Source organism: the organism of the source record quoted next, unplaced genomic scaffold (genome assembly GCF_019419815.1).
Source record: "Pyrus x bretschneideri cultivar Hongxiangsu unplaced genomic scaffold, Pyrus_bretschneideri_v1 Contig38, whole genome shotgun sequence".
NCBI classification, from domain to species: domain Eukaryota; kingdom Viridiplantae; phylum Streptophyta; class Magnoliopsida; order Rosales; family Rosaceae; genus Pyrus; species Pyrus x bretschneideri.
The window spans coordinates 2,058,429-2,130,517 of NW_025999701.1; the positions used below are offsets into that span (position 1 = coordinate 2,058,429).

A 72,089-nucleotide genomic window follows, 5' to 3' on the forward strand; every position below is an offset into this window, starting at 1 on the left:
TGCTGGAGGCCTAACCTCAAGTACATGATGTCACCGTATTTCTGGGCTAGTTGACGAAGATCCATGGTAGGGAACTTCCCTAACAAATGGAGGCTGCCAAAAATAGGAAACCCTCTCGGACCAGGAGGTAACATCTTGTTCTTGGTTTTTGATATGCATGCTTGCACGATGCGAACAAGGGCAAGCACCCCAATTGTTGCCCAAATCCAAAGTGCCATATTGATATTGCGCTCTTTGGGAGTTCTCAAATGGTTGAGCTAAGCTAGCTGGCAAAGTTTTTTTAAGAGAGGTTTCCAGCTATTTCACTTTGAGTATTATGAATGCTAGCTGATGCTTCGTTTTATAGATCTATAAAACTTGAAAGGTCAAAGCTAGTTTCAAACATAATAATTGTAGATTAGAAAGTCAATTTTTTTGCAATGGATAATGTTAAGGAGATCAATTTTTTAAATCAAATTTTGTAAATCAAAATTTTAAACCAAATTTTGTAAACCAAATTTTTAAGCTAAATCTTCACGACTCTTTGGAAAGATTTTTTAATGTGTTCAGAACATGAGATAATACACAATGTATCTCTATACAAATGATAAGATTCTTGTGTTAAAAAATTAAATTTCTTACTAAAAATAGGAAACCTCTCGGACCAGGAGGTAACATCTTGTTCTCGTTCTTGCCTTTTGATATGCATGCTTGCACGATGCGAACAAGGGCAAGCACCCCAATTGTTAACCAAATCCAAAGTGCCATATTGATATTGCGCTCTTTGGGAGTTCTCTATTTGTTTCTTTGAGTATTATGAGCTGTAATAGTGGAAAGATCAACCAGCTAGTTTCAAACATATTAATTGTGGATGAGACAATCCTGTAAATTTTCATTTGGAAAGGTCAGCCAGCTTGTTTCAAACATATTAATTGTCACATCCCGGCCCGGGGGGCACCACTTCCCGGGCCCGATCCACCACCGTAGCACGATATTGTCCGCTTTGGGCCCCGACCACGCCCTCACGGTTTTGTTTTTGGGAACTCACACGAGAACTTCCCGATGGGTCACCCATCCTGGGAATGCTCTCGCGCGCTACTCGCTTAACTTCGGAGTTCCCATGGAACCCGAAGCCAGTGAGCTCTCAAAAGGCCTCGTGCTAGGTAGGATGGGAATATACATTTAAGGATCAGTCCCCTGGGCGATGTGGGATGTCACATTAATTGTGGATGAGACAATCTTGTATATTTTTTTAATGAATAATGTTAGGGAAATTAAATTTTTACATTAATTTTGTAAACCAAACGATGTGGTTATTGATGATTAGATTATTAATTAAGTGTCAATTAATGTGTTTATTTCTTATTAGTGACACGTAATTTGGTTTGCAAATTTGGCAAGGTTATAAAGATACTAGAAGCTAGTTGGGCGACAAGCTGGGCCTAGCTGCTAGGTGGGACTTAGGCAGGGGCCAAGACGGCTTTAAGTAAATTTATTATATGTTAAATAAATGCTTATTTATACTTAAAAAACACACATAATTATATTGTGATGCATTAATTACAAAATAAAATGACATATAAATTATAAAGTATTAGAATATATTGAAAACATGGAGAACAAATATATAATGATTGTTCATCCAAGTATTCTACAAGTCTCTTACATTTTGTTGAAAAAATAAAAAGAAAAATAAATGTTATTGATTTTATGTCTAAGTTAGAGTCATGACCTAAGCGGGTGTTTGGGCAGGTTTAGGCGGGCTAGGTGGGCGCTTAGGTGGGCTAGGCGTACACTTAAGCAGGTTTAGACGCACTTTCTTAATTTTTCAAATGCCTAGGAACTAATCAGGACAGTGGCTAGCAGCCTAGCGCCTAGACAAGGCCTAAAGGCTCTAGGCATGGATTTTTCAACTGTCCACATGCGTTGGTCCCTAGGATCCCTAGGGAGGGGATTCGGCAAGGAACCAAATCCTATTTATTTGTGAATGTGAGTGAAAAAGTTGAAAACGAACTAAATTATTATAATTAATTTATTATAAAATTTATTTTATTTTATATTCATTAGTGTAGATAATATCATATGTATTTTGAAAAAAAACTTCATTAGGTGTTTTGTGTTAAAATTTTGTTTGTGTTGCAGTCATATTTAGAATAGGAATGTGATTGTGTAAATCCTAGGGAATCATGGAATGTATCTTATATTCCTATTAGGAGTAGATTACCTATTCAATGTTGTAATCCTAAAGGGAAATGTTTTTACCTATCCTACTACTATAAATAAAGGCACAATGGGGTGAATCAAATACACCTCACAATTAAATCAATTTCTCTTCTCTCTCAATATTGTCGAACCCCTCTCTCTCTCAACCCTAGATCATTCAAACAAATAGGCTTATAATACATTATCAGCACACTCTTGCTAAAAGCTGAGGAATTGACGCATCATAGGAGGAGGCCATCATCCAACACATTCAAAGGCTTATTTGTTTTTCGCTAATCAGGTACGCTTAAAATAAAAGAAGATATTTGAAACGTCCACGAAGCATGAAAACATTCCCTATGATGCATGAACCCCTCTATGTTTATATTTTCCTTTCGATATATATATATATATATATATATTGTATATGTTCATATATTTGTCAATATATATATATATATATTTGTTTCATGCATCGCACAATTAAATTGTTATGTGGAATTTGTGAGTCAAAATATATAAAATAAATTAGAAGCATATTTAGGGTTTCCTAAACCCTAAGGGATTATGAAAACTATATAGGAATGGGATATGGTGCAGCATACCACCGCACCATCACTATGGACACAACACCAGGCCACGCCCTAGATTTCAACTTGTCAGGGCCTGAAGCCCTATGCCCAAAATGCTGCCAGCCCAGATTGGCTGGGTCCAGTCTTGCATGCTGCAGCCTTTATGGTTGCTGGGCTCACTGCCTGCCCCCGCCTGCATCCAATCTAGCTAGTTAACTGGGATTTTCCCACGGCCCGTGTCCCATACAGCCACTTCCCGTGCCAAACTCGCAAGCCTTTGAGCTTGCTTCCGTGCCCCCTCCCTCTGTCTAACTTCGAAACCCAGCTGCGGCTGGGGTTTCCCTTTCTCACCCGTGGCCTGCAGCCATCACTTGAGGTCCTTTGGGCCTTGCCTTATGCTTAAGGCACCCAAACCCATGCCATATTACCCACGGCACTAAGCCCAAATTATTTTGGGGCTATATTTTTTGACCAATAATATTATTTTATTATTTTTAATAAATTTTAATTTTTTTGATATTAAAAAATCTTAATTTATTAATATTTAGGGTAAATTACACTTTTATAGCTCAGGTTTGGGGTCTATTTCAAATCCTTACATCTTCAAAAAATTTCACTTTCATACCTTAAGTGCTATTTTATTTCAAAATAATACATGCGTTACATTTTCCATCCATTGATTTGTTAAATGCTGACGTGGCTGCCACATATAAGCCACGTGGTTGTCAAATATCTGTCACATGGCAAAAAATATAAATTTTTAATTTAAAAAATATTGAGTGATTTTGCTTAATTTTGCAACCAAGGAAATCCCAGTTTTTTTTTCAAAACACGAGTTAGTAGTATCAATTTGAAAGCCCACCTTTACTTTAAAAAAAAAAAAAAAGTTTATCAAGTACTCAATTGCTTTTTTAGGGTAAAGTACAAAAAACTACCTCAATTATTAGTGTCACAACACTTTCATACCTCATCTTTTTAAAATGACAATGACATATCTCAACTTACGAATTTATGTCAATGTTAGACCTCCGTCAGTTTTTCAGTTAATTTTTCTATTAAGTGCTGACGTGGCTTAAGATGGGCTCCACTCCTTAGTCCAACTAGATTAAAAAATAATTAAATATTATAAAATTAAAAATAAACTTATTTTTTTATATAAAATTGTGGGATCCACCCTCTATCTCTCTCTCCTCTTTCTCACGCCTTTCTCTCCGTCAGTTTTTCAGTTAATTTTTTTATTAAGTGCTGCCGTGGCTTACGATGGGCTCCACTCCTTAGTCCAACTAGATTAAAAAATAATTAAATATTATAAAATTAAAAATAAATTTATTTTTTTATATAAAATTATGGGATCCACCCTCCATCTCTCTCTCCTCTTTCTCACGCCTTTCTCCTCTCTCACATTTCTCTCTTCTCTCTCCCTAGACAACAGCATCCCCATAACCTAGAAACCTTTCCCACCCTTCCCACCCGTCCCTCCCTCCCCCCCCCCCCCCCGGCCCAACCTTCATCCACATCATCTCTCTCATCTCTCATCTCTCATCTCTCTCTCTTCGGTGGCCCACAAATTGACGAAAGGTCGACACTTTTTCTCCCCAATGCCACGAACTCCCTATCCTCCCTCACGAAGCTAATGTGCCTCATGCCGTCGTGAATTCCGAAGCCTGGATTCTCCGCCACCAAAAACCCATTGTCGGATTCCCCAACCCCTTCCCTGCAACGCCACGACATAAGTGTCGGAGCCTTGACCCGAAGAGAGCAAACTGGATTCGGGCAAAATCTGCACCTGTACATTATTATTGGCTTTAAAATCTCTGCCGTTGATCTGAGCATTAGAATATGAAGAGTTAGGATTGACGAAAAAGCTTAGAACTCTTAGACGTCGTCGGTCTCGGGGTATACGATGGCGTCATCTTCGTCATCCTCGTTGTCGGCTTCCGGAATGAGGATGATCCGAGATGTTGGAGAGAGAAGACTCTGGGTGATGGCGTGTACTCCATTATTATCTTCTTCCCGACTTCGGCAGACTTGGATTTGGGTTTCTGCTTTGGGGTGGTTTGGCTTCGGACGACATCGTTCTGGGCGGTGTTGTTGCTGAGGTTCTGGTGAATGGTGGAAAAGTTGCAGGTAGCCTAGGGAGAGAGGAGAGAGGAGAGAGAGATGGAGAGAGAAAGAGAGAGAGAAAAAGAAAGAAAGAAAGAGAAGAGAGAGAGGGTGGTGGAAGAAGGATGGACGGGTGGGGAAGATTAGGGTTTTCTGTTTGAAAATGGGGAATTAGGGTTAAGGTTTGGGTTCAAAAGGGACGAGAAGAGGTAGGGGAAGGGAAGAGGTGGGGGATGGGGGTGGGTTGGGGAAGGTTGGGGGGACGGGGAAAATTTTGGGGTTTGTCGAACAGAAGAAGAAGGTTAGTGCGCGTGGAGAAAAGGGGAGGCCTTCACCCCTTGACACACCCCGACCGAAATCAGGGCATGCTGACCACCACGTGAGAGTGATGTAACCATGTGCACAGTGCAGAAGCTAAGAATAATAATAAAAGTGTGAATAAATAAAAATCAAACTACACACAAAGTAATTAACATACGCGTGCAAGCGTAAGTGTGAAAAACAATATTCAGAGCACAGAAAACCTAGTGCACTCCAGAGGAACAAATACTAACTAAGCACACCCAGAAGGGTCCTACACTGGTGATAATCTGTCAGATATGTCGTGGATTCCTCGTGTGCCACCAAAAGAACAATCCAAACTAAAACCTAGAGAGGCGCAAAACAGAAAATGTGAGTGGGCAAAAACAAAGCTTTTCAAAATCATTTCATTATCAAAAGTTCTAACCCCTCGCCGTAAAAACTGTATAATTTCCCAAAAAATAGAATATACACATATATAGAAAACATGCTCAGAAATATGCCATGTCGAATGCCTCTACATAAAATGTAAGTAACTCAGGTAATGCCAATCAATGCAATGTAATATGTCAGCCGGAGTCACCTAACGTGACCTGTACGGCTGAATCTAGAGCTCAAATCCCCAACTCACTAACTATACCTGCACACGAGTCGGAACCACCTAAAGTGGTCTATACGACAGGACTGGGTGTAAATAAATATGCTCAAGTGCTACGATCACGTAAAGACTGGGCAAATAATCGCAGGTCACCTACGAGTCGGAACCACCTATAGTGGTCTGTACGACAGGACTATGCACCTAACTTGGATCCAAGATAAACGTGTGGTTCGGGAGGTGAACATCACGTGAAGGACTGTGCCCTACTCTGGGCGGGAGCACTAACACCGGGGGTGCAGGTTATGAGCTCTCTACGTAACTCACATAACTACTCATTACAATCATAAACCATAACTTACCTGGCACTTACTTGTGCGTCCGCAGTACCAAATATACATATATGCAACTACTAATGTATAAATAAATAAGCAAACGCAACGTATGGCATTTAAAACATATAAACATTCCATTTCATTTTCTGGGAAACACCACAATATATAGGTATATACGGAAAACCAAAAGCCCACTCACTGGTATGTGGAAGGGTCGTAACCCCCTTGCTTCGAGTAACTGCGCTCGTCCTCGGGATAGGTCTCACCTATATGTGAAACAACTATAAAAACGTTAATTTAAAGCACATAATCAAAACTAGGTAATAACTTCTCATACAATGCTCAAATGGGGTGTATGAATACACCAACATGATCTACTCAACCTCGCGAACATCCCCATATTTTTAAAATAATTTTCTGACGTCACACGCGCCCCCACGCGCCGGCCAAGGCACAACCAGACGCGCCCCCCACATACCAGGCACACTAACGGTGTCAGTTAACGTCGTCAGGAATATTCTGTTAAAACTAACAGATTCCGTTAAAATTAACCTAACACCGTTAAGAATATTTCGTCCAAACTGACGAAATATTCCGTTTTCTTCTTCGGCACACCTCCGGTGCTGTCGTCGTCGCTGGAAAACCAGAAAAACTTCAAACCTTCGTTTCTCACTCGTTTTTCAACCAAATTTCATGAAATTTGCATCAAAATGAAGCTTACAACAAGTCGAACAAAACCTTACCACTTTCAAGCCCTGAAATTCACGAAATCTCGCCGGAGAAACTTCACAAAATCCGGCGAAACCTGCAACTCACTATCCCGACGTCCAAAACCTTCCAACGAACCACCCCAAGCTTCCTAAGGACCTCACTAAGCTTCCTACAAACTTCAAATTCCCTGAAAAACGACATTTCACATGTGCATGAACAGTGACCAAAATCAGGTTCCCTGGTTCGACGTGAAATCGAAGGATTTCCTACCTGAAATGGGTATGGTTGGACTCGTATGGTCCTCATGAACACAAAGGTATAGTTTTCCACCTCGATCTACAACGTTTTCACTGGTTTTGGTACTTGTCCGTACGAAGAAGAAGAGAGAGAGAGACAGGACATGGAAAGTATACGGGAAGGAGATAGGGATGAGAGTGTGTGTGGGGTCCAGATGCAGCCAACAAGCCCACAAAACAAACACCCCAAAATGAAACATAACCACTAGGAGCAAAATCGTCATTTCACACCTACGGTACGAATAATCCGGAACGGGCTGTCACACCCTTAGGCCATTTTAATTTTTTTTTATTCTTAATTTTTTAATTTTATAATATTTAATTTTTAAAAATATATTTAATTATTTTTTAATCTAGTTGAATTAGTGAGTGGGCCCCGTTTATAGCCACGTCAGCCCTTAATAGAGAAATTAACAAAAAAACTAACGAATGTCTGACTTTGTCACAAATTCATAAGTTAAGGTACATTGTTATTTTAAAAAATGAGGTATAAAAGCGTCATTCGACCCATAGTTGAGGTAGTTTTTTGTACTTTACCCCTTTTTTTATATCTATTTATTTTCACAATATAACAAAACATAATTTTTTTTTTTTAAATACAACAATATCCAACTAACTCTAAACTTCACAATATGCTACCGAATAATTTAATTTTAATTCGGCATATTTTCAATGATAAGAACAAACAAATGAATCAGGATCCTCGCCGGATCCATTCCCTAGGGATCCTAGGGATCATGCAATCGTATCCGTTTATCGTATATCATGCGGCCAGTTTTCGTTAGGTACTATTTATATTTGAATTTAAAATTTAAAATTTTCAATGATTTATGACCGCACAATATACGATAAATAGACACGATTACGTAATTTCTAGGATCCCTAGTAAATGGATCCGGCGAGGATCCTAGTTCCAAATAAATAGACCCCAAACAAAGACCCGGTCCTGTTTGGGTGAACAAGGACTCGGTCCTTTCACGTCATCGAAGCTGCTTCCGCGGCGCTAAAGGGCAGAGTTGTCCTTTCACCGGCACGACTTTTCTCAGCTTAATTTTCTTTTAATTATTAGGAAAAACTCCCATCTCCTTATAAAAATATATATTCCAAGAAACTATCAAAATATGTGATCACAAAATAGGACAACCAACTACCCGTGGTTTTCTTAGCTGCAACTCCTTCCTGTTGAATTTCCAATCTATTCCGCCGGCCGTTCAATCTTGAATCTTGTCCAATGGGCCATTCAATCTTTGAAATCATAATCTGGAAGGGAAATACTTTCATCCACTTGTATATTTTCTTAATTATTATTTTTAAGATCATTTTTACAAAATAATTAATTAAATTCAAGATCCTTAGTTATTCACATGCATTCAAGAAATAGATTATCTTGATATTAACCAACATTTCATTATAAATTGTCCATTTATTAATTATATATGGATGACACATTGATATTTGATTTAATTGATTTCTTTTTTTGAACAAACGATATTATCTACATTAAATAGAGGGGTTAGCCTTAATTAGCCCCACAATAAGCTAGCAATAATGTGGTTCAAATTTGCCGTTGGCGAGAATTGAAGCTAATACTTCTCTTATAAATGAAAAAGAATACCACTAGATTGTAGTACTAAGTAGCATTTAATTGATTTTTTATAAGAATAATTTTGAAACAATGGTTAATAAATCAACGATTTTAAATACAATAACGGCAAAATTGGACAGGTCCAAGAAAATAAAATAATAGCAAAAATGGACAGGTCCAAGCTGCAAGTAGTTGGACTTTTCCACTCCTCCACACTTATAAAATCAAGCGTCAGTTAGCATTCATAATACACAGAAACAAATTGAGACCTGGTCGAAGTCTGAAACAGCTGAAACCTCCCTGAAAATTCCCATAGAGCAATATGGCACTTTGGATTTGGGCAACAATTGGGGTGCTTGCACTTGTTCACATCCTGCAAACATGGATATCAAAAGGCAAGAACAAGAACAAGATGCTACCTCCTGGTCCGAGAGGGTTTCCTATCATTGGCAGCCTCCCCTTGTTAGGGAAGGTCCCTAACAGGGATCTTTATCAACTAGCCCAGAAATACGGCGACATCATGTACATGCGGTTAGGCCTCCACCATAACGTTGTTATCTCGTCCCCACGAGCGGCCGAGCTGTTCCTCAAACACACGACCTTACTTTTGCAAGTAGACCACCTCATGAAGGTGCAAAGCACATCATCTTTGGGCAAAAGAACATGAGCTTTGCTGAGTATGGCTCGTATTGGCGCGATATGCGAAAGATGTGCATGCTCGAATTACTTAGCAACCACAAGATCAACTCTTTCAAGGCCATGAGGAGAGAAGAGGTTTCTCTTTTGATTCAATCTGTTCAAGAGGACGCCAATAATCGACGGGTTCCTATCAATCTCAGTGCCAAGATCTCATCGCTCGGCGTTGACCTGACCTGTCGGATGGTGTTTGGGAAGAAGTACAAGGACGATGAGTTTGACGAGAGGGGTTTCACGGCGGTGATGAAAGAGGCTATCCAATTAGTAGCAGCACCTAACTTGAATGATCACATTCCTTTTCTTGGGCCGCTTGACCTGCAAGGGCTCACCAAAAAAATGAAGACTATCAACAAGGCGTTTGATGCTTTTTTTGACAAGATAATCGACGACCATCTTCAATCCAAGGATGAAGAAAGAACAAAGGACTTTATTGATGTCATGCTGGGCCACATGGGGTCTGAAGAATCAGACTAACGAATCGAACGCGTGCATGTCAAAGCCCTTATGTTGGTAAGTATACATATCATTTTGCATATTTGTCTTTTCATTCTTGCTTGACATCAAGGAACTTGTTTCTTGTTATACGATTTAACATGATGTGGTCTAAGATTGTGATTCTGAACTATTAGGTTGACTTTCTTTTGAATATATTAAATTGACTGTTAATGGTACAAATTTGTAATTCATCATGTGCATTAAATTGTCATCTATGTACATGGATCGCACTACTATATATATACTTCATCTAACAATGAAAAATTTATTGGCAGGACATGTTCGCGGCCTCAGTGGACACACCTTCAACAGCAATCCTGTGGGCATTCTCAGAATTCCTTAGGCATCCACAAGTTATGAAGAAAGTCCAAAAGGAGCTAGAAAATGTTGTAGGTCTCAATAGAATGGTGGAGGAATCAGACTTGGAGAAATTGGAGTACTTGGACATGGTAGTGAAGGAAACCTTGAGGCTACATCCTGTGGTACCATTGTTGCTTCCTCATTTATCCATCGAAGATTGCACTGTCGATGGCTACCACATACCGAAAAATTCGCGCCTCATCATAAACGCATGGGCAATTGGGAGAGACCCAAGTGCTTGGGAAGATCCAGAGAAGTTTGTACCAGAAAGGTTTGAGGGCAGCAATATTGATGTTAAAGGAAAGCACTTTCAGCTTGTACCGTTTGGCTCTGGCAGAAGACGTTGCGCTGGAATGCAGTTAGGGCTTACTGTGATACAGTTTGTGTTGGCACAGATTGTGCATTGTTTTGATTGGGAACTTCCAGACAACATGTTGCCAGATGAGTTGGATATGACTGAGGTGTTTGGTCTTGTAGTTTCTAGGACCAAGGATTTGCTCCTTACTCCTTCATATCGCCTTCAGACTTGATCATGTTTTATGTGTTTGTAGTGTCTATATATTTTCCTACTTGTCATACGTATATGTCGTGGACTAGCTATCTTTTCTGTGTTTCCCTCCTTTTTTTTTAAAAGAGGGGCAACTAGTGGCAAATCACAGTTATCTATCCCTTCCGGAGGCATCTTTTCTGTGTTTCTACTGTCTTACATTTGTGTTCTTCACTTGATGAGGAGAACAGGAATGTAATAAATTAAATAAAGTGGTGTCAAACTTTCAATAATGAAAAGTCGTTATGAAACAACCTTACCAGCATGCTTACAACAACTCTTATGAAAGGAAGTTGATTTTCACACACCATTTAAATCTTTCACAGTTCCTTATTTTTCGAATATCAAATTAAACAAATCAAATAAAACAACAAACATAATTAAATAAAAGTGCATAGAGTAGAAAAAGGGCCCCTTACGGAAATACAAAAATGTGTCATTAATATTCTAATACATTTCAATCACTTTCTATGTATAGAAAAAAAAACCATGCAATTGTTGAATTAAAGGGTAGCTAGATCTAGGTTAAAAAATCCAAGCTTTTTTTTAAATTGAACGTATATCATAAGAAGCTTGCAAACGATACATCTTTTACATACGCATAATATCCACACACAACAAACATAATTAAATAAAAGTGCGTAGAGTACAAAAAGGGCCCCTTACGGAAATACAAAAATGTGCCATAAATATTCTATTTCATTTCAATCACTTTCTATGTATAGAAAAAAAAAACCACTCAATTGTTGAATTAAAGGGCAGTTAGACCTAGGTTCAAAAATCCAAGCTATTTTTTAAATTGAATGTATATCATAAGAAGCTTGCAAACGATACATTTGTTACAAACGCATAATATTCACGCACAACAAACATAATTAAATAAAAGTGCATAGAGTAGAAAAAAGGCCCCTTACAGAAATACAAAAATGTGCCATTAATATTCTATTTCATTTCAATCACTTTCTATGTATAGAAAAAAAAACCACGCAATTGTTGAATTAAAGGGCAATTAGATCTAGGTTAAAAAATCCAAGCTATTTTTTAAACTGAACGCATATCATAAGAAGCTTGCAAACGATACATCTGTTACATACGCATAATATTCACGCACAACAAACATAATTAAATAAAACTGCGTAGAGTACAAAAAGGGCCCCTTACGGAAATACAAAAATGTGCCATAAATATTCTATTTCATTTCAATCACTTTCTATGTATAGAAAAAAAAAACCACTCAATTGTTGAATTAAAGGGCAGTTAGACCTAGGTTCAAAAATCCAAGCTATTTTTTAAATTGAACGTATTTCATAAGAAGCTTGCAAACGATACATCTGTTACATACGCATAATATCCACGCACAACAAACATAATTAAATAAAAGTACGTAGAGTAGAAAAAGGTCCCCTTACGGAAATACAAAAATGTGCCATTAATATTCTATTTCATTTCAATCACTTTCTATGTATAGAAAAAAAAAAACCATGCAATTGTTGAATTAAAGGGCAGTTAGATCTAGGTTCAAAAATCCAAGCTATTTTTTAAACTGAACGTATATCATAAGAAGCTTGCAAACGATACATCTGTTACATACGCATAATATCCACGCACAACAAACATAATTCAATAAAAGTGCGTAGAGTAGAAAAAGGGCCCCTTACGGAAATACAAAAAATGTGCCATTAATATTCTATTTCATTTCAATCACTTTCTATGTATAGAAAAAAAAAAACCACGCAATTGTTGAATTAAAGGGCAGTTAGATCTAGCTTGAAAAATCCAAGCTATTTTTTGAACTGAACGTATATCATAAGAAGCTTGCAAACGATACATCTGTTACATACGCATAATATCCACACACAACAAACATAATTAAATAAAAGTGCATAGAGTAGAAAAAGGGCCCCTTATGGAAATACAAAAATGTATCATTAATATTCTAATTCATTTCAATCACTTTCTATGTATAGAAAAAAAAACCATGCAATTGTTGAATTAAAGGGCAGTTAGATCTAGGTTAAAAAATCCAAGTTTTTTTTTAAATTGAAGGTATATCATAAGAAGCTTGCAAACGATACATCTGTTACATACGCATAATATCCACGCACAACAAACATAATTCAATAAAAGTGCGTAGAGTAGAAAAAGGGCCCCTTACGGAAATACAAAAATGTGCCATAAATATTCTATTTCATTTCAATCACTTTCTATGTATAGAAAAAAAAAACCACTCAATTGTTGAATTAAAGGGCAGTTAGACCTAGGTTCAAAAATCCAAGCTATTTGTTAAATTGAACGTATTTCATAAGAAGCTTGCAAACGATACATCTGTTACATACGCATAATATCCACGCACAAGAAACATAATTAAATAAAAGTGCGTAGAGTACAAAAAGGGCCCCTTACGGAAATACAAAAATGTGCCATAAATATTCTATTTCATTTCAATCACTTTCTATGTATAGAAAAAAAACCACTCAATTGTTTAATTAAAGGGCAGTCAGACCTAGGTTCAAAAATCCAAGCTATTTTTTAAATTGAACGTATTTCATAAGAAGCTTGCAAACGATACATCTGTTACATACGCATAATATCCACGCACAACAAACATAATTAAATAAAAGTGCGTAGAGTAGAAAAAGGCCCCCTTTCGGAAATACAAAAATGTGCCATTAATATTCTATTTCATTTCAATCACTTTCTATGTATAGAAAAAAAAACCACGCAACTGTTGAATTAAAGGGCAGTTAGATCTAGGTTCAAAAATCCAAGCTATTTTTTAAACTATATATATATATATATATATATATATATATATATATATATGATCGAGGTATATTAAATAAGTAAAGAGATTGCTAAGTAGAAAGATTGAATGCAACGTGGTTGAAGGGGATTTAATTCTTATGATTTAAAATATTACAATTATTTGAAACTTTCAATTTTATCACAAACTTAATAAAAAGATAACAGTCAGTGGACGGATGAGAATCCTCTTGGGATTCTTTTTACGAGGATTCTAGAGATCCTCACATCATGATCGTTCATTGTACATCATGCAGTCAGTTTTCGTTATGTATTATTTGTGTTTTATTTTAAATAAAAATTTTAAAATGATTTATGGTCATACGATGTACAATAAACGGTTAAAATATAAAGATCCCTAGAATTTCTATAATTTGAATTTGGATGGAATCCATATCTATCAATGGGCCAACTCCTTATTGCGGCAAACACCATTTTGTAAGCGCGACTGTTCAGATGAATGTATTTTGCTTTGAAACGTCACCTTAATATAATGATAAAAATTTCGCAATCAGCCATCTTTTCCCGAATTTGAATTAATATGGCATTGGTCTCGTAGACAATAATGGGTGATGCAAAATTTAACATATTACGTGTTTTTGTTTTTAATTTTGGAAATTTCCAAGTACGACACTTTACAAGGTCCTTGTATAAATTTTAAGAAAATTTGACTATAAAATAAGAAGTTTTTTTTTTTTTTTGTGGACTCAAGCAAACACTCCAACTGACACTAGAAAATGCAGGCGATATGTGTGGTAGCGGTCAACTGAAGGAATCTATTTTTTATTTTTATTTTTTGAAGTTAGTGAACTACCTTATAGTCTGCTTAATTTATTTAGCCCCTTGACTTTGTTTTCCATTTTTTTTAATTTTCTCAACAAATATCAAGGCGTTAGGTGATATAATTTCAAAAAGGCTCCTTTTTGTGATAGTTCAGATGTCCATTGTTGTGATTCATGCTGCTAATGTTCCCAAGTAACTCAAACACTTTGACTATTTAAAACGCCAACGCGCCTCCAGATGATGCATTATTAACTCTTGGTAGTTTGATTTAGACCGTCAAAGAACAGTTTTGTATGTCTATCTCCATCAATGCCATTACGGGAACACTTTGTGAATAACTCTTTGTACCGCTCTCATGCCTAGCGGAACTCTTCATGTGGTTTTTGAGCAAAAGACAAAATTTTCCTCCTCATGGAAAGAGTCTTGGAGGCTGGATAGAACTCCCTTAGGAATTTTTCATTCAATAGCTCCCAGGAAGTAATGTTGCTAGATAGAAGTGTGAAAAGCCATGCCTTCGCCTTTTTTCTTTAGAGTGTAAGGAAAAAAGAAGTTTGATAGATTTGGCTGAAAATCTCTTAACCAAGATGTTCTTGCATTCCATAAAAAGTTTAGTGATACGCATGTTAGGATCATCGTGAGATAACACATGAAAAGTAGGCAAATTCCAACGTGTGATGCCTTATCTCAAATGAATCACCTTCCTCATTTTCTTGATAAACAATGCAACTCAGCAAGTCATTAGCACGGGCTGCTAAAGATTCTCGCAAGGGTCGGCCATCTGCTAGTATCACTAATGCTATTGTATCCTTATTGTTGAAAACCCCAGTAAACAGATTCTCCAGAAACGTTCCATGTAGTGAGGGTTCCCACATCAAATTACGTTCCCTTTGCCTCTGTCTTATCTTACGTTCACAAGGGCGGAGGCACTAATAAGTCAGTATAGGCCAAGCCCCACCCTCACTCTCTTTTAGCCATTCGTAACATTCAATTTTATATTTATTTAAAAAAAAAAAAACTTTAGTAGTATACCTCTTTTAGTTTATATAAAACTCTTAAATTCTGTTCACTAATAATTAAAATAAGATGTCTCTTTTTCATTGAATTTCCCAACAACACTCATCTTAAAAATAAATTTAATATTTTTATTTTATAAATGACTCTTAAAATTTAAATTTAAAGTCTATTTTAGTTTTACAAAAAATATTGTCAACCGAATAATAATAAACTTTGAGCTTTTCCTCGTCCCTTTCTTGATATTTCATATATTTCGTCCTCCAAATTCCCAACCCACAACATTATTAAAGTTTGTAAATCTCTTAGTTCTCTTTGAATTTTTACTAAAATTTTGAACATATATTTCTTTCTTCAAATTCCCAATCCATTCTTCTCATTTTTTTTGTTCGAAAGTTCCCAATTTATTCTATATTAACTTGGGTCAATGCTACAGAGACCATCTCCTTGAGCCATATTTTGAGACCACGTGATAATATATATGTTAATGGTTGGACTACCTCTTAAAATCATTAAAGAAGAAATCTAATCATCAACCGTCACTGTGACAGCCCGTCCCAGAAATATTACAACGTACGTGTGAAAAGACTATTTTGCCCCTAGTTCGATTTCTTTACGTTTATTGGTTGTTTTAGTGTTGTGTTGGCATGTTTTGGGCCACACACTCACAGTCCCACACACCACACCTTTCTGTCCCTTTCCCTGTGATTGTCCCGAGCCCTATTTCCCTTCCCATTCACTATATATGTACGGACACACACCCAAAACCCATTAAACTTCCACAGATCGAGGAAACCAAGGCCATATTCGAGCTCGTAAGGCTTGTAGGAGTCCAACCATACCATTTCCAGGTAAGAACACCATCGTTTTCACGTCGAATCCACAATGTCCGATTTGAGGTACTATTCATGCACACGTGATTTCTCACGTTTTAGGGAATTTCAAGCTTGTAGGTAGCTTGGTGAGGTCCCTAGGAGGCTCGGGGTGGTTCGTTTGAAGGATTTGGACGTCGGGATCACTAATTTCGAAGTTGGCCGGAGTTGGGTTGATTTTTCAGGTGAGATTTTGTGGTTTTTAGCACTTTAAAGTGGTATGATTGTGTTCCTCTAGTTCTAACCTTCATTTTGGTACAAATTTTGTGAAATTTGGATGAAAAACGAAGAAGATATCGAAGTTTAAAGTTTTCGCGATTTTCCGGCGCCGGCGACGGCGCCGGAGGCTCGTTGGAGAAGATAACGGAATATTTCGTCAAGTCTGACGGAATATTCCTAACGCCGTTGACGGAATCTGTTAAATCTGACGGAATATTCCTAACGGCGTCAGTTGACGCCGTCAGCGTTCCAGGCACGTGCCTGCGCGTGGCCGGCGCGTGTGGCAGTGCCTTGGCCGGCTCGTGGGGGCGCGTGCGGTGGTGAAAAATTATTTTAAACATATGGGGATGTTCCTGAGGTTGAGTAGATCACATTGGTGTATTCATACACCCCAATTGAGCAATGTATAAGAAGTTATTTCTAAAGTTTGGTTATGTGCTTTAAAATTAACCTTTTTATAGTTATTTCGCATATAGGTGAGACGTACCCCGAGGACGAGCGTGGTCACTCGAGGCAGGGGGCTACGACCCTTCCACTTACCAGTGAGTGGGTTTTTGGTTTTCTATATATACCTATATACTTATATTTTTCCCAGAAATTGATTTGAATTGTCATTTACCATATGCCATGCATTAGATTATCGTTATGTGTGCATCATTAGTTGCATTATTAGTGGTATATATATTTATATACATATGCTTATTGGGTGCTGCGGACGCACAAGTAAGTGCCAGGTAAGTGTTATTTATGTTTACATTCAGTAGTGAATCGAGATGCTTAGAGAGCTCATAACTTGCACCCCCCGTGTTAGTGCTCCCGCCCAGAGTAGGGCACAGTCATTCACATGTTGTTCACCTCCCGCACCACATGCTCAGCTTGGATCTAAGTTAAGTGCACAGTCTTGTCGTACAGACCACTTTAGGTGGTTCCGACTCGTAGGTGACCCTTGATTATTCGCACAGCCTTCACGTGATCGTAGCACTAGAGCATTTATATGTATTACACTCAGGCCTGTCGTACAGACCACTCTAGGTGGTTCCAACTCATGGGCAGGTTTAGTTATTGATATTGAGATTTGAGCTCTAGATGCAGCCGTACATGTCACGTTAAGTGACTCCGGCTGCCAGCTTATATGTTATTGATATGATTTATACCTGAGCACTTACATTTCATTCTGAGGTTCCGACATGGCATATTCTTGAACATGATTGGCATATCTTTATATATGTACATATGTTTATTTTCTGGGAAATATACATGTTTTACGGCGAGGGGTTAGAACTTATTTGTTAAATGGTTTTCGAAAAGCTTGTTTTTGCCCACTCACGCTTTTGTTTTGCGCCCCTCTAGGTTCTAGCTGTCTAGCAGGTTTGGTGGTTTCCCAGAGGGCTTCCCGACATTTCTGACAGACGATCACCAGCGTAGGGCCACCTTCAGGTGTACTGTTGTCGCGTCATTTTAGTTTGGACTGCTCTAGGCGTTATGCTCTGAACTTGTGTCTCACTTACGCTAGCACTTGTTGTATTACCTTATGTATGCTAGTTTTTATTTATTCATACTACTTACTTACTATTTGTTTAGCTTCCGCACTGTGCACATGGTTACGTCACTTCCACGTGATGGCCAGCATGCCCTGATCTCGATCGGGGTGTATCACCTCTTAAGATGTTTTCAACGTGTTTAAAAATAGAGAAAATTATTTAATAAACAACTAATTGAATCACATTATTGCTAGCCCATTATGAGGCTAAGCTCACCCGATCCCCCTTAGTGTAGATAATATCGTTTGTTAAAAAAAAAAACAATCACTTGACAATGTATTTAATCACATTATTATCCACGTGCGAAATACTTTTTTTATAACCGGCATTACATACCTCATAAGATATTTTAAACGTGTTTAAAAATAGAGAAATTGAATCACATTAAACAAAAGGAATATCAAATATTTGAAGTAAATGAATAATTTTAGATCATGCTAGAAGAAATCCCTCATAAATCAATTAAAGCAACTGAATTCACATAATAAAATCGGTCTCCATAAAATTTACATTAAAAATAGAGAAAATAACATTTAATAAATAATTGATTGAATCACATTATTGCTAGCCCATTGTGAGGTTAAGCCCACCTTTCTCCCTCTTAGTGTAGATAATATCGTTTGTTTAGAAAAAAAAAATCATTTGACAATTAATTTAATCACATTATTATCTGCGTGCGAAAGACCTTTTTTTTATAACCAGCATTACATGCCCCTTAAGATGTTTTGAACGTGTTTAAAAATAGAGAAAATGATATTTAATAAAGAACTGATTGAATCAAATTATCGCTAGTCTATTGTGAAGCTAAGCCCACCCGCTCCCCTTAGTGTAGATAATAATTTGTAAAAAAAAAAAAAAAAACATTTGACAACTTATTTAATCACATTATTATCCGCATGCGAAAGATCTTTTTTATAACCGACATTACACGCCTCTTAAGATGTTTTAAACGTGTTTAAAAAAAATTGAATCACATAATTGCTAGCCTATTGTGAGGTACTAATTAAAAAAAAAAACTGTACCAAAAAATTAATTATTAAAAAAAACACTGTTAAAATGATGAAAATGCTCCTGTCTTATTTGATGCATTATTTTGGGACGCCTTTGAAGTTTTTTGTTTTGGGGATATTTTTGTCCAAATATTTTGTTGAAGCTTGGTGACACCAAAAGCACTATTCACCTTTTGTGTTCTCTTTATATGTAAGAAGATTTGGCTTTCTTCTATTGATTGCTACCAAAAATCGCCCGCACAGTTGGAATGGTGCTTTAACCATTTTCAATATGCTTCTTATGTTATTGTCAAATTTTCTTAAAATCATAGTCTATAACTACTATATAAGAGCACAAGAAGTCAATACTAACTTTTTCAGAGAGTGATTATCCACTTTTGCATTTAACATCTATTGTACTTCAAGTGCAAATTTTGATTCTGCCATAATTTTCTTAATTTCATTATTTTTATCGGTAACAATTCCATTATACATTAGACCCATATAAAATGAGTACTCAAAAAGTCAAAATTTTATTTTGTGTCATTTGTACATGTTTTTTTTTTGTTTTTGGAGTGTTGTAATTATGAGGTCAAAAGTTCTTTATCTGAAATTGTTTCTCATTTTGGCAAATGAACGCATCCAATACGCTATTACACCCCATGAAATTATTACTTCAAAAACCAGAAATTTATTTGGTGTCATTTGTACACGCCTTTTATTTTTTAAGTGTTGTTTTGATGGGGTCAAAAGTTCTTGATCTGAAATATTTGTTTTTCAATACTTATATAATGGCTATATTAACCAAACAAATATCTTATTTTGGAATGGTAATTGAGAACTAATAAAATTAAAAAGTCATATATTTTTTTCAGTACAAAAAGTTTTGTATTTAATTCTCAACAAATTTACTATTTTTTAAATTTAAATAAAAAAAATTAAAGAGCTAAAATTTGGACCGAGCAGAGCGACTTGCTCATTGGCCTGAATTTTTTTGACCCGTGGTTTGAGTAAGGGCTTTTTACATATTCGGCATGTAGTCAAAGAAAAAATATAAGGCCGCTCTGCGACCATTTCATTGAAAGAAAATAAAATATCACATTTCATGCCCTGACGCTTTCTTATTTGTTTGTTGAGAAAATAAAAAGAAATTGGTAGAAAAGTCAAGGTGCCGCTGTAAGGTTAGTTGACTAAATAGACAATTTAGATTTCTTCTGTTGATCGCCCTCACTTTGTAGGGGCTGTTGGAATGGTGACTCAATCATTTTCAGTATACATTTAAAACTCCAACAACTACAAAAACACGTATTATGTGAATTTTGAAATCACACATGACCGGTCATTGTCTGGAACACGAATGCCAATATGCCACATCAAATTTGTGGACCATGAGATTTATGAGATTTTCAACTAATAGAATAACGTAACAACATTATTTACTTTACATAAAACTTTTTTCAAGGAATAAGAAAATTACTTTGCAAAAATAGTAATCCATGTGATTTTCTACATGTGAATGGTAATGAACTATCCATGTGGGCCATCAACATATTATATTATAACAGAGTTTCTATATTATTTATATCGAATTTTTAACATCCGTAACTTATTCGTTATCGCTCCGATTCGCCAACGGCTTTCACCTACATCCTTGTGGGATTGAGCTCTATTTGAGAACACTAAAGGTTTACAGTTTTAAATGATTGCTTACGAAAATTCAAACTTTGTAACTAAGTAAATAAAATTCTAAAATTAGCAAAATTTGATTTAAAATAAAAATCGCATAATTATGATTTTTTTGAGATGTTCAATGTGGCATGACATCTCCTTTAGAGATGTTCTAAATCATAAGAATTAAATGGGTTTTTGAACTTTAATCCTTGAAGAAGATTAAAATTTAATAAAATATAGTGTTTGATTACATAAGGGGGTAGGGGAGTGGGCTAAGCCTCACAATGGGCTAGCAATAATGTGGGATCAAATTCGCCTTTGGTGAGAATTGAACCCAAGAACTCTCATTTATCAGTGAAGAGGAATACCACTAGACCATAGTACTAAGTGACGATTACAAATCAATTTAAGACCTTTAATGTATACTTAATTCAAATTTATATTATATTTTTGTTTTAATATTTAACGATTTAATGCCTCCACATTAAACTTTAAATTTATTATTATAGACATTCTAATTCATTAATTTTGTGTAACTTCCATATTGAAGCTCATATCATGGATGGACAAAAACAACAAACCTGAAGATTATTTGCACCGTCTGCGAGTACAAATGAGAAGAAAGGGCGTGACCAATGGAGAATTCTTGGCAGCAGGATTCAGGGAGCAAACTTGTTATTAGAGAGTTCAAGGATATCTTGGACAAAAGATTTTTCAATGTGCTAGGAACATGGGATGGAACACCACATGTCTCTATACAAGTGGTGAGATTCTTCTATTTAAAAAATAAAATTTCCCACCATTTAAATAATAACGGGTGGTGTACCACTTATGTTACTGTTACAAAGAAATTCTATCTTGGACGAGCATGAGAAAGAGGGAGGGAACCTGAAGACCACGGCAAGCATGACAGACTTTAGGGATTTTGTAACCTTAATGGTCTAATTGATCTAGGCTTCACGGGTTATCCCTTTACGTAGAAAATCAGGAGAGGAGGGATTTATACAACAAAGATTGGACCGGGGATTAGCATCGCTTTAATGGTTCAATTTGGTATGATTTGTATTTTTTATGTTTTAGTTCACTAGGTTTGCTAGATTCGGTATGATCAATTTGGTACGGTTTGTATTTTTTATGTTTTAGTTCATTAGGTCCGATAGATTCGGTGTGGTTAATTTGGTATAGTTCGTATTTTTTATGTTTTAGTCCATTAGGTCTGGTCAATTTGGTACTGTTTGTATTTTTTATGTTTTAGTTCATTAGGTCCGTTAATTTTTGCATTATTGATTTGTTAGGCCTTATACATTAATTATGGTTTACAAAATAGAAAACTTCATTTTAATCCCTAAATAAGATTGTTTTTTAAATAACTTTGTACCTAAGATTAAAAATTAAAAATAATCCTCCATATCAGATTATAGAATTCAATGTCACATTCAATATGTATATATATATTTTTTTAATAAATTTTGTTACATTTTTAGTTTCCCTATTTACCCTTATTAATCTCTTAAAACCAATTAGAGAAACAAATATATAATTAATTTTCCAAGAATGCTTACTTAACTAGATCCATAATTAACATGTTCGTTATAACAATAACATTATGGTCATTACCATAAACCTCCATGTGTTATTCCAATCAAAGAACCCAGATAACTCAGAAACCATGATCAAACAAAAAAAGCTAGGAAATTCAGAAACCAAAAATCTTGTTGTATTCGGAAGAAAAAAAAGAAAAAAAAGGCTTTTAGATGCCAAATTGATGGTGAATCGAGAAATAAATGAAAAACAACACAAATAGAGAAAATGGAATGTGAAATCACAACTTAATTGACCGTACCGAATTGATTAGACCTACACTATATAGTACCTAACCGACTTTACTGAATGGATGAGACCTAATTGACAGTACCTAAATGAACAATTTTGTATGTAGAACAATATAGTGTACCTATAATCTCAATGCATTTTTTTTTATTTTATAGTTTTGGATTCAATAAATTAAAAATGAATCCAAAGATAAATGAAAAGAAAAATTTCGTATGTGGAGAAAATGGATCGCGAAATCACAACCTAATTAACTGTGCCAAATTGATAGTACCTAAACTTTGTAACATACCTAATTTATTGAACCTAATCTATCATACCTAGTGAACTAAAACATAAAAAATACAAATCGTACCAAATTGACTGTACCAAATCTATCGAACCTAAACTATATAACGTACTTAATTGACCGTACCGAAACTATCAGACATAAATTAATGCATTCTTCACAGGATATAAAATTTGAATAAATATAAAAAACAAAAACAAAACAATAAACAAAAAGTAGGCAGTTATAGACAATAAAGATGGTATTTTTCAGACAATGAAGATGGAGGTTACTTTTATGAGTGATAATGATGTAACCGTTACATTTTTCAAATTTTGATGGTGGAGGTTACATTGTAGACGGTAAGGATTGTTGTGAATAGTATTAAAACTTGTGGTTTTATTATAAGTGACTTGTCATGGTGCATTAAAATGAAGGATCTTTTTTAGACGTTGAAAATGTGACATCCTGTCCCGAAATTATCGAAAACATACGTGTGAAAAGACGCTTTTGCCCTTAGTTCGTTTTGTTTACGTTAGTGGTTGTTTTGGTGTGGTGTGGGCATGTCCTTGGGCCACACACACACCCCCACACCTGCACCACCTTCTGTCACTCTCTCTCTCCCTCCCGAGCCCCATTTCCTTCCTCTTCCTTTTGAAAGTGTACGGACACACACAAACACACTCAACCACTTGCAGATCGAGGGAACCAAGACCACCATTGTGCTTGTGAGGCTGAGAGGAGTCCAGTGGTACCATTTTCAGGTAAGGTTGTAGCCGTTTTCACGTCGATTCGACAATGGCAGATTTGTGTACTGTTCATGCAATCATTGATATAGCACGTTTTTGGAATTTTGAAGTTCATAGATGTCTTTGTGAGGTTCCTAGGAGCCTCGGAGTGTTTCGTTGGACGAGATTGGACGTAGGAATCACCTGGTTCGAGCTTGACCGGTTTTGGAGGTTTGTGGACAGGTGAGTTTTTGTAGGTTTTGGCCTTTAAAACTTGTATGGACGTGTTCTACTAGGTTAGGGCTTCATTTTGGCATAAAAATCATGAAAAACGGTTGAGAAACGAGCGAGAAAACACGATTTGCAGGTTTTTCGGCGACGGCGCCGGAGTCTCACCGGAGAAGGTGACGGAATATTCCGTCAGAATTCTGACGGAATATTCCTGACGCCGTTAACGGAATCTGTCAAAACTGACAGAATATTCCTAACGGCGTCAGTTGACACCGTCCGTGTGCACCACACGTGCCTGCGCGTGGCCGGCGCGTGCGGCGGAGAAAATTTTTTCTAAAAATATGGTTGTGATCCTGAGGTTGTGTAGAGCACGTTGGTATATTCAATTGTCCATTTTGAGCAATGTATGAGAAGTTATTTTGAACGGAAGGTTATGTGCTTTAAAATTAACGTTTTTATAGTTATTTCGCATATAGGTGATTCCTATCCCGAGGACGAGCGTGCGCACTCGAGACAGGGGGGCTACGACCCTTCCACATACCAGTGAGTGGGCTTTTGGTTTTCCATATATACCTTTATACATTTATATTCCCAGAAATTGTTTAAAAAAGGTCATTTGTTTATGCCATGCACCATATCCTTATTGTTTATGCATTATCATATGCATTAGTAGTGGCATACATATACATATGCATATTTGGTGCTGTGGACGCGCAGGCAAGTGCCAGGTAAGCGTTATTTAACCTTTGCATTAAATGGTGATTCGAGATGCCTAGAGAGCTCATAACCTGCACCCCCGGTGTTAGTGCTCCCGCCCAGAGTAGGGCACAGTCCTTCACGTGTTGTTCACCTCCCGCACCACACGCTCAGCTTGGATCCAAGTTAGGTGCACAGTCCTGTCGTACAGACCACTTTAGGTGGTTCCGACTCGTAGGTGACCCGCGATTATTCGCACAGCCTTCATGTGATCGTAGCACTAGAGCGTTTTATGTATTACACCCAGGCCTGTCGTACAGACCATTATAGGTGGTTCCGACTCGTGGGCAGGTTTAGTTATTGAGATTGAGATTTGAGCTCTAGATTCAGCCGAACAGGTCACTTTAGGTGACTCCGGCTGCTAGTGCTATGTTACTGATACGGTTTATACCTGAGCACTTGCATATCATTATGAGGCTTTGACATGACATACCTTCGAGCATGATTGGCATACCCTTGAGCATGATTGGCATATTTATACATACGTATATATATTTATTTTTCTATACAGGTTTTACGGCGAGGGGTTAGAATGTATTTTACTAAATGGTTTTCAAAGAGCTTTGTTTTGCCCACTCACGTTTTTGTTTTGCGCCCCTCCAGGTTCTAGTTGCTTAGCAAGTTCGGTGGTTTTCCCAGAGGGCGTCCCGGCATTTCTGACAGACACTCACCGATGTAGGGTCACCTTCGGGTGCACTATTGTCGTATCATTTTCTTTGGACTGCTGTAGTCTTTATGCTCTGAGTTCAGTGTCTTAGTTACGCTAGCACTTATTTTATCACATTATGTATGCTAGTTTTTAAATTATTCGTACTTTTATATTACTTCCTTTAGCTTACGCACTGTGCACATGGCTACGTCACTTCCACGTGACGGCCAGCATGCCCTGGTCTCGGTTGGGGTGTGTCAGTTTGGTATTAGAGCCTAGGTTTGGCAGTCCTGTGTCTGTGTGAGTACTCTAATGGTTTTGGTGTCTTCTGTCAGAATTATGCCGCCTCGTCGGGAACCACGTCGCTCCGATGAGTCTAGTTTCCCCGATATCACTCAGCTGGGGGAAGCTATTGCTACCGCTGGTCAGGGACGAGGAGGTAGATTTACTGGTGGCACTCGAGGCCAGAGACAGGGTGACGGTGGCCGAGGTAGGGCCCCATTTTGCCGAAGGTGTAATAATCGGCACACTGGCGAGTGTAAGTGGGGCAATAGTGGTTGTTTTACTTGTGGACAGATGGGACATCGAGCCGCGCAATGCCCCCAGAGTCAGCAGCAGAAGCCGCAGCAGACTTTCTTGCCACCACCTGCACCTATTCAGTAGATTCAGGGTCCGAGTAGTTATGGGCAGGCAGGTCGAGGTGGTGCTTATCACTATCAGGGTGATGCTGTTCCTTATGCCCCGGGACAGTATCAGTATCCCCAGGACCCCTATTCCCAGGGTGGTTACCCTCAGTATTCGGGCGGCTATATGCCGTATCCTCCAGCTCCAGTCGGCGGTTCTCAGTGGTATCAGGGAGGACAGTTTCAGCCAGGAGAGATCGCTACTAGCAGTGCAGGGTCTTCGAGACAGACCGGTCAGCCCAGTCAGGGGCGTGGTACGCAGGGCCGCGGTGTTCAGGCGAGCAGAGGTCGTGGCGGACGACAGCAGGGCCAGGGGCGTATTCACAACATTTCTCTGCAGGATGCTCAGAATAACCCGGATCTGATCATGGGTACGTTAAACATTCTTGGTTATTTTGCTAGAGTCTTAATTGATTGTGGTGCTACCCATTCAGTGATTTCTCATACATTTGCTCACGTGACGCAACCTCGCCCCACACCTCTAGGGTTCGATTTAGAGTTCGCTATGCCTAGAGGAGAGAGATGTGTTGTAGATTGTGTGTACACTGGGTGTCCAGTGATAGTTGAGGGTGTGGTTATGCCAGCTGATCTTATCCCGTTAGATATTGTTGACTTTGATGTGATTTTGGGCACGGATTGATTGCATTTCTATCGTGCCAATATTGATTGCTACGGGAAAATAGTTACGTTTCATCGTCCTGGACTACCTGTGGTTACTTTCGTAGGTGAGCAGAGTGGGGTGAGGCATGGCGTTATCTCTGCTGTGAGAGCGAAAAAGTTGTTGTTTAAAGGTTGTCAGGGGTACTTAGCCCATGTGGTGTTGGATGAGGCTCCTCCTAGTGGTGTTGAGGATGTGAGGGTAGTCCGACACTTTCCAGATGTTTTCCCCGAGGATTTGCCTGGGTTACCACCAGATCGAGATTTGGAGTTCACTATTCAGTTGCTTCCAGGTACTAATCCTATTTCCTTGACTCCATACCGTATGACACCTGCTGAGTTAAGGGAATTGAAGGTTCAGTTGCAGGAATTAGTGGACAAGGGTTTCATTCAGCCTAGTACTTCTCCGTGGGGAGCTCCAGTATTGTTTGTGAGAAAGAAAGACGGAACTTTGAGGCTGTGTATTGATTACAGGCAATTGAATCGGGTAACGATTAAAAACCGTTATCCGTTGCCACGTATCGATGATTTGTTTGATCAGCTTCGAGGTGCTTGCGTGTTCTCTAAGATTGACTTGAGGTCTGGGTATTATCAGTTGAAGATTAATAGGGATGACGTTCCTAAGATGGCGTTCAGGACTCGTTATGGTCATTATGAGTTTCTGGTTATGCCATTTGGGTTAACGAATGCACGAGCTGCTTTCATGGATTTGATGAATCGGGTTTTCCAGCCATACTTGGATAGGTTCGTTATTGTTTTCATCGACGATATTTTTGTGTATTCTAAGTCGAAGGCGGAGCATGTTCGACATCTTACTTTGGTGTTGAAGAGGTTGAGGGAACACCAATTGTATGCTAAGTTTAGCAAGTGCCAGTTTTGGCTAAACCAAGTAGCGTTTCTGGGGCACGTCATTTCTACTCAGGGTATTCTGGTTGACCCTCAGAAGGTTGCAGCGGTGGAGAATTGGGAGCAACCGCGCATCGTCACCGAGGTGAGGAGTTTCCTTGGTTTGGCGGGGTATTATCGGAGATTTGTTAAGGATTTCTCTGTGATTGCCTTACCTTTGACAAGATTAACGAGGAAAGACGTTAAATTTGAGTGGGATGATAAGTGTGAGCAGAGTTTCTAACAGTTGAAGCATTGTCTCACTCATGCACCTGTTTTGGCACTCCCGAACGATAGTGGTGATTTCGAGGTTTATAGCGATGCTTCTTTAAATGGTCTGGGATGTGTGTTGATGCAACATGGTAGGGTGATTGCTTATGCTTCGCGTCAGTTGAAACCCCATGAGTTGAATTACCCTACTCATGATTTGGAGTTGGCTGCCATCATTTTTGCGTTGAAGTTGTGGAGACACTACCTTTATGGTGAGAAGTGTAGGATCTTTACTGATCATAAGAGTCTCCAGTATCTTTTTACTCAGAAGGAACTTAATCTTCATCAGCGGAGGTGGATGGAGTTGCTCAGCGATTACGACTGCACGATTGATTATCACCCTGGTCGTGCGAATGTAGTTGCTGATGCACTTAGCCGGAAGTCTCAAGGCCGCATTAATGCGTTGTACGCAAGTCGCATTCCTCTTTTGGCGGACTTGCGTGCTACGGGAGTGAGGTTAGAAGCAGAAGATCGAGATGTGGCTTTACTTGCTAATTTTCAAGTTAGGCCAATCTTAGTCGATCGGGTGCTTGCAGCTCAAGTGGATGATGAACAGACTCAAGAATTAATCCAAGCTAGAGAACAAGGAAGGAGGAGAGACCTCAGAGTGCGTGAGTCAGATGGCATGTTGATGCAAGAGGGAAGAATGTTCGTGCCAAATAATCTGGATTTAAAGAAAGAAATTCTCGATGAAGCACATATCTCGGCTTATGCCATGCATCCAGGAGCTACAAAAATGTATCATACCATTCGACCATTCTATTATTGGCCGGGCATGAAGAGGGAAATAGTTGAGTACGTGAGTAGATGTGCTGTTTGTTAGCAGGTTAAAGCAGAAAGGAAGAAGCCGTTTGGGTTGTTGCAGCCGCTTCCCGTTCCCGAGTGGAAATGGGAAAATATCACTATGGATTTCGTGTACAAGCTCCCGCGTACGCATAACGGTTTTGACGGCATTTGGGTGATCGTTGATCAAATCACTAAGTCCGCACATTTTATTCCAGTAAGGAAGAAGTATTCCTTGAGCCGATTAGCGGAGTTGTTTATTTCGAAGATTGTGAAATACCATGGTGTCTCGGTGAGTATTGTCTCGGATCGTGATCCACGATTTACCTCTAAGTTCTGGGTGGCTTTTCAAGAAGCTTTGGGTACGAGACTACTCTACAGCACGGCGTATCATCCTCAGACAGACGGACAGTCAGAGAGGACTATTTAGACTTTGGAGGATATGTTGCGAACTTCGGTGTTGCAATTTGGTGATGCTTGGCACCAGCGGTTGGATTTGATGGAATTTGCTTATAATAACAGTTTTCATTCGAGCATTGGCATGGCGTCGTTTGAGGCATTGTATGGTAGAGCTTGTCGCACCCCGTTATGTTGGTCAGAGGCTGGAGAAAGAGTGTTAGTGGGTCCGGAGATTGTTGAAGAGACTACTCAGAATGTTCAAGTGATCAAGTCTAACCTGAAAGCAGCCCAAGACAGGCAGAAGAGCTTAGCAGATCGACATGCTACGGACAAAGTGTACGAGGTTGGAGATTGGGTATTTCTGAAGCTTTCACCGTGGAGAGGGGTAGTGAGATTTGGGAAGAAAGGCAAGTTAAGTCCCAGGTACATCGGACCATTCATGGTCACGGAGCGAGTTGGTGAGATAGCTTACAGGTTGGAGTTGCCTCCGGAACTAGCCAGAGTGCATAACGTTTTTCACGTATCTATGCTCCGACATTATGTTGCTGATCCATCTCATGTGATACCTCCGCAACCCTTGGAGATTAACCCAGATTTGACGTATGATGAGGAACCGGTAACGATCATCGATTGGAAAGAGAAGATTCTGAGGAACAAGACGGTGAATTTAGTGAAAGTTTTGTGGAGGAATCATTCAGTCGAGCAAGCTACGTGGGAGACGGAGGATCGGATGAGGGATTTGTATCCCAGATTGTTCTTTGGTCACTAGGGGTTGTATTTGGTTGTTTTGAATTTCGGGATGAAATTCTATTAAGGTGGGTAGGTTGTGACATCCCGTCCCGAAATTATCGAAAACATACATGTGAAAAGACGATTTTGCCCTTAGTGCGTTTCGTTTACGTTAGTGGTTGTTTTGGTGTGGTGTGGGCATGTCCTTGGGCCACACACACACCCCCACACCTGCACCACCTTCTGTCACTCTCTCTCTCTCCCTCCCGAGCCCCATTTCCTTCCTCTTCCTTTTGAAAGTGTACGGACACACACAAACACACTCAACCACTTGCAGATCGAGGGAACCAAGACCACCATTGTGCTTGTGAGGCTGAGAGGAGTCCAGTGGTACCATTTTTAGGTAAGGTTGTAGCCGTTTTCACGTCGATTCGACAATGGCAGATTTGTGTACTGTTCATGCAATCATTGATATAGCACGTTTTTGGAATTTTGAAGTTCATAGATGTCTTTGTGAGGTTCCCAGGAGCCTCGCAGTGTTTTGTTGGACGAGATTGGATGTAGGAATCACCTGGTTCGAGCTTGACCGGTTTTGGAGGTTTGTGGACAGGTGAGTTTTTGTAGGTTTTGGCCTTTAAAACTTGTATGGACGTGTTCTACTAGGTTAGGGCTTCATTTTGGCATAAAAATCATGAAAAACGGTTGAGAAACGAGCGAGAAAACAGGATTTGCAGGTTTTCCGGCAACGGCGCCGGCGACGGCGCCGGAGTCTCGCCGGAAAAGGTGACGGAATATTCTGTCAGAATTCTGACGGAATATTCCTGACGCCGTTAACGAAATCTGTCAAAACTGACAGAATATTCCTAACGGCGTCAGTTGACGCCGTCCGTGTGCACCGCACGTGTCTGCGCGTGGCCGGCGCGTGTGCGGCGGAGAAAAAATTTTCTAAAAATATGGTTGTGATCCTGAGGTTGTGTAGAGCACGTTGGTATATTCAATTGTCCATTTTGAGCAATGTATGAGAAGTTATTTTGAACGGAAGGTTATGTGCTTTAAAATTAACGTTTTTATAGTTATTTCGCATATAGGTGATTCCTATCCCGAGGACGAGCGTGCGCACTCGAGACAGGGGGGTTACGACCCTTCCACATACCAGTGAGTGGGCTTTTGGTTTTCCGTATATACCTTTATACATTTATATTCCCAGAAATTGTTTAAAAAGGGTCATTTGTTTATGCCAGGCACCATATCCTTATTGTTTATGCATTATCATATGCATTAGTAGTGGCATACATATACATATGCATATTTGGTGCTGTGGACGCGCAGGTATGTGCCAGGTAAGCGTTATTTAACCTTTGCATTAAATGGTGATTCGAGATGCCTAGAGAGCTCATAACCCGCACCCCCGGTGTTAGTGCTCCCGCCCAGAGTAGGGCACAGTCCTTCACGCGTTGTTCACCTCCCGCACCACACGTTCAGCTTGGATCCAAGTTAGGTGCACAGTCCTGTCGTACAGACCACTTTAGGTTGTTCCGACTCGTAGGTGACCCGCGATTATTCGCACAGCCTTCACGTGATCGTAGCACTAAAGCGTTTTATGTATTACACCCAGGCCTGTCGTACAGACCACTATAGGTGGTTCCGACTCGTGGGCAGGTTTAGTTATTGAGATTGAGATTTGAGCTCTAGATTCAGCCGAACAGGTCACTTTTGGGTGACTCTGGCTGCTAGTGCTATGTTACTGATACGGTTTATACCTGAGCACTTGCATATCATTATGAGGCTTTGACATGACATACCTTCGAGCATGATTGGCATACCCTTGAGCATGATTGGCATATTTATACATACGTATATATATTTATTTTTCTGGGAAGTATACAGGTTTTACAGCGAGGGATTAGAATGTATTTTACTAAATGGTTTTCAAAGAGCTTTGTTTTGCCCACTCACGCTTTTGTTTTGCGCCCCTCCAGGTTCTAGTTGCTTAGCAAGTTCGGTGGTTTTCCCAGAGGGCATCCCGGCATTTCTGACAGACACTCACCGATGTAGGGTCACCTTCGGGTGCACTATTGTCGTATCATTTTCTTTAGACTGCTGTAGTCTTTATGCTCTGAGTTCAGTGTCTTACTTACGCTAACACTTATTTTATCACATTATGTATGCTAGTTTTTAAATTATTCGTACTTTTATATTACTTCCTTTAGCTTCCGCACTGTGCACATGGCTACGTCACTTCCACGTGACGACCAGCATGCCATGGTCTCGGTTGGGGTGTGTCAGAAAACCTTTCATGTTATATTCTAAAAGTCATCTTTGACAAGCCCTTATCTCTAAATGTCCCTTTACAAAATACTTTTCAATTTTTTGTGTTTGAATCCCTTAAAAGGGGTAATATAGGCAAACCAAAAATGCTGTAAATTCATAAAAAGTAATTAAATCTGACATGCAGTATATAAGCTGACGTGGACACGAGTCAAATGACTATTTTTAGTTTTTCATCTTACATGCGGTACTATTAAAAGCATAATCTTTTTTAGGGATTCAAATGAAGTTTTCCATAAAGTGAATTAGAATAGTAATGGCACATCTTTGGTATTTTTGTAAGGAGCCCTTTTTCTCTTCTATTCACTCCTATTTAATCATGTTCGTTGTTTTTGTTTGATTTATTCAATTGGATGATCGAAAAATAGAGAGGTGTTGAAAATGTTAAAGGTGTGTGAAAAACCAACTTCCGTTCGTAAGGGCTGGAGTAGCGTCTGGATAAGGATGTTACATACTCGACTTTTCATTATTGAAAATTTGACACCAATTTATTTAATTTTCACCATTATTTGTTCTCGTCATCAAGTGAAGAAAACAAATGCAAGACAGTAGGAAAAAAAAACACACCCAAAAAAAAAAAAAAAAAAAAAACAGAAGAGATAGCTAGTCCACAACATCCATGATCAATTCTGAAGGCGATATAAAGGAATAGCGAGCAGATTCTTGGCCCTTGAAACTGCAAGACCAAACTCCTCAGCCATATCCAACTCATTTGGCAACATGTTATCTGGAAGTTCCCAATCAAAACAATGCACAAGCTGAGCCAACACAAAGTGTACCACAGTAATCCCTAACTGCATTCCAACGCAACGTCTTCTGCCAGAGCCAAACGGTAGAATCTGAAAGTGGTGTCCTCTAACATCAACATTGCTATCCTCAAACCTCTCTGGTACGAACTTCTCTGCATCTTCCCAAGCACTTGGGTCTCTCCCGATTGCCCACACGTTTACGATAACGCGTGACTTTTTCGGTATGTGGTAGCCATCGACAGTGCAATCTTCGATGGCTGCATGAGGAAGCAACAATGGTAACACAGGATGTAGCCTCATGGTTTCCTTCACTACCATATCCAAATACTCCAATTTCTCCGTGTCTGATTCCTCCACCATTCTATTCAGACCTACAACATTTTTTATCTCCTTTTGGACTTTCTTCATAACCTGTGGATGCCTCATGAGTTCCGAGAGCGCCCACAGGACAGTTGTTGATGATGTGTCCGCTGAGGCCACTAACATGTCCTGCCAATAAATTTTCCATTGCTAGATGAAGTATATATAGTCGGGTGACATATGTACATAGATGACAATTTAATGTACATGATAAATCATAAATTTGTATCGTCAATAATCAATCTTCTATATTCAAACAAATGTTGACCTTATGGTTCAAAAGCACACAATCTGAGACCACGTCATGCTAAATTGTCTAATAAGAAACAATTTCGTTTTAATTTGAAGTAAAGCAAGATTAAAAAGACAAATATGTAAAATGATGATACGTAAACTTACCGACATCATGGCTTTGATATTCAAGCGTTCGATTCGGTAGTCCGATTCTTCGGACCCCATGTAGGCCAGCATGGCATCAGTAAAGTCTTTCGTTCTTTCTGCATCCATGGATTGAAGATGCTCGTCAATAATCTTCTCGTAAAAATCATCAAACACCTTGTTAACAGCCTTCATTTTTTTAGTGAGCCCTTGCAGGTCAAGCGGTGCAATACAAGGAAAGAAATCTCCCCAGTTAGGTGCTCCTGCTAGTTTCAAACCCTCTTTCATCACAGACACGATACCCCTCCCGCCAAACTCCTCGTCCTTGTACTTCTTCCCAAACACCATCCGGCAGGTCATGTCAATCCCGAGCGACATGACCTTGTCAGTGAGATTGGCAATGCGTCGATTATTGGCGTCCTCTTGAACAGATTTTATCAAGAGAGCAACCTCTTCTCTCCTCATGGACTTGAAAGAGTTGATCTTTTGGTTGCTAAGTAATTCGAGCATGCAAAGCTTTCGCATGTTCGTCCAATACGAGCCATACTCAGCAAAGCTCAAGCTTTTTTGCCCAAAGATGAGGTGCTTTGCACCTTCATTAGGTGGTCTATTTGCGAAATTAAGGTCGTGTGTTTTGAGGAACAGCTCGGCCGCTCGTGCGGAAGAGACAACGACAGTATGCTGGAGGCCTAACCTCAAGTACATGATGTCACCGTATTTCTGGGCTAGTTGACGAAGATCCATGGTAGGGAACTTCCCTAACAAATGGAGGCTGCCAAAAATAGGAAACCCTCTCGGACCAGGAGGTAACATCTTGTTCTTGGTTTTTGATATGCATGCTTGCACGATGCGAACAAGGGCAAGCACCCCAATTGTTGCCCAAATCCAAAGTGCCATATTGATATTGCGCTCTTTGGGAGTTCTCAAATGGTTGAGCTAAGCTAGCTGGCAAAGTTTTTTTAAGAGAGGTTTCCAGCTATTTCACTTTGAGTATTATGAATGCTAGCTGATGCTTCGTTTTATAGATCTATAAAACTTGAAAGGTCAAAGCTAGTTTCAAACATAATAATTGTAGATTAGAAAGTCAATTTTTTTGCAGTGGATAATGTTAAGGAGATCAATTTTTTAAATCAAATTTTGTAAATCAAAATTTTAAACCAAATTTTTAAGCTAAATCTTCACGACTCTATGCCACTTTGGAAAGATTTTTTAATGTGTTCAGAACATGAGATAATACACAATGTATCTCTATACAAATGATGAGATTCTTGTGTTAAAAAATTAAATTTCTTACTAAAAATAGGAAACCTCTCGGACCAGGAGGTAACATCTTGTTCTCGTTCTTGCCTTTTGATATGCATGCTTGCACGATGCGAACAAGGGCAAGCACCCCAATTGTTAACCAAATCCAAAGTGCCATATTGATATTGCGCTCTTTGGGAGTTCTCTATTTGTTTCTTTGAGTATTATGAGCTGTAATAGTGGAAAGATCAACCAGCTAGTTTCAAACATATTAATTGTGGATGAGACAATCCTGTAAATTTTCATTTGGAAAGGTCAGCCAGCTTGTCTCAAACATATTAATTGTGGATGAGACAATCTTGTATATTTTTTTAATGAATAATGTTAGGGAAATTAAATTTTTACATTAATTTTGTAAACCAAACGATGTGGTTATTGATGATTAGATTATTAATTAAGTGTCAATTAATGTGTTTATTTTTTATTAGTGACACGTAATTTGGTTTGCAAATTTGGCAAGGTTATAAAGATACTAGAAGCTAGTTGGGCGACAAGCTGGGCCTAGCTGCTAGGTGGGACTTAGGCAGGGGCCAAGACGGCTTTAAGTAAATTTATTATATGTTAAATAAATGCTTATTTATACTTAAAAACACACACATAATTATATTGTGATACATTAATTACAAAATAAAATGACATATAAATTATCAAGTATTAGAATATATTGAAAACATGGAGAACAAATATATAATGATTGTTCATCCAAGTATTCTACAAGTCTCTTACATTTTACTGAAAAAATAAAAAGAAAAATAAATGTTATTGATTTTATGTCTAAGTTAGAGCCGTGACCTAAGCGGGTGCTTGGGCAGGTTTAGGCGGGCTAGGTGGGCGCTTAGGTGGGCTAGGCGTACACGTAAGCAGGTCTAGACGCACTTTCTTAATTTTTCAAATGCCTAGGAACTAATCAGGACAGTGGCTAGCAGCCTAGCGCCTAGACAAGGCCTAGAGGCTCTAGGCATGGATTTTTAGAACAATGAAATTTGGTTTAAAATTTTGATCATTCTAGCATTATCCTTTTGCAATTATCGTATTTTCATGCACAAATTGCATAACTTAAACCGCTAATTTACTAATCGTCAATTTAAAATCATGCTCACGAAAAATCAGTTAAATCAAATATCAATTACTCACTTATATGTAGCTAATAATTACACGATTTATTATAAGATAGATCTTGATATCAAGACAAAAAAATTTCACTGCATATGATTGACTAATGATCATGAATTTATATGTAAAAGTAATTTTAATATGGATCTCCGTAGTGGTTACAATCAGTGGGTCAAGAAATCCTCAAGGAAAAGCATGAACGTATTTTTTTTTAATAAGGTTAATCTTAGTTATGAAGTTTATTGGTTTTTAGCATTTCATACATTAAGTTTTTTCCGTCTCAGTCTGATACCAAAAGTCATAATTTTGGGACACTTTCATACATCTGTTAAATTTTCTGTTATAACCTCTGTTAACTGATGATGTATCGCCCACATTAATAATGACTGAACGGCACGTGTCAATATAGACTACTTGAATATTAAAAAATTTAAAAATGTTTTCCTTCCTCTCCCTTCATCCTCCATCTCTCTCGCCTCTTCCCGTCTCTTCTGAGAGAAAACCCAGCAATCATTAATCTTTCCCGTCTCTTCGCGTATTATGGAAGCTGGCTGTTGCTTGATTTTATGGAGCTTAATATTGGAAAGGTCAACCAGCTAGTTTCAAACATGTTAATTGTGGATGAGCTGTATATTTTTTAATGAATGATGTTAGGGAGATTTAATCTTTACATTAATTTTGTAAACCAAACGATATGGTTATTGATTATTAGATTATTAATTAAATATCGATTAATGTGCTTATTTCTTATTCGTGACACATAATTTGGTTTGCAAATTTGGCAAGGTTCTAAAATATTATAGACGCTAGTTGGGCAACAAGTTGGGGCCTAGCGGCTAGACGGGACTTAGGCAGGGGTCTAGACGGATTTAAGTAAATTTATTATATGTTAAATAAGTGCTTAATTATACTTAAAAAACACACATAATTATATTGAGATACATTAATTGCAAAATAAAATGACATATAAATTATAAAGTATTAGAATATATTGAAAACATGGAGAACAAGCATATGATGAGTGTTCATCCAAGTATTTTACAAGTCTCTTACATTTCATTCAAAAAATAAAAGGCAAAATAAATGCTATTGATTTTATATCTAAGTCAGAATTATGACCTAAGCGGGTGCTTGAGTGGGTTTAGGCGAGCTAGGTGGGCGCTTAGGCGGCCTAGATATACATATAAGCAGGTGTAGGAGCACTTTTTTAAATTTTCAAATGTCTAGGGACTAATCAGGACGGTGACCAACTGCCTAGCACCTAGACAAGACCTAGAGACTCTAGACAGGGATTTTTAGAACAATGAAATTTGATTTAAAATTTTGATCTATCTAGCATTGTCCTTTTGCAATTATCGTATTTTCATGCCCAAATTTCATAACTAAAACAGCTAATTTACTAATTGTCAATTTAAAATCATGCTCACGAAAAATCAGTTAAATCAATTATCAATTACTCACTTATATGTAGCTAATAAATAGACGATTTATTTTAAGATAGTTCTTCATGTCCAGAAAAAAAATTTCACTGCATATGATTGACTAACGATCATGAATTTATATGTAAAAGTAATTTTAATATGGATCTCCGTAGTGGTTATAATCAGTGGGTCAAGAAGAACCTCAAGGAAGAGCATGAACGTCTTGTTATGAGGGTTAATCTCAATTTACTACTCTGAAGTTTATTGGTTTTCAACATTTCATACATCAAGTTTTTTCCATCCCAATCTGATAGTTAAAGTCATAATTTTGAAACACTTTCATACATCTGTTAAATTTTCTGTCAAAACCTATATTAAGTGATGATGTGACTCACATATAGACAATGACTCAAAATCTACGTGTCAATATGGGCTCACTTGAAAATGTTTTCCTTCCTCTCCCTTTCGTCCTCTTATCTCTTTCCCCTCTTCCCTTCTCTTCTGAGATAAATCCCAGCAATCATTAACCTTTCCCCACCGACCTAATCCCGTGAGCCACCGGAAATGGGTTCCCGATCGAAGACCGGGAGAGAAAACTTGTGGGAAAGGAAAGCTTGCTTGTCTTGTTTTCTTTCTTCAAATCGCCAAAACGCAGGAGGGAGAGAAAGCAAAAGAGGAGAGCAGACACACACAGCTCAATCATCGAAAGGTAAAATCATTTCCAATTTTTTGGTAAACAACCAGTTTTCTAGATCTGGGTCACCATGGTTAATGCTCATTTCTTAAATTTTATCATTTTTTTCTTCTGGAATTTTCAATTCCATGGTTTTCTTCCCATTTTCTCTTTCTCCATTAATGCACAGCTAGCCCAATTTTTATTTCTTCTATTGTTGGTGAATTTCAGGTGGGTTTTTGGTTTAGATTCAGAAATAATTTTTGTAATTTGAATTTGAATTCTCTTGAATCTTTGGCATGGTTAATTTCTCCATGGGCTTAGAATTTGCATCCCTTCACTGCTGACCTTTAATCCAGTTCCAAAATTCTGTCATAACATCTGAAAAAAAACTTGATGTATTAAATGTTGAAAACCAACATAGTTAACTGAGATTAACCTTTTTTATAAAGTTAAATCGTATGGGTTCATGTAGATGGGTAATACTTTTCTGAAAGATTTGCAATGTTTTTGCTGGTCTGGAGGAAACCATGGGGAGAGAGGGAGACGAAGGATGTTTGGTTTGCAGAACTAGGGGTGTTTGGTTGTGTGATTTGAGACTTGAAAATGAACAGGTGTCTTTGATTTATTGGAGTCAGCAAATTTTAGGTACTGAACAGTTAGTACCTAAGTATTACATATACTTGGAGAACTAATAAAATATCTTATTTTGCATGCCCTGACGCTTTGTTATTTGTTAGTTGAGAAAATAAAAAGAAATTGGTAGAAAAGTCAAGGTGCCGCTGTAAGGTTGGTAGACTAAATAGACAATTTAGATTTCTTCTGTTGATCGCCCTCACTTTGTAGTGGCTGTTGGAACGGTGAGTTAATCATTTTCAGTATACATTTGAAACTCCAGCAACCACAAAAACACGTAGTATGCGAATTTTGAAATCACACGTGACCGGTCATTGTCTGGAACACGAATGCCAATATGCCATTTCAATTTGTGGAACATGAGATTTATGAGATTTTCAACTAATAGAATAACATAACAACATTATTTACTTTACATAAACTTTTTTTCAAGGAATAGGAAAATTACTTTGCAAAAATAGTAATTCATGTGATTTTTCTACATGTGAATGGTAATGAACTATTCATGTGGGCCATCTACATATTATATTATAACAGAGTTTCTATATTATTTATATCGAACTTTTAACATCCGTAACTTCTTCGTTATCGTTCCGATTCGCCAACGGCTTTCACCTGCATCCTTGTGGGATTGAGCTCTATTTGAGAACACTAAAGGTTTACAGTTTTTAAATGATTGCTTACGAAAATTCAAACTTTGTAACTAAGTAAATAAAATTCTAAAATTAGCGAAATTTGATTTAAAATAAAAATCTCATAATTACGATTTTTTTTGAGATGTTCTATGTGGCATGACATCTCCTTTAGAGATGTTCTAAATCATAAGAATTAAATGGGTTTTTGAACTTTAATCCTTGAAGAAGATTAAAATTTAATAAAATCTGGTGTTTGATTACATAAGGGGGTAGGGAAATGAGTTAAGCCTCACAATGGGCTAGTGATAATGTGGGATCAAATTCGCCTTTAGCGAGAATTGAACCTAAGACCTCTCACTTATTAGTGAAGAGGAATACCACTAGATCGTAGTACTAAGTGGTGATTACAAATCAATTTAAGACCTTTAATGCATACTTAATTCAAATTTATATTATATTTTTGTTTTAATATTTAACGATTTAATGCCTCCACATTAAACTTTAAATTTATTATTATAGACATTCTAATTCATTAATTTTGTGTAACTTCCATATTGAAGCTCATATCATGGATGGACAAAAACAACAAACCTGGAGATTATTTGCAGCGTCTGCGAGTACAGATGAGAAGAAAGGGCGTGACCAATGGAGAATTCTTGGCAGCAGGATTCAGGGAGCAAACTTGTTATTAGAGAGTTCAAGGATATCTTGGACAAAAGATTTTTCAATGTGCTAGGAACATGCGATAAAACACCACATGTCTCTATACAAGTGGTGAGATTCTTCTATTTAAAAAATAAAATTTCCCATCATTTAAATAATAACGCGTGGTGTACCACTTGTGTGACGGTTACAAAGAAATTTCTATCTTGGACGAGCATGAGAAAGAGGGAGGGAACCTCACGGCAAGCATGACAGACTTTAGGGATTTTGTAACCTTGATGGTCTAATTGATCTAGGCTTCACGGGTTATCCCTTTACGTAGAAAATCAGGAGAGGAGGGATTTATACAACAAAGATTGGACCGGGGATTAGCATCGCTTTACTGGTTCAATTTGGTATGATTTGTATTTTTTATGTTTTAGTTCACTAGGTTTGCTAGATTCAGTATGATCAATTTGGTACGGTTTGTATTTTTTATATTTTAGTTCATTAGGTCCGATAGATTCGGTATGGTCAATTTGGTATAGTTCGTATTTTTTATGTTTTAGTCCATTAGGTCTGGTCAATTTGGTACGGTTTGTATTTTTTATGTTTTAGTTCATTAGGTCCGTTAATTTTTGCATTATTGATTTGTTAGACCTTATACATTAATTATGGTTTACAAAATAGAAAACTTCATTTTAATCCCTAAATAAGATTGTTTTTTCAATAACATTGTACCTAAGATTAAAAATTAAAAATAATCCTCCATATCAGATTATAGAATTCAATGTCACATTCAATATGTATATATATATATATATATTTTTTTTTTTTAATAAATTTTGTTGCATTTTTAGTTTGCCTATTTACCCTTATTACTCTCTTAAAACCAATTAGAGAAACAAATATATAATTAATTTTCCAAGAATGCTTACTTAACTAGATCCATAATTAACATGTTCGTTATAACAATAACATTATGGTCATTACCATAAACCTCCATGTGTTATTCCAATCAAAGAACCCAGATAACTCAGAAACCATGATCAAACAAAAAAAGCTAGGAAATTCAGAAACCAAAAATCTTGTTGTATTCGGAAGAAAAAAAGAAAAAAAAGGCTTTTGGATGCCAAATTGATGGTGAATCCAGAAATAAATGAAAAACAACACAAATAGAGAAAATGGAATGTGAAATCACAACTTAATTGACCGTACTGAATTGATCAGATCTACACTATATAGTACCTAACTGACTTTACTGAATGGATGAGACCTAATTGACAATACCTAAATGAACAATTTTGTATGTAGAACAACAATATAGTGTACCTATAATCTCAATGCATTTTTTTTGATTTTATAGTTTTGGATTCAATAAATTAAAAATGAATCCAAAGATAAATGAAAAGAAAAATTTTGTATGTAGAGAAAATGGATCGTGAAATCACAACCTAATTAACCGTGTCGAATTGATAGGACCTAAACTTTATAACATACCTAATTTATTGAACCTAATCTATCATACCTAGTGAACTTAAACATAAAAAATACAAATCGTACCAAATTGACCGTACCAAATCTATCGAACCTAAACTATATAACGTACTTAATTGACCGTACCGAAACTATCAGACATAAATTAATGCATTATTCACAGAATAGAAAATTTGAATAAATATAAAAAACAAAAACAAAACAATAAACAAAAAGTAGGTAGTTATAGACAATAAAGATGGTATTTTTCAGACAATGAAGATGGAGGTTACTTTTATAAGTGATAATGATGTAACCGTTACATTTTTCAAATTTTGATGGTGGAGGTTACATTGTAGACAGTAAGGATGACATTGTTCTGAATAGTATTAAAACTTGTGGTTTTATTATAAGTGACTTGTCATGGTGTATTAAAATGAAGGATCTTTTTTAGACGTTGAAAACCTTTCATGTCATATTCTAAAAGTCATCTTTGACAAGCCCTTATCTCTAAATGTCCCTATACAAAATACTTTTCAAGTTTTTGTGTTTGAATCCCTTAAAAGGGGTAATATAGGCAAACCAAAAATGCTGTAAATTCATAAAAAAGTAATTGAATCTGACATGCAGTATATAAGCTGACGTGGACACGAGTCAAATGACTATTTTTAGTTTTTCATCTTACATGCGGTACTATTAAAAGCATAATCTTTTTTAGGGATTAAAATGAAGTTTTCCATAAAGTGAATTAGAATAGTAATGGCACATCTTTGGTATTTTTGTAAGGAGCCCCTTTTCTCTTTTATTCACTCCTATTTAATCATGTTCGTTTGTTTTTGTTTGATTTATTCAATTGGATGATCGAAAAATAGAGAGGTGTTGAAAATGTTAAAGGTGTGTGGAAAACCAACTTCCGTTTGTAAGAGCTAGGGTAGCATCAATTGATAAGGTTGTTACATACTCGACTTTTCATTATTGAAAATTTGACACCAATTTATTTAATTTTCACCATTATTTGTTCTCGTCATCAAGTGAAGAAAACAAATGCAAGACAGTAGGTAGGAAAAAAACACACACACAAAAAAAAAAAAAAAAAAAAAAAAAAAAAAGGAATAGCGAGCAGATTCTTGGCCCTTGAAACTGCAAGACCAAACTCCTCAGTCATATCCAACTCATTTGGCAACATGTTATCTGGAAGTTCCCAATCAAAACAATGCACAAGCTGAGCCAACACAAAGTGTACCACAGTAATCCCTAACTGCATTCCAACGCAACGTCTTCTGCCAGAGCCAAACGGTAGAATCTGAAAGTGGTGTCCTCTAACATCAACATTGCTATCCTCAAACCTCTCTGGTACGAACTTCTCGGCATCTTCCCAAACACTTGGGTCTCTCCCGATTGCCCACACGTTTACGATAACGCGTGACTTTTTGGGTATGTGGTAGCCATCGACAGTGCAATCTTCGATGGCTGCATGAGGAAGCAACAATGGTAACACAGGATGTAGCCTCATGGTTTCCTTCACTACCATATCCAAATACTCCAATTTCTCCGTGTCTGATTCCTCCACCATTCTATTCAGACCTACAACATTTTTTATCTCCTTTTGGACTTTCTTCATAACCTGTGGATGCCTCATGAGTTCCGAGAGCGCCCACAGGACAGTTGTTGATGATGTGTCCGCTGAGGCCACTAACATGTCCTGCCAATAAATTTTCCATTGCTAGATGAAGTATATATAGTCGGGTGACATGTGTACATAGATGACAATTTAATGTACATGATAAATCATAAATTTGTATCATCAATAATCAATCTTGTATATTCAAACAAATGTTGACCTTATGGTTCAAAAGCACACAATCTAAGACCACGTCATGCTAAATTGTCTAACAAGAAACAATTTCGTTTTAATTTGAAGTAAAGCAAGATTAAAAAGACAAATATGTAAAATGATGATACGTAAACTTACCGACATCATGGCTTTGATATTCAAGCGTTCGATTCGGTAGTCCGATTCTTCAGACCCCATGTAGGCCAGCATGGCATCAATAAAGTCCTTCGTTCTTTCTGCATCCTTGGATTGAAGATGCTCGTCAATAATCTTCTCGTAAAAATCATCAAACTCCTTGTTAACAGCCTTCATTTTTTTAGTGAGCCCTTGCAGGTCAAGCGGTGCAATACAAGGAAAGAAATCTCCTAAGTTAGGTGCTCCTGCTAGTTTCAAACCCTCTTTCATCACAGACACGATACCCCTCCCGCCAAACTCCTCGTCCTTGTACTTCTTCCCAAACACCATCCGGCAGGTCATGTCAATCCCGAGCGACATAACCTTGTCAGTGAGATTGGCAATGCGTCGATTATTGGCGTCCTCTTGAACAGATTTTATCAAGAGAGCAACCTCTTCTCTCCTCATGGACTTGAAAGAGTTGATCTTTTGGTTGCTAAGTAATTCGAGCATGCAAAGCTTTCGCATGTTCGTCCAATACGAGCCATACTCAGCAAAGCTTAAGCTTTTTTGCCCAAAGATGAGGTGCTTTGCACCTTCATTAGGTGGTCTATTTGCGAAATTAAGGTCGTGTGTTTTGAGGAACAGCTCGGCCGCTCGTGCGGAAGAGACGACGACAGTATGCTGGAGGCCTAACCTCAAGTACATGATGTCACCGTATTTCTGGGCTAGTTGACGAAGATCCATGGTAGGGAACTTCCCTAACAAATGGAGGCTGCCAAAAATAGGAAACCCTGTCGGACCAGGAGGTAACATCTTGTTCTTGGTTTTTGATATGCATGCTTGCACGATGCGAACAAGGGCAAGCACCCCAATTGTTGCCCAAATCCAAAGTGCCATATTGATATTGCGCTCTTTGGGAGTTCTCAAATGGTTGAACTAAGCTAGCTAGCAAAGTTTTTCTAAGAGAGGTTTCCAGCTATTTCACTTTGAGTATTATGAATGCTAGCTGATGCTTCGTTTTATAGATCTATAAAACTTGAAAGGTCAAAGCTAGTTTCAAACATAATAATTGTAGATTAGAAAGTCAATTTTTTTGCAGTGGATAATGTTAAGGAGATCAATTTTTTAAATCAAATTTTGTAAACCAAATTTTTAAGCTAAATCTTCACGACTCTATGCCATTTTGGAAAGATTTTTTAATGTGTTCAGAATATGAGATAATACACAATGTATCTCTATACAAATGATGAGATTATTGTGTTAAAAAATTAAATTTCTTACTAAAAATAGGAAACCCTCTCGGACCAGGAGGTAACATCTTGTTCTTGTTCTCGCCTTTTGGTATGCCTGCTTGCACGATGCGCTCTTTGGGAGTTCTCAATTTGTTTCTTTGAGTATTATGAGCTATAATAGTGGAAAGATCAACCAGCTAGTTTCAAACATATTAATTGTGGATGAGACAATCCCGAAAATTTTCATTTGGAAAGGTCAGCATCATATTAATTGTGGATGAGACAATCCCGTAAATTTTCATTTGGAAAGGTCAGCCAGCTAGTTTCAATCATATTAATTGTGGATGAGACAATCCCGTAAATTTTCATTTGGAAAGGTCAGCCAGCTAGTTTCAAACATATTAATTGTTGATGAGACAATCCTGTATATTTTTTTAATGAATAATATTAGGGAAATTAAATTTTTACATTAATTTTGTAAACCAAACGATGTAATTATTGATGATTAGATTATTAATTAAGTGTCAATTAACGTGTTTATTTCTTATTAGTGACACGTAATTTGGTTTGCAAATTTGGCAAGGTTATAAGGATACTAGACGCTAGTTGGGCGACAAGCTGGGCCTAGCTGCTAGGTGGGACTTAGGCAGGCCAAGACGAATTTAAGTAAATTTATTATATGTTAAATAAATGCTTATTTATACTTAAAAAACAAACATAATTATATTGAGATGCATTAATTACAAAATAAAATGACAAATAAATTATAAAGTATTAGAATATATTGAAAACATGGAGAACAAATATATAATGATTGTTCATCCAAGTATTCTACAAGTCTCTTACATTTTATTGAAAAAATAAAAAGAAAAATAAATGTTATTGACTTTATGTCTAAGTTAGAGTCGTGACCTAAGCGGGAGCTTGGGCAGGTTTAGGCGGGCTAGGTGGGCGCTTAGGTGGGCTAGGCGTACACTTAAGCATGTCTAGACGCACTTTCTTAATTTTTCAAATGCCTAGGAACTAATCAGGACAGTGGCTAGCCGTCTAGCGCCTAGACAAGGCCCAGAGGCTCTAGGCATGGATTTTTAGAATAATGAAATTTGTTTTAAAATTTGATCATTCTAGCATTATCCTTTTGCAATTATCGTATTTTCATGCACAAATTGCATAACTTAAACCGCTAATTTACTAATCATCAATTTAAAATCATCCTCACGAAAAATCAGTTAAATCAAATATCAATTACTCACTTATATGTAGTTAATAATTACACGATTTATTATAAGATAGATCTTGATATCAAGACAAAAAAATTTCACTGCATATGATTGACTAACGATCATGAGTTTATGTGTAAAAGTAATTTTAATATGGATCTCCGTAGTGGTTACAATCAGTGGGTCAAGAAAACCTCAAGGAAGAGCATGAACGTTTTTTTTTAATAAGGTTAATCTCAGTTTACTATCATGAAATTTGTTGGTTTTTAGCATTTTATACAGTAAGTTTTTTCCGTCTCAGTCTGGCATCAAAATTCATAATTTTGGGACACTTTCATACATCTGTTAAATTTTCTGTTATAACCTCTGTTAACTTATGACATATCGCCCACATAAATAATGACTGGATGACACGTGTCAATATAGACTCACTTGAATATTAAAAAATTTAAAAATGTTTTCCTTCCTCTCCCTTCGTCCTCTATCTCTCTCCCCTCTTCCCGTCTCTTCTGAGAGAAAACCCAGCAATCATTAATCTTTCCCGTCTCTTCGCGTATTATGGATGCTGGCTGTTGCTTTATTTTATGAATGCTGGCTGTTGCTTGATTTTATGATGCTATAATAGTGGAAAGGTCAACCAGCTAGTTTCAAACATGTTAATTGTGGATGAGCTGTATATTTTTTAATGAATGATGTTAGGGAGATTAAATCTTTACATTAATTTTGTAAACCAAACGATATGGTTATTGATTATTAGATTATTAATTAAATGTCGATTAACGTGCTTATTTCTTATTAATGACACATAATTTGGTTTGCAAATTTGGCAAGGTTCTAAAATATTCTAGACGCTAGTTGGGCAACAAGTTGGGGTCTAGCGGCTAGGCGGGACTTAGGCAGGGGCCTAGACGGATTTAAGTAAATTTCTTATATGTTAAATAAGTTCTTATTTATACTTAAAAAACACACATAATTATATTGAGATACATTAATTGCAAAATAAAATGACATATAAATTATAAAGTATTAGAATATATTGAAAACATGGAGAACAAGCATGTGATGAGTGTTCATCCAAGTATTTTACAAGTCTCTTACATTTTATTGAAAAAATAAAAAGCAAAATAAATGTTATTGATTTTATGTCTAAGTCAGAATTATGACCTAAGCGGGTGCTTGAGTGGGTTTAGGCGAGCTAGGTGGGCGCTTAGGCGGGCTAGGTGTACACTTAAGCAGGTCTAGGCGCACTTTTTTAAATTTTCAAATGTCTAGGGACTAATCTGGACGGTGACCAGCCGCCTAGCACCTAGACAAGGCTTAGAGACTCTAGACAGGGATTTTTAGAACAGTAAAATTTGATTTAAAATTTTGATCATTCTAGCATTATCCTTTTGCAACTATCGTATTTTCATGCACAAATTTCATAACTAAAACCGCTAATTTACTAATCGTCAATTTAAAATCATGCTCACGAAAAATCAGTTAAATCAATTATCAATTACTCACTTATATGTAGCTAATAAATAGATGATTTATTTTAAGATAGTTCTCCATGGGCTTAGAATTTGCATCCCTTCACTGTTGACCTTTAATCCAGTTTCAAAATTCTCTCTTAACATTTGAAAAAAAAATTTGATGTGTTAAATGTTGAAAACCAACAAACTTCAAGATAGTTAACTGAGATTAACCCTTTTTATAAAGTTAAATCGTATGGGTTCAGGTAGATGGGTAATAGCTTTTGTGAAAGGTTTGCAATGTTTTTGCTGGTCTGGAGGAAACTATGGGGAGAGAAGGAGACGAAGGATGTTTGGTTTGCAGAACTAGGGGTGTTTGGTTGTGTGATTTGAGACTTGAAAATGAACAGGTGTCTTTGATTTATTGGAGTCAGCAAATTTTGGTACTGAACAGTTAGTACCCTAGTATTAAATTTACTTGGAGTAAAGCTCTTTGCGACTCGCAACAACTTTGAAGATGACTTTTTTAAAATTCCCGGAACCCAAGCTGACCTGAAGAACCGAGCCAATAATAGACTGACATGTTGCCCCTTTCTTTTTCATTAAAAATTTCTTTGCTTTCGTAATGGTCGGACTCGGTATCTGTCATCTTCTCAGTACCCTACAACTTTTTGTTCGAAATTTTTATTATTTTATGTGCCCTTCTAAATTTTCTCTTTTCTGGATTTTTTTTTTTTTCACAAGCATAATATGAATGTTTTGGGTTTTTGAAGAAATAAAGATCACCACAACCTACATCCAAACGGCGGCCGGCAACCCAGTGATCTCCAACCAAACATCGCCCCACCTGCATCCAAACGTCCGCCACTACCACCACCAAGATCAACGACTTGATGCCCTCTACCCAACAACAACATCACAACCACCCCAAAACTTCCGCTTGAAATATAAATTTTGTGGTCTTCTTCCTCTTTAATCATGTCCAACTGAAATATAATTTTCAAAGAGATGGTATATTTTTAAAATTAAAGAGTCGAAAAAATCTCCTTAACTTTTCTCGGTCGTTTAATATTTGAAAGGGGTGGATAGCGTACCCACCTCTTTTTGCTTCTTGCAGTTCCTTGTTATTTTTTGTCTTTCGATCTTCTTTAATTCAATCGATTTGACGATTGCAAATTGAAGTGTCTAAAAAAATAAAAAATAAAAAGGTGCGAATAGCCCATACCTATTTGAAATCATTATCTATAAGGAAAATATTTGCATCCATCGTCTGTGGTGATTGCCAGAATGATTTACTCCTAGTTATTTGTAAGTCCCAAGTCTTAATTATTTAAGATCATAAGCAAGGTAAAACTAGCAGTGAAAATTGAACAGGAAGGAGTCGCAAGTTTTAATCCTGGACCACCACAACCCAGCGACACAGCGAAGTTTCAATCCTTGTCGTCAGGCTTGAACACAAGATTCTCGAGTTGCACAGGTACAAGCTCGTGGGGAATCAGAAACAAGAGACACCCAATTGGGCGGCTGCAAAACCAATGGAGAAATGAAACAGATTGGTAATGGTTGAAACGGGGGGAGGTTGGATTGGTGATGGCTGAAATGGGGAGAGGTTGCAAAATCAAGAGACACCCAAGATCTAATGTATACATGTTCCTCCAAACTGAACTTGCAGATCATTGTGAATTTGGGAACGTTGCTACAAAATCAAGGAGAAAGTCAAGAAGAGTTTTTTTCTTTTTTCTCAATTATTTAATTTTGTCAGACCAAAAAAAAAAAATCTTCAATTTTGGTTTTTTCAGACCAAAACCAATGGAGTAGATGAGGGAGAGATGAGGGAGAGTGACGTGAGGAGAGATGAGGTTTTTTAATAAATTTTAATTTTTTAGAGATTAAAAAATCTTAATTTATTAATATTTAATTAATTTTTAAATTCAGTTGGGTGAGGAGTGGACCCTACACCTGCCACAGCATCACTTAACAACAAAATTGACAGAAAATTTAACGAATATATGACATTACAACAAATTCATAAGTTGAGGTATGACATTGCAATTTTTAAAACATATGGTATGAGATTGTGGTTTGACTTGGAGTTAAAGTAGTTTTGTGTAATTTATCCAAAAAAAAAAAAAAAAGCCTATAGGGTATTTGGAAACGGATCCTCTCCGGATCCCTTTCCACATAATCCACCAAGTTCAGGATCTAGACTGTTGAAATTTGATCCAACGACTACAATTATTATAACTTTTAAAGAGGTCCTCTGTTTGTAGCCATTGAATCAAATGTCAACGGCCTGGATCACAAACTTGATGGATTAAGTGGAAAGGGATCCGGAGATGATCCCTTTCCAGGGTATTTGTCCAGGTGGACTGCAACTCCGTAGTTGTCACTCTACGCAAGCAGCTTCAAGAACACGTGGAAGGGCTGGTCTTTGTTTGGGTCTATTTATTTGGGATTTGGATCCTCGCCGAATCCCTTCCCTGGGGATCCTAGGGATCAATGCATGTGGATTGTTGATCAAAAATCGTGCGGTCACAATTAAATGCTTTTTATATTTTAAAAAGTAAAGTAGTCTCGTTTTTCGTGAAAAATATAAGAAAGAAAAAAATTGTGGCCTCACAATTTTTGATCGACTGTCCATATGCATTGGTCCCTAGGATCCCCAAGGAGGGGAGCCGGCGAGGATCCAAATCCTATTTATTTGTGAATGTGAGTGAAAAGGTTGAAAACGAACTAAATTATTATAATTAATTTATTATAAAATTTTATTTTATTTTATATTCATTAGTGTAGATAATATCATATGTATTTTGAAAAAAACTTCATTAGGTGTTTTGTGTTAAAATTTTGTTTGTGTTGTAGTCATATTTAGAATAGAAATGTGATTGTGTAAATCCTAGGGACTCTGGGAATGTATCTTATATTCCTATTAGGAGTACATTACCTATTCAATGTTGTAATCCTAAAGGGAAATGTTTTTACCTATCCTACTACTATAAATAAAGGTACAATGGGGTGAATCAAAGACACCTCACAATTAAATCAATATCTCTTCTCTCTCAATATTGCCGAACCCTTCTCTCTCTCTAAACCCTAGATCATTCAAACAAATAGGCATACAACACATTATTAGCACGTTCTTGTCAGAAGCTGAGGAATTGACGCATCATAGGAGGAGGCCATCATCCAGCACATTCAAAGGCTTATTTGTTTTTTGCTAATCAGATACGCTTAAAATAAAAGAAGATATTTGAAACGTCCACAAAGCATGAAAACATTCCCCATGATGCATGAACCCCTCTATATTTATATTTTCCTTTCGATATATATATTGTATATGTTCACATATTTGTCAATATATATATATATATATATATTTGTTTCATGCATCGCACAATTAAATTGTTATGTGGAATTTGTGAGTCAAAATATATAAAATAAATTAGAAGCATATTTAGGGTTTCCTAAACCCTAAGGGATTTTGAAAACTATATGGGAATGGGATATGGTGCGGCATACCACCGTACCATCACTATGGACACAGCACCAGGCCACGACCTGGATTTTAACTCGGTAAGGCCTGAAGCCCTATGCCCAAAACGCTGCCAACCCAGATTGGCCTCGTCCACTTTTGCATCCCACAACCTTTATGGTTGTTGGGCTCACTGCCTGCCCCGGCCTGCATCCAATCCAGCCAGTTAACTGGGATTTTCCCACGGTTGTGTCCCATATAGCTACTTCCTGTGCCAAACCCGCAAGCTTTTAAGCTTGCTTCCGTGCCCCCTCCCTCTGTCTAACTTCAAAACCCAGCTGTGGCTGGGGTTTTCCTTTCTCACCCATGGCCTGCAGCCATCACTCAAGGTTTTTTAGGCCTTGCCTTATGCTTAAGGCACCCAAACCCATGCCATATTACCCACGACAGTAAGCCCAAATTATTTTGGGGTTATATTTTTCGACCAATAATATTATTTTAATATTATTTTGCTTCTACAATCGACCCTGTATGACCCGATTTATTGAATTAATTAAAAGTGAAATGCAGTCCATTAATCTAATAATGAATCCAAAATTATTGACCTGAATATCACTTTTGGACATTAACGATTCAATAATTTATCTTTATACTTTGAACTGTCACATACTTTTGTGGTAACGAAACTCTCACACTTAAGTTCCCGAAGAACCTCAAATCCACTATATCCAAATTAGTATATTGCATTTTGTGTTTCTTGCAGGAACATTTCATTATGAACTAATTGTTCATAAAAACTAAATTAAACCTGTAGGTTCAAATTTAGTGTCTTTGAAACCTGAAGTTTTCATTCAAAACATACCACATGAAACCCGTAGTTTTCATGCATAAATTAAACCACTACATGTCTATAGAACCTACATGTTCTACGATATATGTTTATGGCTTACCATATGACTAATCACGTTTTCTCCCTCCGTTTTATGGACATGTCGAACTTGAACAAGCCCGATTTCTCCGCTCTAGAAGTCTTTGGAAGAAACTATTTGAAGTAGGTACAAGACGTGAAACTCCATTTAACTACAAAGGGCATTTGAGCCATCATCGAGGCACCTATCGTCGACAAACCTGTTAACAAAGCTCAGAAGGCTACTGCAATGATCTTCATTCGAAGACATATCCATAATGCACTGCAGACTGAGTATCTTGCTGAAGATGACCCACGCACCCTTTGGCTTGCTCTGGCTGATCGTTTCGATCACCAGAAAGACATAGACTTGCTTGAAGCAAGACACGACTGGCAACATCTTCGCTTCCAGGACTTTAAGTCCGTGAATGAATACAACTCTAAAGTTTGTAGAATCCGTTTTTTGTTGAAATTCTGCAAAGTGGAACTAACCGAATTAGATCTCCTGCAGAAGACCTATTCGACCTTTCATGCCACCAATATTGTCCTGCAGCAACAATATAGGGCACATAAATTCACTAAGTTTTCGGATTTGATCTCTGTTTTATGTCTTGCTGAAAAGTAGAACCAGCTTCTAATGAAGAATCATCAAGCTCAACCCATTGGCTCAAACGCCGTGCCTGAAGCGTATGCGACCTATTCTAGTAGCCATAAACAACGAAAAAATCGTCGTGATCGTGGTAATGGGCAGCAAGCCAAAACACGGGCCCAAGGCCAACAGAGTGCCACACCTAAGGGAAGAATTGTGACCTAGCAGCATTCACCGCTTGCCCTTAAGGTCCCAAACTTCAAGAACAAAGGCAGAGCTCACATTCAGCCCACTTCGACTGCCCTGGACATGTGCTATTGCTGTGGATCAAGGGATCATTGGTCATGTGTATGCCGAGCTTCCCCTGAGGCTATTGCTAAGTATCATTCTCGTCACAAGTCTAACTTTGCACATGTGGATCATCCGGAAGATGCAACTACATCAAAGGAGATATCGGATTTTCAATAGGCATCATCGCCTATGGATGAATAAATTAGACATGTTTTTTTTAGGATGCTTACCCCTATTGGCCGAACCCACTAGGAGTGGCAGGCCCTACCCCCCTATTTTACTAGGTTTATGGTTTAATTTTGAACAATTTTTCTATGTATTTGGAATAATTTGTTTGGTTTGGTTTGCTTTGAATTATGGATTGTTATTTGAATAGATATTATTTTCTTGAATTGCTTAATTGAATGAATGGACTTATATCTATGCATGTGACCAAATCAATCAATTTATTTCTAGGTATGTCTAGTAGGGAAGTTAGTTGTCTAGTAGATAGTGCAACCACGCACACCATCTTGCGTGAACGACACTATTTTACTAACCCAATACCCAAGAAAGCTCCTTTGACAACTCTCTCAGGCCTATCCAACCTAATTGAAGGATACGAAAAGGCACGTATCATGTTGTCTAATGGTACAATATTGACCATTAAGGAGGCACTCTATTCTCCATGTTCCGGAAGAATGTTACTGAGTTTTAGAGATATTTAAGACAATAAATATCATCTTGAAACCATTGAAGACCATGGTTCAGAATTTCTTTGTATCACTTCATACAAATATGGCTAGAACCATATTCACGAGAAGTTGGAACGACTGCCGAGTGGATTGTACATTACAACCATTCGTGGCATAGAAGCCCATAGTGTGGCCGGCCCTATGACTAAGTTCCAGGACACTTTGTTGCTTTGACATGATCGTTTGGGACATCTTGAACGTGACATGATGCGTCGTATCCTCAAATCTTCTCATGGGCATAAGTTACATCCCTATGTTGGAGTTTCGCCATGCAAAGCATGTTCTTTATGGAAGTTGAATACTCAACCCTCCCATACAAAGATTATTCACGACCCCCATAAATTTCTTCAGAGGATTTAAGAGGACATTTGTGGACCAATCCAACCAACATGCGGACCATTTAAATATTTTATGGTATTGGTTGATGCATCGACAAGATGATCACATGTTTGCTTGTTGTCCACACGCAATGCCACGTTTGCTAAACTTCTAGCTTAAATCATTGAGCTAAGGGCTCACCATCCTGATTATCCAATTAAGTCAATTTGACTAGATAACGCTAGAAAGTTTATGTCACAGACTTTTGATGATTATTGCATGTCAGTAGGGATTGTTGTGGAACATCCTGTGCCCCATGTTCACTCCCAAAACGGCCTAGCAAAAGTTTTCATAAAGTGTCTTCAAATGATAGCTCAGACTTTGGTTATGCGAACCAAACTGCCAGTATTTGCTGGGGCTATGCAATATTACACGCAGCTATGGGTGTTTCACCATTACAGTTGGTCACTGGATACAAGCCTGACATCTCGCATTTACGGGTGTTTGGGTGCACCATTTATGTGCCAATAGCGCCACCGCTACATACCAAAATGGGTCCTTAAAGAAAAATAGGAATCTATGTCAGTTATGATTTGCCATCAATTATTCGCTACTTAGAACCCTTGACAGGAGATCTTTTTACCGCATGTCTTACGAATTATCACTTTGATGAGACAGTAATTCCCGTTGTTAGGGGGAGATAAGCATGCAAACGTTCCAGTAGAAAGCTACGAATTGTCGTGGTATGCTCCCACTATGTCTCATTTAGATCCCTACACTGCCCAGTCTGAAAATGAGGTACGTCGAATTATACATCTTCAGAGCATTGCTCAAAGCATGCCGGATGCTTTTAATGATCTAGCTAAGGTGACAAGATCACATATACTCACTGCAAACACACTTGCAAGGATAGATGCACCCCGCGTACGTCAACAACCCACCTGGGAAGGCTGGACTATCTCCGAAGGTGGGGAGGCCACACCTTCCACGTAGCAAGGTACATTGGCGGCTAGCCAATCATCTACTCCGACCCTAAAGCGTGGTAGACCCCTTAGTTCAAATGATTCACAATGCTAGAAGAGGAAAATTGCACCAACTAGTGACCCTAGTTTGAATCCGACCATCGTTTACACATCCATTCCAACGCATGAGGTTATTCTAGATTACGGTGATGCTTCAGATAAAACATGTTAGCCTCTCGAGAATTGTGAGATTTCGGTCCACTACACAGTATTGGATGAGGTTTGGACTAGGGATGAGGTTTGGACTAGGAATGAGATAATCGTCAACGATGCATTCTCGTACTCAATAGCTACTGACATTATGCTTAGCAATGACATTGAACCACGTTCTATCGATGAATGCCAACGTAGAACCGATTGGTCAAATTGGAAACAAGCAATCCAGGTCGAACTCGATTTGCTCGTGAAACGTAAAGTGTATGGACTTATTGTTCCTACACCACCACGCGTGAAGCCTATTGGCTACAAGTGGGTTTTCATGAGGAAGTGTAATGAGAAGAATAAAATAGTGCAATACAAAGCACGCCTCGTAGTGAAAGGCTTTTCTCAACGCCCAATGATTGATTACGAGGAGACGTATTCCCGCGTTGGGGACGTTATAACGTTTCGCTACCTAATCAGCTTGGTAGTTTCCAAAAGACTGACTATGTAGCTTATGGACGTGGTAACCGCATATCTCTATGGGGATCTAGCTACTGAAATCTACATGACAGTTCCAAAAGGATTTCCATTGACTGGTTCAAATAGTTCTAGACCACAGATCACTCTCTCAATTAGGTTGAGGAGGTCATTCTACGGATTAAAACAATTCGGGCGGATGTGGTATAATCGTTTGAGTGAATATTTGACAAGTTAGGGTTATGTGAATAACGAACTATGCCCATGCGTGTTCATAAAGAAGTCACATTCCGAATGTGCAATCGTTGCAGTTTATGTCGATGACATGAATCTCGTTGGGACTCCCGCAGAGCTTAAGGAAATTGCTGCATATTTGAAATTGGAATTTAAAATAAAGGATCTTGGGAAAACTCAATATTGTCTCAGCCTGGAGATCGAGCATTGTTCAGATGGAATCCTAGTACATCAATCGAACTACACCCAAAAGGTGTTGCGTCGTTTTAATGAAGATAAAGCGAAGCCTTCGAGTACACCCATGGTTGTTCGGACTCTAGATGCTAAATGAGATCCCTTCCGTCTAAAAGAGGATGATGAAGAGATTTTGGAACCCGAAGTTCCTTACCTAAGTGCAATTGGGGCTTTATTGTACTAGACCCGACATCTCATTCGTTGTGAATCTTTTGGCAAGATACAACAATGTGCCCACACGCAGGCACTGGAATAGTGTTAAAGACATTTTTCGCTATCTCAAAGGTACTACGGATTTGGGCTTATTTTATACCTGTGAATCTCCAAGTGTTACCGCGCCCTATGGCCCTCGGATTGATTCTCGCCTTGTTGGTTACGCAGATGCTAGATATCTGTCTGACACACATAGAGCACATTCTCAAATGGGTTACATCTTTACCGTTGGAGACACTGCTATAACTTGGAGGTCTACCAAGCAAACGTTAGTTGCGACTTCATCTAACCATGCTGAGATTCTCACCCTGCATGAAGCATCGCGTGAGTGCTTTTGGCTGAGAGAAGTTATGGAACATATTCGAAGCACTAGTGGTCTTACATCAGTTGTTGACCTTCCTATGTTGATCTTTGAAGACAATGCAGCATGTATCGAGCAGTTGAAGAAGGGATACATCAAAGGAGACAACACCAAGCACATTGCACCGAAGTTCTTTTACTTACACCAGCAATAGCAGCATCAGAACATTGAAGTCAAGCAAATCCGTTCCCAGGATAACCTGGCCGATCTCTTCACCAAGTCATTGCCCAAGTCTAAATTTCATAAGCTCGTCCAAGGAACCGGTATGCGTAAATTATCTGAGTTGAATCGCTTGTAGTTCTCTTATTTAGAAGTTATTGCTAACTTAGGGGGAGTATCTAGAAGCATACTCACATGATCTTAATGTACTCTTTTTCCTACAATTAAGAGCATTTTTCCCACTGGGTTTTTGCTACCTAACGAGGTTTTAATAAGGCACCCATCCTGGGATGATCATATTCCGTTGAGTTTACTATCTTCTTCTAGTTTAACATTCGTTTTTAGACATTATGCATACTTCTCACTTTTCTCCTTAGTCTATGGGTTTTCCCCATGCCTTGGGTTTTACCATAGCAAGGTTTTGTGAGTTTTACTACAAATGCATACTTCACTTAAATTTGAGACTCGTGATCACCCGTTGTGCTGGTGACTCATCAACTATCCTACCTTATCTGCTGAATATTTGATGCGATGGTTTGTTGAGTATTTACACACTCAGGAGGGAGTGTTGCAGTCATATTTAGAATAGGAATGTGATTGTCTAAATCCTAGGGAATCTGGGAATGTATCTTATATTCCTATTAGGAGTAGATTACCTATTCAATGTTGTAATCCTAAAGGGAAAGGTTTTTACCTATCCTACTACTATAAATAAAGGCACAATGTGGTGAATCAAAGACACCTCACAATTAAATTAATCTCTCTTCTCTCTCAATATTGCCGAACCCCTTTCTCTCTCTAAACACTGGATCATTCAATCAAACAGGCTTACAACAGTTTGTAAGGTTCTTTTCATTAAATCTTTTTTTATAAAAAAAATAAGGGCTTTACATGTAAACTATTGATAATTAACCATCAGAGGAAAACACCATTTCAAACTTAATACTTTAGAAAAAGAAAATTACTTTGCAAACGAGACCAAAAAAATTATACAACTAAAAATCAATTAAAGAATGGTAACACATATGATGATATTTTTTTGGCCAACTTGAGATCTTAAATGGTTTTGTACAAAAGTATATATAGAGCTGCTCTTTTCAGTTTACTTACTCTTTTACCAATATGGGGGGTTTAAAAAAATTAAATATTTGAAAAGGAAAAAGAAAAAAAAAAAAAAAAAGCATGAACAACTTTGAGCATGGGAAGTTCAATGGTTAAGTATAAGAAACTTTAACCACATGATAACTCTAGCTCAAAAGAAATATAATAAGAGCGTGCTAATAACGTGCTGATATAAATATAAGAAATATAGAGAACAAGAGAGACACAAGAGAGAAAGTGAAGGAGAACCAATATATGTTTTCTTCTTATTAGAGTGTCTATTTATGAGTGTGGGATTTACATAGAAAGGTGTTCAACTATTCAGATATTACATATTGACCCGAAATGTGAACAATCACATAATAAATCTTGTTTATAACAAATATCAATTTCTCATTTATACGTAGCTAATAAATAGACAATTTATCATGAGATGTTGCTTGATATTAAGACAGTCTATATGTTCAATGCATGTGAATGACGAACAATCTTGAATTTAATCGATTGTTTTGTAAAAATAATCTTAAAATAATAATTAAGAAAAGTAACAAATTCTAACTGTACTATAAAGGACAGTGCGAAGCCAATGCGGGGGCATTGGGCTCCCTTGACCCCAATAGATTTATAAGTTATCCCTTTAAAAAAATATTTGACCCCTTTAGTAAAAAAATATTTGACCCCTTTAATAAACTTTCAATTTTCCAGTCCTGCCCTCTTCTATCAGAAAAGTGACTTTTCCCAGAATCCATTTCTCACGCTATTAGAAAAGTAACTTTTCCTAGAACCCAGTCCACACCAGAACCCAGTGCACACTAGAACCCAGCGATCTCTCTTGTTCTCTAGGTGCGTTCTTCCAGCCCAGCGATCCCTCTTGTTCTCCAGGTTGCATTCTTCCGGCTCGGCGTCCTTCCTCTAGTAAGTTTCTCTAATCTGAAATTTCATTATTTATTTGTTTGAATTTTTAAATTTGGAGCGGGGAGAATCTGAGTGAAAGAGGGGTGGGAAATTTGAAACCATGATAAGAAAAATTGAATCAATTCACTCATGTTAATTAATTCCTGTATTGTAATTCTAAACCAAAATGAATGATAACAATATAAGATTTTAACATACGATGATGAAGTTATAGCAAGAAAAAGATAAGGCAATCAAATGGAAAATAAAGGAATAAGACAAATTCAATTAGATGTAAAATGAAATCTGAATTGCATAATAGAATGGATTGGGGAAGGAGGAGGTCTAGGTATTAGACTTAATATATTTCATAAACAACTAAAAGCACTAACATGAAAGAATCCATAAATTATGCTCAATTGATATAGTACTTAAAGTCAACATGGCATGTAGGAAACTGATTCTGCAGAGTGATGCTGCAAACTGATTTTGCAGAGTGATACTGCAAACTGATGTTGTAGATTGATACTGCAAACTGATTCTGCAGATTAATTATGGGGTTTATCTTAAGGTTTGTGGGGTTTGTATTGGTCTGTGATTATGTGAACTCTACTTCTGTTAATTTAATCAAATTTATATTATGTTGTTGACTCTTTTTGGTATTATTTAAAACAGTTATGGAGAGGTATTTTAAGAGAAAATCTACCGAAGATAACCTCTCACTCTCTACAACGGATATTCCTGAAAGTTCAAATGAACATAACATAGAAAGTATACTGGCAAATCTTCCAGGAGATCCTAGGCTTCGACTCCGGATGTTAGAATATGATCCAAATATTAGAGATCAAGTTCGAAGAGTTTATTTACAAATGGAATTGGTTCAACCTCGAACCCATCAATTTCCATATACGTCATTTGCAGGAGTACAACGCAGTTTCAATCCGAAATGGTTCGATGACTTTCCTACTTGGTTGGAGTATAGCATATCCAAAAATGCTGCTTTTTGTCGAAGCTGTTATCTCTTCAAGCTAGAGATTTCGAAGCAAGCAGGTAATGACAATTTTACTAGCAAAGGGTTTCATAATTGGAAGAAAAAATGTCGACTTCGAGTTCATATTGGAGGTCCTAATAGTGCTCACAACCAAGCTTTACTTCATTGTAAAGCTTTAATGAATCAGAATCAACATATTAAAACAATTGTCCACAAGCAGTTGGATCAAGCATGTATTGATTAGCGCACTCGTTTGAATGCATCACTTGATTGCATTTGCTTTTTATTGCGACAAGGTCTTGCTTTTCGTAGTCATGATGAAAGTGAAGATTCAAGCAATAAGGGTAATTTTCTTGAGCTTTTGAAGTTTCTTGCAGATCATAATGAGGGTATTAAAGATGTGGTGTTTAAAAATGCTCCTGAAAATCTCAAGTTAACATCACCTGAAATTCAAAAAGATCTTGTGTATGCAGCAGCATGTGAAACCACCAATGCTATCATGTTTGATATTGGTGATAATGCTTTCTTTTCTGTTTTGGTTAATGAATCGTGTGATATATCAGTCAAGGAGCAAATGGCAGTTATACTTTGCTATGTGAATACCAACGGACAAGTAGTTGAAAGATGTGTGGGCATAAAGCATGTTCCTAATACCACTGCTTTTTCACTTAAAGAGGCAATTTATCAGTTCTTCTCTATAAATGGATTAAGCATATATAGATTGCATGGACAAGGTTATGATGGGGCTAGCAATATGCAAGGTGAGTTTAATGGCAGTAAGACACTTATTTTGAAAGAAAATGAAAGTGCATTTTATATTCATTGCTTTGCACATCAACTTCAACTTGCTCTTGTAGCTGTGGAAAAAAATCATATTCAAATTGGCTTTTTTTTCTACTTGGTTAATAATGTTGTTACTATTGTCGGAGCATCATGTAAACGTCAAGACATGGTTAGAGAAAGACAACAAGCCAAACTTATGGAAGCTATTCAAAATTATGAGCTTCCAAGTGGGCAAGGCTTGAACCAAGAAACTAGTCTTAAACGTGCAAGTGATACACATTGGGGCTCACACTATGGTACCTTGGTAAGCTTGATTAATATGTTCTCTTCTGTAATTGAGATGCTTGAGATGATTGTAGATGATGGTGTAAGTCGTGATCAAAGAGGTGTAGTGGATATTTTGTTAAATCTTTTGCAATCTTTTGATTTTGTCTCTAGTCTTTTTCTGATGAAAGAAATATTGGGAATCACAAATGTGTTGTCACATGCATTGCAAAAGAAAGATCTCGATATAGTGAGTGCTATGGCTTTAGTCAAAGCAGGTAAGCAACAACTACAAGCAATGAGGGATAATAGATGAGATACTTGGCTTAATAACGTTTCGTCTTTTTGGGCAAGCATGATATTGATATTCCTGATATGAATGATATCTTTGTAGCTCAAGGGAGGTCATGGCGTAGAGTTGAAAATTCAACAAACCTTCATCACTACCATGTTGATCTCTTTATTGATGTTATTGATAAGCAACTTCAAGAGTTGAACAATCGTTTTAATAAGACAAGTACAAAGTTGATTCTTTGTGTAGCATGCTTAAGCCCGGATGACTCATTCTCAGCTTTTGACATTGAAAAGTTAGTTCGACTTGCTCAATTTTATCCAAAAGATTTTTCTGATACAGAGCTCACACTTCTTGAAGATGAACTGAAGAATTATATTTTTTATATGCGTTTGCATAATGAATTTTCTGCATTCAAAGGAATTAATAGCCTTGCACAAAAGTTGGTGGAGACAACCCACAATGACACGCCAATGCAATTTGAACAGATCAAGGGCCATAGATTGAACCTTGGATTAAAACTGTCAGTTCGCTCATATGGGCTGTCTTAAATTGTGTGCCCATTTAGCTGGAAAACAATGAGCAATTCTGACCAGACAACAACACTAGCCAGAATGCATAAGAAATTTAAATGTGAAATGCATATGCATGTACAAACCTTAATTGTGATGAAGCAACACCATTTGCACTTCGATGTTCCATAACCCAGACTTTAGAACCAAGTATACTAAAGTCTCATTTGAGGAAAATTGATCCAAAAAACATGTGTCGTACATAATTACAAGATTGACAAGGAATGCCAAACACGTAAGTCTAGACTTCACAATCTCCCTCTTTGGCGAAATAACGCACGCAAGAACATCAAGCATATATATGATAAGCAATTAAGACAATGCATGAGCAGCAAAAGCACAATGGATAAACATTAGTAACAGATCATATAAGCACTCCCAAACAATGGGTAGTAACAATGAGACGAACGACAAATGAGCACATGTCATAAAAAATAATCCCAAGTAAAGAACAAATTATGCAACACAAGAGTCCTAAAAGGAGATCTACTCCCCCAAAATTAGTGCTTTCCTAAAACCAACTCCTCTAGAAGCAATATCCAAACGAATTTCAAGCTAAAACGCAGGAGAGGAACATAGCTTCATAACTCCTCAAAATGGAACTTGTCACCATAAGCAACAGAGTCAAAGACATAGTCACTCCAATCCACACAGACCCGAGACAACTTCTTTGGATTCATGGACAGAAGCCGCGCAGAATCTAAAGCATAAAACCAATAGGGTTCTGAGGAAGGTACCAGAACCATAGATAACTCAGATATTAACTTGTCAAGTCCAATTCTTGTGAGATTTATGGAAAAATAGCAGATAATAAGGAGACTTAATTACCCTTTTCTTATTGATAAATCAATATAGCAATTAAAAATGGAAACGTTTATTACAGACCTATATTATTTTTCCCAGATTTTACTTTGGTGGATTGTTTTTCCCAGATTAAAGAGTAGAATTATAGCATGAATCGTTTTCATTGATTTGTCTTTGAAAAAAAATAGTTTTAAAAGGAATTTCATTATTTGACAAGTAAAACTTTAGTTAGCTCACCCATTAAAAAAATTATATGGTCCCACTTTTGAACAATATCACATTAATTAAAAAATAACAATCCTGTTGCCAATTCAAGGCTTTCAATTTCATGGGTTGTAATCAAGATAACAGTCGTTTATTTCATTGGACTTTAACAATTTCTTCTTCGTTGTTTTATGTTATTTCACCATCACCTAGCAACCTGGTTGTTAGGGAATTAGCAACACATGGAGAGATAGGAGGAGTGGAAAAGGAATGCATACAGAGAAAGGAAGGAGATGATTCACCACGGCAGAATGGTTTGGTAGTCGTGGGAAGGAATATGGATGATAATTCTAATCTATAAAACCAATAATTGTGGATAACCGCTCAAATGGGTTAGATTTGGGGTATGAAACTTCGTGTATACTTTGGATATTGGGAAAAACCTTGAATATATTCAATTATGATTTTGGATATGGTTTTAGTGATCCCCAATCTGCATCCGTCCTCGCATGCAACCCGAATAATATATAATATAATTTATATATATGTATATTCATTATTCACCGAATTCATTACCTTGAAAATACAAAGTTGCATTATGTGAGTTGCATTTTATCAAAAAGTTCAAAAGTTTTGAATCAAGATCAATAACAATTCAATGGTACTTATAAGAGATATCAAACATCAGCCAACATCATCAATGTTTAGCTTTAATTTTTATATTCCACATGATCAAAAATCATTTTAGTATACATCAAATATTTTATTATTGAATTAATATTTACTAAATTATAATGCATCAACTGATTTTTTTTTTTTTTTTTTTTGTAGTGATAAAGATGGATATAACCATTAACTGATGATGAATCCGTTACCTGGTGAGTATAATTATTGATAATATCCGATGGTTAATTTACAGTTATGAATATAGTTAATTTATGTGATTATAGGGATAGACATAACATTTCCATCCTCAAATCAAACCATTGCCATCTCTAGGAAGGAAAGAAAGAAGATAGTGTTCGTTGGAATAAGTGGTCGTCGGCGCTTAGTTGGGTTGATTTCATGGCTGTTTGGGTGTTGGGTCAAGAAAAAATTGCCGAAGGGCAAAATTGGATTTTGAGTTACAAAAACATTATTTGGTCAAGAGAAAGAATTATTGGGTGCATATAAAACAAATAATCAGCGTATAAATTGCAAGTGATCTTTACTATAATGGTGGAAAGGTATTGAACTCTTATATGATGATGCGAGTTCAAATTCCGTCGTTAGCAAATCTAATATCTAATCTAATAAAATCTATCGTTTGACAAAAAGTAAAAAAAAAAATAAAAAAAAGTATAAATCAATAATCCCACAAAAAAAAATCAATAATACCAATTAATAATACCACGTTAATTAAAATGATAACAATTGGGTGGCGAATTCGAAGCTTTCCCTTTCATGGCTTGGTGAATCAAAGATAATAACTTCACTTTGTTGCGTTGGTGAATCAAGATTACAATCGTGTATTTCAAAAAATATTTGTTGACTGACTTGTAAATTTTTCCATAGTGTCTTTGTCTACTGTCTTTGTGGGGATGGATCTAGAAAAAGGAAGTTTTTTTTCATAAAATTCCAAGTTTGAGCAAAAACTTCTCCTCAAAATTATATTTTTGACTGGAAAAAGTGACAGCTATGTAATATTATAAGATATATAATTGTATATGCAAGTGGTGAATTACCCTGAGATTGGACTTATACACACTAATATAGTAATATGTGTATATATAAATCTCTAAGGGCCAGTTTGAGATGTCTTTATTATTATTATTTTTTAAATATGCTTATGATGCAATGGCAAATCTAGGATTTTAATGTTAGGTGGTCCCAATACAAAAGTTTCAAAAAATTTAGACGAAACGACATTACAAACTACAAAGACTAAATTTGTCTACGATGTGGTTTCATAATTTTAAAATGTTTTATGATAGTTTCCTTATCAATAAGATACTTTTTGCATATGAAAAATCATAAATGGTATCGCTTGCTATGACTTTATTCTGTTCATTACTTATGCATATGAGCTAACCCATCACATGAACAAAGAAGGGAAAACTCTATATAGTTTTCTGTAAGTCATACAATAACTATAGTCTATTGCGAATCCAAAATTTTCATCCATTATTTTCAGCGCTTAACATCCTATAAATAAGAACTTCGATTAGAAAACTTAAATATGAGAACCAGGAATTATGTGGTGGTGGAGAGTGGTGGACCAAATGGTGGTGTAAAGGAGAGAGGTTGACCCGGTGATGGTGGCCTGATGGGACACATTGCAACTTGAGCTTTCAACCCCTCAAAACTACTAAAATGCCATAAAAAAAGTAGTTGTTCCTCTGTAAAAATCGATTGGGTTAATTGTACAGTTCGAAAGGGTGTTTACCGCCCACAACGCAACCTGTAAAGTACTTGCAAAGCCGTAATGAAATTAAACATTCATTATTACTTTCATTTAGTACTATAGTTTAGTGATATTCCTCTTTACTTGTAAGTGAGAGCTTTTAGGTTTGAATCTTGCCAAATGCAAATTTGAACCACATTATTTTTAGCTCATTATGAGGTTAAACTCACTCCCTTCTTTTAATATATATAATATTGTTTGCTCAAGAAAAAAGAAAGCACTCATTAGTACTTGAGTGAATAAAGGCATTTGCACAAGATGGAGAAGTCTTCAGTCTTCACAAGACGACAGCTCCTTTCGCTAAACTCTTCACCTTGTGGCATCGAAACGAACACAAAAAAAAAGAAAATGATAAGATGATGAAAATGATATGAAATCTGGATTCAACGACTAGTCAGTTTGTTAGTCAAACAGTTGAAGGTAGAAATCAAAGTGAATCCGACCTACGTCCGTTTAAAGATTTGAAACTTAAAAAAAACTAGACCATGGAAAATGCAAGCCTTGACACATAAAGCATGTGTAGTGATTACACAGATTTGATGCATAAGAAGAGGTTATGCAACTAGGTTTTAAGTGACGAACACAAGAGAAAGCACAAAGTTTTTAATGCACTCTTGAAAAATTTAAGCTTTCTAACCCAAAACAAATGAGTTTCTAAGAAGATTTAAGCAAGAATTTTCATGATAGAATTATAAATATTCAATGAAGAACATTACCTAGAAAAATGCTTGATGCTTCTGGATAGACATGAGATGGAAAGGGAAAACAATGACCCTCTAAAAATTATGTTCTCTCTCAAAAAAAACAAAGTGAAACCTCCACAGCCCTAATAACCCCAAACGATTTTCCGCAGCCAACAACCCACAATGACACTTCTCAAATGCAAATGCAATTTGAACAGATCAAGGGCCATAGATTCAACCTCGGATTAAAGTTGTCAGTCAGCTCATATGGGCTGTCTTAAATTGTGTGCCCATTTAGCTGGAAAACAATGAGCAATTCTGACCAGACAACAACACTAGCCAGAATGCATAAGAAATTTAAATGTCAAATGCATATGCATGTACAAACCTTACTTGTGATGAAGCAACACCATTTGCACTTTGATGTTCCATAACCCAGACTTTAGAACCAAGTATACTAAAGTCTCATTTGAGGAAAATTGTTCCAAAAAACATGTGTTGTACATAATTACAAGATTGATGAGGAACGCCAAACACGTAAGTCTAGACTTCACAATCTCCCTCTTTGGCTTTCCTTGACAAATTACCCGAAGCCTAAAACTAATTTCACTCACTCAACACTCAATAGAAGAACCAAGGAACGAATCCTTCACAAAAGTAACTTTTGACAAGAACAAGTGAAATTTATCGTGGGTATAGTATTTGCAATTAATGTACCACAAACTTTCAAACTTTCTCCCCCATTTTGTCATGGGAAGACAAAGTGTCAAGGCGAAATAACGCACGCAAGAACATCAAGCATATATATGATAAGCAATTAAGATAATGCATGAGCAGCAAAAGCACAATGGATAAACATTAGTAACAGATCATATAAGCACTCCCAAACAATGGGTAGTAACAATGAGATGAACGACAAATAAGCACATGTCATAAAAAATAATCCCAAGTAAAGCACAAATTATACAACACAAGAGTCCTAAAAGGAGATCTACTCCCCTAAAATTAGTGCTTTCCTAAAACCAACTCCCCTATAAGCAATATCCAAACGAATTACAAGCTAAAACGCAGGAGAGGAACATAGCTTCATAACTCCTCAAAATGGAACTTGTCACCAGAAGCAACAGAGTCAAAGATATAGTCACTCCCATCCACACAGACCCGAGACATCTTCTTTGGATTATTGGACAGAAGCCGCGCAGAATCTAAAGCATACAATCAATAGGGTTCTGAGGAAGGGACCAGAGTCATAGATAACTCAGATATTAACTTGTCAAGTCCAATTCTTGTGAGATTTATGGAAAAATAGCAGATAATAAGAAGACTTAATTACCCTTCTCTTATTGATAAATCAATATAGCAATTAAAAATGGAAACGTTTGTTACACACCTATATTACTTTTCCCAGATTTTTCTTTGTTGTATTGTTTTTCCCCGATTAAAGAGTAGAATTCTAGCATGAATTGTTTCCATTGATTTATCTTTGAAAAAAAATAGTTTTAAAAGGAATTTCATTATTTGAAAAGTAAAACTTTAGTTAGCTCACCCATTAAAAAATTTATATGTCCCCACCTTTGAACAATATCACGGTAATTAAAAAGATAACAATCCTGTTGCCAATTCAAGGCCTTCGCTGTCATGGGTTGATTAGGGGCATTTTGATATAGATGTCTTAAATTTGAATTTTTTTAATTAAACATCTATAACTTTTAAACTTTTGATCAAACATTATTCTACTAATTTTTAATTAAAAATTATGATTTTTATTGTATTTAATTAACCAACTAGTTCAGAAAATAATATCACAAATATTCTAAAATCACCACAAACATCCTATCTTATCTTATCATAATTCGTTCAAAATGAATTTTTCTTATTCAAATAATTTGTTGTTTTAAATTCTAAAAACACATAAACATCCTATTAACATACAATTATGAAATATAACATGCACATATATTAAATATAACGTACCAAACAGATATATTAAATATAACGTACCAATCATTTGGTATGTTATTGGTACGTTATATAAATTTAATCTGGGTACGTATAAGTATTTTGGTACGTTATAAAATATTACTTTTGGTACGTTATGCAATTCTTTATTTAGTACATACCAAGTTATTAGTACGTTGTATTATCCTTATTTTGGTACGTACAAAACTTATGGCATGTTATGTGTGTCACATCCCGGCCCGGGTGGCACCACTTCCCGGGCCCGCTCCACCACCGTAGCACGATATTGTCCGCTTTGGGCCCCGACCACGCCCTCACGGTTTTGTTTCTGGGAACTCACACGAGAACTTCCCGATGGGTCACCCATCCTGGGAGTGCTCTCGTGCGCTACTCGCTTAACTTCGGAGTTCCTATGGAACCCGAAGCCAGTGAGCTCCCAAAAGGCCTCGTGCTAGGTAGGGATGAGAATATACATTTAAGGATCACTTCCCTGAGCGATGTGGGATGTCACAATCCACCCCCCTTAGGGGCCCGATGTCCTCGTCGGCACATTTCCGGCCAGGGATAGGCTCTGATACCAATGTCACATCCCGGCCCGGGTGGCACCACTTCCCGGGCCCGCTCCACCACCGTAGCACGATATTGTCCGCTTTGGGCCCCAACCACGCCCTCACGGTTTTGTTTCTGGGAACTCACACGAGAACTTCCCGATGGGTTACCCATCCTGGGAGTGCTCTCGTGCGCTACTCGCTTAACTTCGGAGTTCCTATGGAACCCGAAGCCAGTGAGCTCCCAAAAGGCCTCGTGCTAGGTAGGGATGGGAATATACATTTAAGGATCACTTCCCTGGGCGATGTGGGATGTCACAATGTGTAAGTTGTGTAACCCAAAAAAAAAGATAACTTTTCACATTAAAACATTGCACTAAAAAATATTTGTCAACTCTTAATAAATAATTATTGGAATAAGGACTCATTTTAAATAAAAGTGTGAAAACTCTTAGTTTACGTTTCTACTATAAGTAGTTGTTGAAAAATTCAAATTTATTTTCAGTTGCATGAAATTAGGCAATCTAGTCTACATCTCAATTTTAATTATAAACGAACTCTTGTTTTTTTTTTTATAATCTATATAAAATGTTGAGATGGAAATTAGAAAAACTATATTTCATCCAATTAATCTTGAACCCCAATAGATATAATTGAATCCTTAAATTGAGGACAGGATGAGATTCCATAAAAATAGCAATAAATTAATGAATATTATTGAGTGCATTTTTTTTTACATAGAAATGGATTTAAAAGATTTTATAAAATACTTAAATTAAGAATATACCTGGAACATATAGTTTAATTAAAAGTAAAAGCACTTTAATCAAAAGTTGAAAAGTAACAGATGTTTAATTTAGAAAAATCTAAAATGAGGCATCTAATTCTAATTTATCCATCAAGAAGATAACACTATAACAATCGTATATTTTGTTTGACTTAACAATTTCTTCTTCGTTGTTTTATGTTATTTCATGTAACATCCCACATCGCCCAGGAGAGTGATCCTTAAATGTATATTCTCATCCCTACCTACCACGAGGCCTTTTGGGAGCTCACTGGCTTCGGGTTCCGTTCGAACTCCGAAATTAAGGGAGTAGCGCGCTAGAGCAATCCCATGATGGGTGACCCACTGGGAAGTTGCTCGTGAGTTCCTAAAAACAAAACCGTGAGGGAATGGTAAGCCCAAAGCGGACAATATTATGCTACGGTGGTCGAGCGGGCCCCGGAAGTGATCTGCCCTGGGCCAAGATGTGACAATTGGTATCAGAGCCTAACCCTGATCGTGGTGTGCCGACGAGGACGTTGGGCCCCTAAGGGGGGTGGATTGTGACATCCCACATCGCCCAAGAGAGTGATCCTTAAATGCATATTCTCATCCCTACCTACCACGAGGCCTTTTGGGAGCTCACTAGCTTCGAGTTCCGTTGGAACTCTGAAGTTAAGCGAGTAACGCGTGAGAGCAATCCCATGATGGGTGACCCACTGAGAAGTTGCTCGTGAGTTCCCAAAAACAAAACCGTGAGGGAATGGTAAGCCCAAAGCGAACAATATCGTGCTACGGTGGTCGAGCGAGCCTGGGAAGTGATCCACCCCGGGCCGAGATGTGACATTTCACCATCACCTAGCAACCTAGTTGTTAGGGAGTTAGCAACACATGGAGAGATAGGAAGAGAGGAAAAGGAATGCATACAGAGAAAGGAAGGAGAGGATTCACCACGACAGAATGGTCTGGTAGTCGTGGGAAGGAATAAGGATGATAATTCTAATCTATAAACCCGATAATCGTGGATAAGCGTTCAAATGAGTTGAATTTGGGTATGAAAATTCATGTATATTCTGGATACAGGGAAAAACTGTGAATATATTCGGTCATGGTTTTGGATATGGTTTTAGGGGTCCCCAATCTGTATCCGTCCTTGAATGCAACCCTAATAATATATAATATAATTTATATATACATATATTTATTATTCACCGAATTCATTACCTTGAAAATACAAAAGTTGCATTATGTGAGTTGCATTTTGTCGAAATGTTCAAAAGTTTTGAATCAAGATCAATAACAATTCAATGGTACTTATAAGAGATATCAAACATCAGCCAACATCATCAATGTTTAGCTTTAATTTTTATATTCCACATGATCAAAAATCATTTTATTATACATCAAATATTTTGTTACTAAATTATAATGCGTCACCTGATCAAATTTTTTTGTTTGTTTGTAGCGATGAAGATGTATATAACCGTTAACTGATGAGGAATCCGTTACTTGGTGAGTATAGTTATTGAGAATATACGATGATTAATTTGCAGTTATGAATATAGTTAATTTCCGTGATTATAATGATAGACATAACATTTCCGTCCTCGCCAAATCATTGCCATCTTTAGGAAGGAAAGAAAGAAGATAGTTTTCGTTGGAATAGGTGGTCGTCCGCGGTTAGTTGGGTTGATTTGATGGCTGTTTGGGTGTTGGGTCAAGAAAGAAAATTGCCGAAGGGCAAAATTGGATTTTGAGTTACAAAAACATTATTCGGTGCATATAAAACAAATAATCAACGTATAAATTGCAAGTGACCTTTATTATAATGGTGGAAATGTATTGTGTTGTTACATGATGATGTGAGATTAAACTCCGTCGTTAGCTAATCTAATATATAATATAACAAAATCTGGCATTTGATAAAAAATAGAGTATAAATCAATAATCCCACAAAAAATAATAATAATACCACGTTAATTAAAATGATAACAATTGGGTGGCGAATTCAAAGCTTTCCCTTTCATGGCTTGGTGAATCAAAGATAATAACTTCACTTTGTTGCGTTGGTGAATCAAGATTACAATCGTGTATTTCAAAAAATCGTTGTTGACTGACTTGTAAATTTTTTCATAGCTTCTTTATCTACCGTCTTTGTGGGGATGAATCTAGAAAAAGGAAGCTATTTTCATAAAATTCCAAGTTTGGGCAAAAACTTCTCCTCAAAATTATATTTTTCAATGGAAAAAGTGACAACTACGTAATATTCTAAGATATATAATTGTATATGCAAGTGGTAAATTATCCTGAGATTGGACTTATACACACTAATATAATAATATGTGTATATATAAATCTCTAAGGGCCAGTTTGAGATTGCTTTGTTTTATTTTTTTTATTTTTTAAATATGCTTATGATGCAGTGGCAGATCCAAGATTATAATGTTGGATGGTCCCAAGACAAAAGTTTCAAAAAATTTAGATGAAACGACATTACAAACTACAAAGACTAAATTTGTCTACGATGTGGTTTCACAATTTTAAAATGTTTTATGATAGTATGCTTATCATTAGGATACTTTTTGCATATGAAAAATCATAAATGGTATTGGTTGTTGTGGCTTTATTCAGTTCATTACTTATGCATATGAGCTAAACCATCACATGAACAAAAAAGGAAAAACTCTATATAGTTTTCTATAAGTCATATCAATAACTATAATCTATTGCGAGCCCAAAATTTTCATACATTACGCATTATTTTCAATGTTTAACATCCTATAAATAAGAACCTCGATTAGAAAATATGAGAACCGGGAATTATGTTGTGGTGGAGAGAGGTGGACCAAATGAGAAAGGAGCGAGGTTGACCCGGTGATGGTGGCGTGATGGGACACATTGCAACTTGAGCTTTCATCCCCTCAAAACTACTAAAATGCCATAAAAAAAAAGTAGTTGTTCCTCTGTAAAAAACAATTGGGTTAATTGTATAGTTCGAAACGGTGTTTGCCGCCCACAACGTCACCTGTAAAGTGCTTGCAAGGCCTAGGGCTCGGTTAGTGTTCAAATCTAATGAAATTAAACATTCATTATTAATGTCACTTAGTACTACAGTATAGTGATATTCCTCTTCACTTGTAAGTGAGATGTTTTAGGTTCGAATCTTGCCAAATACGAATTTGAACCATATAATTTTTAGCTCATTATGAGATTAAGTGCACACCCTCCTCTTAATATAGATAATATCATTTTCCCAAGAAAAAAGAAACCACTCATTAGTACTTGAGTGAATAAAGGCATTTAGTTCTTGTACAAAGCCCAAATTTATTTTAAATTAGGGAAGAACATTATTTACCATTAAAAGTGACTTGCCTTCATGCACGCACTCATGCACGTGTAAAAGACGTTTTTTGAATTATGGCGTGCTACGCGAGAATTACACATTTTAAATGTATTTATATGCGTAAATTGACAAAAGAAAAGTCAAATATTTGGGGTAAATGAATAATCTTAGATCATGCTAGAAGAAAC

The 72,089-nt window shown here is 37.1% G+C and overlaps 2 protein-coding genes, 1 long non-coding RNA gene and 1 pseudogene across 4 annotated transcripts in view; 2 read left to right on the plus strand and 2 right to left on the minus strand.

The window, feature by feature from the left end:
* LOC103961839 (cytochrome P450 71AU50-like) overlaps positions 1-291 on the minus strand; it is a 1,853-nt gene extending 1,562 nt beyond the window's left edge. The window contains exon 1 of the mRNA XM_009374452.3: positions 1-291. This exon is cut by the window's left edge and continues 658 nt beyond it. Coding sequence (XP_009372727.3) covers positions 1-218 — 218 coding nt within the window. The 5' untranslated portion in view covers positions 219-291.
* An 8,627-nt stretch (positions 292-8,918) lies between these two features.
* On the plus strand, positions 8,919-10,854 carry LOC103961824 (annotated as a pseudogene).
* Positions 10,855-32,464: 21,610 nt separating this feature from the next.
* LOC103961837 (cytochrome P450 71AU50-like) lies at positions 32,465-44,197 on the minus strand. Of its 2 annotated transcripts, none has more exons than XM_009374451.3 (2): positions 33,369-34,317; positions 32,465-33,098 (listed from the first exon to the last, which is right to left on the minus strand). In XM_009374451.3, exons 1-2 carry the CDS (start codon positions 34,242-34,244, stop codon positions 32,484-32,486), a joined length of 1,491 nt encoding a protein of 496 aa, XP_009372726.2. In that variant the 5' UTR covers positions 34,245-34,317; the 3' UTR covers positions 32,465-32,483. The 2 variants fall into 2 exon arrangements, with proteins under 2 accessions (XP_009372726.2, XP_009372725.2); XM_009374450.3 differs by lacking the exons at positions 32,465-33,098; positions 33,369-34,317 and adding exons at positions 42,178-42,947; positions 43,218-44,197.
* On the plus strand, positions 37,594-40,307 carry LOC125468456. Its single transcript, XR_007250851.1, has 2 exons — positions 37,594-37,892; positions 39,688-40,307. It is a non-coding gene; the product is annotated as an uncharacterized LOC125468456 (long non-coding RNA).
* Positions 44,198-72,089: the final 27,892 nt, after the last annotated feature.

Bases quoted from the DNA above. Each gene is read 5' to 3' on its own strand.
- LOC103961837 (XM_009374450.3), bottom strand. From the start codon at position 44,093: ATGGCACTTTGGATTTGGGCAACAATTGGGGTGCTTGCCCTTGTTCGC. The intron at 42,948-43,217 runs GTAAGTTTACGT...ATTTATTGGCAG, and splicing joins ATATCAAAGCCATGATGTCG to GACATGTTAGTGGCCTCAGC.